General features: G+C 39.5%; 3 protein-coding genes and 1 long non-coding RNA gene across 6 annotated transcripts; 2 read left to right on the top strand and 2 right to left on the bottom strand.

Moving 5' to 3' along the window:
• Positions 1 to 17692: 17692 nt before the first annotated feature.
• Positions 17693 to 20746, bottom strand: LOC110934078. The gene has a single exon (XM_022177272.1). The coding sequence runs from the start codon at positions 20744 to 20746 to the stop codon at positions 17693 to 17695; it is 3054 nt and encodes a 1017-aa protein (XP_022032964.1).
• A 475-nt stretch (positions 20747 to 21221) lies between these two features.
• LOC118491182 lies at positions 21222 to 24142 on the top strand. Its single transcript, XR_004890696.1, has 3 exons — positions 21222 to 21262; positions 22300 to 22386; positions 24045 to 24142. It is a non-coding gene; the product is annotated as an uncharacterized LOC118491182 (long non-coding RNA).
• A 16359-nt stretch (positions 24143 to 40501) lies between these two features.
• Positions 40502 to 44896, bottom strand: LOC110937649. 2 transcript variants are annotated; one of them, XM_022180101.2, is made up of 6 exons: positions 44845 to 44896; positions 41822 to 41861; positions 41263 to 41376; positions 41116 to 41164; positions 40834 to 41008; positions 40502 to 40707 (listed from the first exon to the last, which is right to left on the bottom strand). In XM_022180101.2, the coding sequence occupies exons 1-6, from the start codon at positions 44865 to 44867 to the stop codon at positions 40629 to 40631; spliced, it is 480 nt and encodes a 159-aa protein (XP_022035793.1). In that variant the 5' UTR covers positions 44868 to 44896; the 3' UTR covers positions 40502 to 40628. The 2 variants fall into 2 exon arrangements, with proteins under 2 accessions (XP_022035793.1, XP_022035792.1); XM_022180100.2 differs by lacking the exon at positions 44845 to 44896 and adding an exon at positions 41932 to 42050.
• A 3131-nt stretch (positions 44897 to 48027) lies between these two features.
• Positions 48028 to 49095, top strand: LOC118491181. Of its 2 annotated transcripts, XM_035988717.1 has the most exons (4): positions 48028 to 48280; positions 48359 to 48409; positions 48476 to 48702; positions 48796 to 49095. In XM_035988717.1, exons 1-4 carry the CDS (start codon positions 48259 to 48261, stop codon positions 48847 to 48849), a joined length of 354 nt encoding a protein of 117 aa, XP_035844610.1. In that variant the 5' UTR covers positions 48028 to 48258; the 3' UTR covers positions 48850 to 49095. The 2 variants fall into 2 exon arrangements, with proteins under 2 accessions (XP_035844610.1, XP_035844609.1); XM_035988716.1 differs by having other exon boundaries at positions 48028 to 48409.
• The last annotated feature ends 22994 nt before the right edge of the window (positions 49096 to 72089 follow it).

Raw genomic sequence — 72089 nt, 5'->3', positions numbered from 1 at the left:
GACATTCTAAAAATGCGCATGCATGTAACTGCTACCAGAAATATATAATGCTATATAACACTATATAACACCACATAAACACCATATAACGCTATATAACACTATATAACACTATACATCCATCATAGACTTGCTACTAGAAAAATATAATACTATAACACCATATAACACTATATATCATCATAGACTGCTACCAGAAAATATAACACTATATAACTCTATAACACTATATAAAACCTTCATTCTGCATACATCACTATATAACACTCTATAAAAGCCTTCATTCTGCTATCTTTAGAAAGTTATAATTGATGAACGATAAAAAAATGCAAATTTGTAGATTAATTCGTATTCCTAAAATAAAGGCTGATAAAAGAAACCAATATGGGGACACATGTCATTCATTGAATGTATCCTCAAATATATACTTATCTAATATTAACTAAATAAATAATAAATTAATATTAAATCTTATCATACTTTAATAAAATATATCCTCAAATCTAAATTGTTAATTTAATATATTTTTATAACAAATACCTAAATAATAAATTAATATTAAATGTTATCCTAACTTTTTTTATTATTTGCTATACAAAATTATATTTATTCAACTCGTGTAAAACACGACGTTTATAAAAATACATTATTTTTAATTATTTACTATACAAAGTTACATTTATATAACCCTTGTAATACACGAAGTTTTTAAAGATATAATTTTTTTTATCATTTGCTATGTAAAATTAGATTTATACAACACGTGTAATACATGAGATTTTTTTAAGGATATATTTTTTATTATTATTTGGTAGATTTTTCAACCCGACTATACACGGGATTTTAAAAGATACGACGTTTTTAGTATTTAATATACAAAATTACATTTATTTAATCTGTGTAATACACTATGACTCTTTTTTAGATCTATTTAACACGTGTAATCTACGGGGTTTTTAAGGATATAATTTTTTATTATTTGGTAGATTTATTCAACCCGATTATACCCGGGTTTTTTAAGGATACGACGTTTTCAGTATTTAGTATACAAAATTACATTTATTTAATCTGTGTAATACACTATGACTCTTTTTTATATCTATTTAACACGTGTAATATACGGGGTTTTTAAGGATATAATTTTTTATTATTTGGTAGATTTATTCAACCCGATTATACCCGGGTTTTTTAAGGATACGACGTTTTTAGTATTTAGTATACAAAATTACATTTATTTAATCTGTGTAATACACATGGTTTTTAAAGATATAATTTTTTATTATTATTTGATATATAAAATTATATTTATTTAACATGTACAATATACGGGGTTCATAAATATATAACTTTTTTATTATTTAATATATAAAATTACATTTATTAAACTCGTGTAATACACGGGGTTCTAACTATAAATGAGAAGTAGATTAGGGTTTATTGTTTACTCAGTTTTTGATTGAATTTTAATAGAAAAGAACGTTGTTCTTGGAACCTTTGGTTCATATTATCGTCTTTGATTATCAATAGTTTCTTGAGCAATTTGATCGCACGCGAAACTGCATCACACAGACTAGTGCACCATTACATACCCAAACTGGTTAACATAAAATTGTTCCACCCTTCCCATACTAGCCCTTGGGCCTTGGCCCTGTTTTTTACCCATAAAAAGGCCATAGCTTTGACCTCGTCTATTACGCTAGCAACATTTGGGCTCCTTTGATTAAACGCTAGCTCATTTCGGGCTCTCCATGTCACACCCCCAAAATACCACATGCGGAAACCCTCGCGAGGCGTGTGACGTACCAGGATCCAAGCCACCAATCACATTGAACTCATAAATATATTTAAGTAAAACTTTCATTCATTAACATAAAGGGTTACAAACGTTACATATCATTCATTGCGTACAGCGGAAACAAAACTCGTTTGTTAAGTGTTTAGTAAACCATGTGTACATAAATCATTTAGCTTGTGTTGAGGTTCCATGTATCATGACCCATGACCACTCCAGCATCCCAAACAGCAAGTCCCAATGATATAAACCTACAACCTGCAAGCATGCAGACAAGTGTGTCAGACGACGCTGGTGAGTTCAAAGTTTTGTTAACGCGTTTAGTTACCAGGTATGTGTATAAAACAGTTCAATAGTTCAATAATTTGATTTGATGTTGTTATTAACTCGATTACCGCAGATGGCTACAAGATGTATTTGCCCAACCCCAATGTCTCTATCAAAACATTGTTCATGCTTTAAGGAAATTAGTTCACGCCCGTCCTCCCCGGTACGGTGTGAGGGTGCCAAACCTACTAGCGCTATCAACTAATAACCTCGTTGCCTCCCCGGCAACTGTCGGTAGATGTAAGGGGTCTTATGTGATAGAAAATGAGTATAATAACAAACATCCCAATAAACAAGCGTTCCTCCCCGGAACGTTACCCGATATCCCTCCCCGGGATGCATGCTTGGAAAAAGAGCAGTGAACTCACCTGAGATTGCTCGGTTTGTTAATCTACTTTACCAGTTCCCAATTGGTCACCCAAACCCTACCGTGGTTACCAAAGATAATCAGTTTCGAAATCATTCATGTCATACATCAACATACAATAAATCACGCACGATTACACAGAATGCTTTTATCATAAAATCATGGTATGACAAGTATTAGTACTTAATTTAAAACAACTAGCATACACAACCCATTATTCTAATTAACATTCTCAGTTAAGTAATTCAATGACGACATATGCGACCCACTATTGATTTTCAGTTCCCAAAGTCTAGTCACAATATAACAGTTTGATCACTTATATTCCCTTAATCGAAAATTCAATTACATTTGATTACTTGAACATCCAAGTCCCATGTGCGACCCACTTATTTATCCATTTGTTTACAATTAAACAAACACATGTATGATTGAGACTTGGTTAGTTTTATTCGAGAACTTGAACATGTGCAGACCATTTAAATTGCATTAATCACATCCATCCATCATGACACAAAATCAATCAATCATAATAATCATATATCCCAACATCACGTGACTGTTTACATGCATGCATAAGAATATTGTACTGACCTCACCAAATCATTACTCCATGCAACCCTAACACCATGATCATTAGAGTGTTTAACACGTGGCCTATATCATAAATACTATCAACACTCAAACATCGCCTATATCATAAATACTATCAACACTCAAACATCTCAATCATTATACAATTCATGTTCATTACAGCGGCAATGTCGACAAAACAAACCTGATGAAACACAGGCTAACACTAGGGTAGATCTGTGGGGTTATTTCTCTTTTGGGTTCAACCTCTTTCCCTACTCGCAATAACAGCTTGAATCCTGCAAAACAGTAAGCCGTTAGACTCGTTAAGAGGGGAAATGGGGGTTTTCCCTCTTAACCAGGCTCCGGCGTGAGAATAAGTATTGTTCTGAGAGAATAAAACAGTGTGTGTATAGAGTGAGTGAAGAGAGTAAAAAGATCCAGAACCTGAATGATGAAGGGTCCTATTTATAGCCGGAGGGTGAAGAAGGAAGGAGCAGCTGTGCCAGCTGTGGGCGCGTGCCAGCTGTCCGACCAAGGGGAATATCCTCTTGGTCTACTCTGTCACGGCAGGTGTAGTGGTACACGTGTCGCTCTTACATTTGCCACCTTGGAGACCTCGTACCGGTGTTGTCAGCTCTGCCCCCTGGTTTGCCGCATGCCAATGTGGCGTTCTGCGAGTGGTGACACGTGTTGTCCTTTATGTCGGGTAGAGCATCTTTGGTGACACCTGCAGATCTTCCAGAAGTTTCTAGAGGCTTCTGGATTGCTTCGCTGATGTGGACGCCATGTATGCTCAAAAGTGGTGTGGTCCCTGCCATGTAGGTAGGGAATTGGGACCATACCTCTTCAAGTCCCCCCAGTCCAGTGTGCCTTCTAGTTGAGTTGATCGTCTAGGAGGGATTCTGGACTTATGAGAGTAGTGGTATTTTATGGTGGGTTGTATGGTTTCTGGTCATCTTGGGAAGATTGAGCCAAAAGGGACGCTTGGCGTATGGGTTTTGGCCACTTGGAGAAATTGAGCCAAATGGACGCATGGCGCATGGGTTTTGGCAACTTGAAAAAGTTGAGCCAAATGGACGCAGGGCGCATGGGTTTTGGCAACTTGAAAAGGTTGAGCCAAATGGACGCATGGCGCATGGGTTTTGGCAACTTGAAAAGGTTGAGCCAAATGGACGCATGGCGCATGGGTTTTGGCAACTTGAAAACGTTGAGCCAAATGGACGCACGGCGCATGGGTTTTGGCAACTTGAAAAAGTTGAGCCAAATGGACGCACGGGGCATGGGTTTTGGCAACTTGAAAAAGTTGAGCCGAATGGTCGCATGGCGCATCGCGCATGGCACTTATTGTTTCCTTCTGCTGGAAGTTTTGGTGTCTTGGAAAAGATGTTGATGTGACTGTTTGATATCCCTTTCTTGTCGGAGATGAACAGACGCCTTTTCAGTTACTTTCTGTCACGTCGTCAGGCCCTGTAACCCACGCTCCCGAAAAAAGAGGTGACGTCTTCTCTCTCCTCTGACGTGTCTTTCCCCCGTTGGTTGCTTTTCCTGGATTCTGACGACCCACTACCCATCGCATTAAATGCGATGGGTATAAATAGGAGGGGGTTACTTCTTCTTCTTTATTTTTCCAATTTTTCAAGTCTGGTTCTCTCCACCTCCTTCGTTTCCTTCTTTCTTTACTCAAATACTTGTTCGTCTTTTTCTTATTATCATCATGTCTGGTGCAAATCCATCTCAACGGAAGAGAAAACATAAGGGGAGGGCCTCCTGGTCCCGACCAGGCCGTTATAGGTTGGAAGGAGGAGGAGTTTCAAAATCTTGTTCAGGCTATGGGTTTTCGCCCTGAGTGAGGTGCTCAGTACCCTACCGCTGGTTACACCGCTCTGGACTCTCCTCCAGGCTACATTCCTTTGTATGCTGCCTTCTTTCGGGAGGGTAACTTTAGATTGCCCATTACCATGTTTACTGCTGCCGTCTTGAGGAACTACGGGCTGCATATCTCACAGATTAATGCTATTGGGCTCCCCCGCATTACTCACTTTGAGTATGTTTGTAGAGCTTGCCGGGTGGAGCCGACGTTTGATATGTTCAACGTTTTTTACAGCGTTACTTATACGAATGGCTTCTATTCGTTTACTGCCCGGTCCGGAGTGTCTCCGGTTTGCTTTGTTCCTTTGAAGAGTCTTCACGATTGGAAGCAGAAATTTTTCTATATTCGTCGTGGTGTCATTCCTATGGATATGCACTATCGATCAGAGAGTGACGGGCTTCCGAGGGTGGATGTGTTGGCGAATTATGCCTCTCAAGATTGGTATAAGAAGATAACACAGAGAGCAACCGCCATTGCTCAGTTAGAGGAAATGGCGTTGGTTGGCGCGGGGATGAGTTTGTTGTGGGTGCCTAAGCATCCTTTGGGTGTGCCTGTGTATAGCTATCAGGGCAAATGTACGTGACCCTCCTGTTCTCTCTTTTTTTTGTATTGCCTTGATGTTTGTATTTGTGGGTTTTCTTATGGCTTTGTCGTTTGCAGTTGGATATAGCTTGATAAATGTCTTGGATCCGACGGCTGGAGGTGCTATGGTTGAGGCCATTCAGAAGGAAGGGAAGCCAACTTGGTTGGATCAAATTCGCGGTCATTTCTTGCACCCTTCAGACGAAAGCCTTGCTAGATATGCTGGGGTTGCTATAGGTGAAGATGCCGGGGATGACCTTGTTGGTCTGGCTCGAGAGGAAGTTGTTGTCCTTTCGAGTAGTAGTTCTGGTAATTCTCGTGAAGGTCTAACATCCCATTCCGCGCGTGCAGGTGCTGCGCAGGCTGCTGTTAATAAGCATGTTCATGAGGTCGTTGGGGATGATGCGGAGGTGTCTGTTGACCCTTCTGCTCAGTTGGAGACGAGGAAAAAAGCGAAGACTGATAAGTCTGAGAGAAAGGAGGAAAAGGCGGAGGGCCAAGCTGCTGGTACTACTCGTAAGCGACCTTCTACTTTGCCTTGTCTAGATTATGTGGTTGTCTCTGACACGTTGTCTGGTCTAGGAGTTGGTGAGAAACCCGGAGAGTCTGATCCGGACGATGGTACTACTATAACTGAGTTGATGAAGAAAAAGGCCCTTGCGGAACATAAACGCAAGCTTGATGAGCAGTCCGCTGCTCTTCTCGCTGCTAAAAAGGCGAAACTCCAAAAGGAAGCTCCTCCCGTGCCCTCTGAATCTGAGATTGATCTGAGTGTTTTTAGTGCGGGTCGCGGGAATCTTCTAGAAGAAATATATGCCGCGTCTGCTCCTCCTGCTGGTAATTGTTTTGCTGGTTGTATGCTTCTTTTGTGTTTCTTCGAGTTGCTTTTAATTGTTGTTTTGTGACCATAGTGAAAACTGGTAAGAAGCCTCGGATGGTGGATATTTCCCAGATTACGCCTCCTGCTTCCCCTCCTTCAAGGACAGTTGGCGTAACCCCTCCACGGGATGATCCTGAAGCGAAGAAGAAAGGGGATAAGGGGGTTGCTGAAAACGTGGGGGGAGGCGGTGATGCTGGTGGTAATGTTGGTGGTGATGTTGGTGGTGCTGATAAGGGTAAGGGTATCGAGACGGAGGTGGAGTCAAGTGAAGCCACTCCACGCCAAACAATTTATACTATACGTACTCCGGGTGGTGAAGGGCTTCCGAGGCAATTTCTAGGGTAGATCTGTGGGGTTATTTCTCTTTTGGGTTCAACCTCTTTCCCTACTCGCAATAACAGCTTGAATCCTGCAAAACAGTAAACCGTTAGACTCGTTAAGAGGGGAAATGGGGGGTTTTCCCTCTTAACCAGGCTCCAGCGTGAGAATAAGTACTGTTCTGAGAGAATAAAAAAGTGTGTGTATAGAGTGAGTGAAGAGAGTAAAAAGATCCTGAACCTGAATGATGAAGGGTCCTATTTATAGCCGGAGGGTGAAGAAGGAAGGAGCAGCTGTGCCAGCTGTGGGCGCGTGCCAGCTGTCCGACCAAGGGGAATATCCTCTTGGTCTACTCTGTCACGGCAGGTGTAGTGGTACACGTGGCGCTCTTACATTTGCCCACGCTGGAGACCTTATACCGGTGTTGTCAGCTCTGCCCCCAGATTTGCCGCAGGCCTATGTAGCGTTCTGCGAGTGGTGACACGTGTTGTCCTTTTTGTCGGGTAGAGCATCTTTGGTGCCACCTGCAGATCTTCCAGAAGTTTCTAGAGGCTTCTGGATTGCTTCGCTGATGTGGACGCCATGTATGCTCAAAAGTGGTGTGGTCCCTGCCATGTAGGCAGGGAATTGGGACCATACCTCTTCAAGTCCCCCCAGTCCAGTGTGCCTTCTAGTTGAGTTGATCGTCAAAGAGGGATTCTGGACTTATGAGAGTAGTGGTATTTTATGGTGGGTTGTATGGTTTCTGGTCATCTTGGGAAGATTGAGCCAAAAAGGGACGCTTGGCGTATGGGTTTTGGCCACTTGGAGAAATTGAGCCAAATGGACGCATGGTGCATGGGTTTTGGCAACTTGAAAAAGTTGAGCCAAATGGACGCATGGCGCATGGGTTTTGGCAACTTGAAAAAGTTGAGCCAAATGGACGCATGGCGCATGGGTTTTGGCAACTTGAAAAGGTTGAGCCAAATGGACGCATGGCGCATGGGTTTTGGCAACTTGAAAAGGTTGAGCCAAATGGACGCATGGCGCATGGGTTTTGGCAACTTGAAAAGGTTGAGCCAAATGGACGCATGGCGCATGGGTTTTGGCAACTTGAAAGGGTTGAGCCAAATGGACGCATAGCGCATGGGTTTTGGCAACTTGAAAAGGTTGAGCCAAATGGACGCATGGCGCATGGGTTTTGGCAACTTGAAAAAGTTGAGCCAAATGGACGCACGGCGCATGGGTTTTGGCAACTTGAAAAAGTTGAGGCAAATGGACGCACGTCGCATGGGTTTTGGCAACTTGAAAAAGTTGAGCCAAATGGACGCACGGCGCATGGGTTTTGGCAACTTGAAAAAGTTGAGCCGAATGGACGCATGGCGCATCACGCATGGCACTTATTGTTTCCTTCTGCTGGAAGTTTTGGTGTCTTGGAAAAGATGTTGATGTGACTGTTTGATATCCCTTTCTTGTCGGAGATGAACAGACGCCTTTTCAGTTACTTTCTGTCATGTCGTCAGGCCCTGTAACCCACGCTCCCGAAAAAAGAGGTGACGTCTTCTCTCTCCTCTGACGTGTCTTTCCCCCGTCGGTTGCTTTTCCTGGATTCTGACGACCCACTACCCATTGCATTAAATGCGATGGGTATAAATAGGAGGGGGGTTACTTCTTCTTCTTTATTTTTCCAATTTTTCAAGTCTGGTTCTCTCCACCTCCTTCGTTTCCTTCTTTCTTTACTCAAATACTTGTTCGTCTTTTTCTTATTATCATCATGTCTGGTGCAAATCCATCTCAACGGAAGAGAAAACATAAGGGGAGGGTTCCTCCTGGTCCCGACCAGGCCGTTATAGGTTGGAAGGAGGAGGAGTTTCAAAATCTTGTTCAGGCTATGGGTTTTCGCCCTGAGTGAGGTGCTCAGTACCCTACCGCTGGTTCCACCGCTGTGGACTCTCCTCCAGGCTACATTCCTTTGTATGCTGCCTTCTTTCGGGAGGGTAACTTTAGATTGCCCATTACCAAGTTTACTGTTGCCGTCTTGAGGAACTACGGGCTGCATATCTCACATATTAATGCTATTGGGCTCCCCCGCATTACTCACTTTGAGTATGTTTGTAGAGCTTGCCGGGTGGAGCCGACGTTTGATATGTTCAACGTTTTTTACAACGTTACTTATACGAATGGCTTCTATTCGTTTACTGCCCGGTCCGAAGTGTCTCCGGTTTGCTTTGTTCCTTTGAAGAGTCTGCACGATTGGAAGCAGAAATTTTTCTATATTCGTCGTGGTGTCATTCCTATGGATATGCACTATCGATCAGAGAGTGAAGGGCTTCCGAGGGTGGATGTGTTGGCGAATTATGCCTCTCAAGATTGGTATAAGAAGATAACACAGAGAGCAACTGCCATTGCTCAGTTAGAGGAAATGGCGTTGGTTGGCGCGGGGATGAGTTTGTTGTGGGTGCCTAAGCATCCTTTGGGTGTGCCTGTGTATAGCTATCAGGGCAAATGTACGTGACCCTCCTGTTCTCTCTTTTTTTTGTATTGCCTTGATGTTTGTATTTGTGGGTTTTCTTATGGCTTTGTCGTTTGCAGTTGGATATAGCTTGATAAATGTCTTGGATCCGACGACTGGAGGTGCTATGGTTGAGGCGATTCAGAAGGAAGGGAAGCCAACTTGGTTGGATCAAATTCGCGGTCATTTCTTGCACCCTTCGGACGAAAGCCTTGCTAGATATGCTGGGGTTGCTATAGGTGAAGATGCCGGGGATGACCTTGTTGGTCTGGCTCGAGAGGAAGTTTTTGTCCTTTCGAGTAGTAGTTCTGGTAATTCTCGTGAAGGTCTAACATCCCATTCCGCGCGTGCAGGTGCTGCGCAGGCTGCGGTTAATGAGCCTGTTCATGAGGTCGTTGGGGATGATGCGGAGGTGTCTGTTGACCCTTCTGCTCAGTTGGAGATGAGGAAAAAAGCGAAGACTGATAAGTCTGAGAGAAAGGAGGAAAAGGCGGAGGGCCAAGCTGCTGGTACTGCTCGTAAGCGACCTTCTACTTTGCCTTGTCTAGATTATGTGGTTGTCTCTGACACGTTGTCTGGTCTAGGAGTTGGTGAGAAACCCGGAGAGTCTGATCCGGACGATGGTGCTACTATAACTGAGCTGATGAAGAAAAAGGCCCTTGCGGATCATAAACGCAAGCTTGATGAGCAGTCCGCTGCTCTTCTCGCTGCTAAAAAGGCGAAACTCCAAAAGGTAGCTCCTCCCGTGCCCTCTGAATTTGAGATTGATCTGGGTGTTTTTAGTGCGGGTCGCAGGAATCTTCTAGAAGAAATATATGCCGCGTCTGCTTCTCCTGCTGGTAATTGTTTTGCTGGTTGTATGCTTCTTTTGTGTTTCTTCGAGTTGCTTTTAATTGTTGTTTTGTGACCATAGTGAAAACTGGTAAGAAGCCTCGGATGGTGGATATTTCCCAGATCACGCCTCCTGCTTCCCCTCCTTCAAGGACAGTTGGCGTAACCCCTCCACGGGATGATCCTGAAGCGAAGAAGAAAGGGGATAAGGGGGTTGCTGAAACGTGGGGGGAGGCGGTGATGCTGGTGGTAATGTTGGTGGTGATGTTGGTGGTGCTGATAAGGGTAAGGGTATCGAGACGGAGGTGGAGTCAAGTGAAGCCACTCCACGCTAAACAATTTATACTAGACGTACTCCGGGTGGTGATGGTGCTACCTCCGGTGCTGTGCGTAACCCTGAATTTTAGAAAAGTCATGCTGATTCGTGGGATACACGTAATCCGGCTTGTGACGACCTCCCGCACGTTCCTCGGTGGAATCTTACTCAAGGTTCCCGGATGAGTGATTTGGCCAATTGTCATGATTTCTTGTCTATGTCACTCCCTCCTACGGAAAGAATGTTTCAAAAGAGGCGGAATCGGTTTGAGTTGTTGGACGATCATGTCCATGCTGGAGTTAACTTCTTTGCCACTTCTCAGGAGATTTTACGCGAATGGCGGTTGATGGGTGAAGAGACCGGAGAGTTTGAGAATGCAAAGAGGTTGTTTGCGGAGGAGAGGGAGAAGTTTAATGCAGAGAAGAAAGGGCTGCAGTGGAGGGTGTCTGATGCTGAACAGAAACTTGAGGAGCAAAAACAACTTAATGCTCAAAAGCAAAAAGATTGGGAAACCGCGTGTGAGCGTACCAATGCTGAAATGCAATCTCAGCGTGAGGCGATTGTTCGGTTGTCTGGGGAAAAATCAGAACTTGCTGAGGAAGCTCATCAGGCGCGCCTTGTGGCCGAGAAAAAAGAGAAGGAATACGTTGAACGAATCGATCGGTTGGAGGTCCTCGTGCAGCAAAAAACATTGGAGTGTGAGGCTGCCCAGCGCCTTCTTGATGAAAAGACGGCTGAGTGTCGAGCTTCTGAGTTTCTTGCGGAGGAGGCCTCTGCTGATAGCAAATGGTTACTTTCTCGTGGTGTACCCTTGGTAATTTGTTGAGTTTGCCTCGCTCTTTCCCTTTCTTTTATCTTTGTGGCCTCTCTTTTATTTAATCGCTTATTTTATGCAGCTTGCTGATCGTATCTTAAACTCGACTGAGCTTGCGACGTATATGTTTGAGTTTGGTCGGGCGGCTTTCAATAGTGGCCGAAAGTTTGGGTATGCGGAAGGTAAGACGGCGGTTATGAATAAAGAGAAGGATTATCATTTCGAGCTGTATAAAGAAGATTGTGACGGTGTATACGATGCTAAGTGCAAGGAGTTCTCGACTCTTGAATTTGCTGCTGTTCGAGCTGTAGAGAAGTTGGCTCGTAAACCGGATGGGGTTGTTTTATTGAAGAAAGCTCTTGGAGATGATGGTGGTGCAACCGGAGGTGCTGGCACCAGCCAGACTTGAGGGTTGGATTCCGGCCTGTGCGCCGCGTATGGCCCTGTAATGTTGGTTGTTCGTTTAGACGATTTTATTTCTGTTTACCTGTTATGCGTGTGGGTGCTTGAACATGTTTGTCGGTGGATATTTTAACGTTGTTTATAAGTTTTATGCGAATTTTACTATCGTCACAATATGTGCATGTGGAATTACTTTGATTAGGTGTCATGAATGAATGATGGCGCTGACAGGTGATGTTGTGTTAATACAACGTTTTATTCTGTCGTTTTTATGCGCACGTTGATTTGTGACTACGAAGTGATCGAGTTGCAGGTTATTGTGTGAGCTCGGCTGTGTTCAGCCTTAGGAGCATTACAATGTTTAATTACCTTGCTATCGATGTTTTCGTGTTTGTGTGGGCACGAAGTTTTGTTTTGGCGTTTTGTAGGCTTTGGTTGTGTTTCCGACCCGGCTGTGCACTTGGTTGTGACGAGCCTTGGAGGGCTACAACGTTTCCTATGGTCGAGCCATTGATGTTTTCGTGTACGCCCAAAGTAATAAATGCAGTTGTGACAAGAAATTTGCATAAAAGTAGCCAAACACTTCTTGTATTATAGTAAATGTGTTGGCGATTCGGCCTTTGCAATTACATAGTTGTTTTACATGTAGCACTTCCTAAGTTGTTGAGCATTCCATGTGCGTGGAACCTCTTTGTTGCTGATGGTTGACGGGTGGTCCGTAGGACAACCCTTAAAGGGTTTAATACAATGCACATTCTATACTTTATTCGGTTAATTGCTTGAATTTGGTAATCACAAGATGTTCGATGTTACAGGAGCTAAAGTGCTTGAAATGCGGGTTTAAGTAAGCTTGAATGGTTGTTGGAAGTTGGCATGAATAAGATGAGAAGAAATCAAAGATTTCATGAAAAAATGAAGGAAAGGAAGACTCAGCACCGTAGCCTACGCCACCTGGCCGTAGGTTACGGTCCTCTACATATTGCCAAATCCTCCGCCGTAAGACAGAAGAAACATGCCGTAAGGGAAAGCTGCTCGCCGTAAGCTACGGTGAGCGCCGTAGCTTACGGCACCCTGTTAACCAATTTTTGCTTGCTGACTGCCGTAAGCTACAGCAGGCGCCGTAGCTTACGGCGCTGACTGATCCAAAATTGTAACCTATGCATTTAATGCTCATTTCATGGAGTTTTATGGTGTCTTATCATATTATTTCGGTTACAAGCTGGGAAAAACGAATGTTGGGACTATTTCAAGGGACTTGGAGTCATGAAAACATATCTTTGAACTATCTTATCACTTATTTTCATCTAGACTTGGTTAGTGAACGATTTAGGGACTTGGTGGAGGATAGTTGTTCAAACCATGGATAGCTAAACTCTTTATGGTCATCTTTAGTTGAAGGTTTGTAGAGACAATTATGCTTAATTTCATATTTCTAGAATGGTAAATTGAATTTATGTTTTATTTATCATGGTGTGTTCTTATTTGCTTGTAAATTGTTGATGCTTATGATTATTCTATTTTGAAACCATACGTTCTTGGTGCCGTTGGCAATCGAGATATCATGGGTAGAACTAGGATCGGGTAAGGGTCAATTGGTCATCGGGTAACAACCTCACGTTCTAGGAATCTGAGTACTTAGTTCCCTTTCATCACAACAAATAAATTCACATGAACTATGTCTATGTAGTTCTTTCTAGTGAATGATAGCACAAATGTTGAAGCAAACCGGAAACTAAAGATGGTCACTCGTCTCTAATTGTTTACAACCAAAACTTTTCTTTTGCAATTTAATTAGTTAATCTTAGTTTAAAAATCAACCAATCAAACCTACTCTTGAATTTATTTTTCTTTCAATTTAGTTTGCTTTAGTGAAGTTAAACATACATCGAGATAGCACATATTCCACAAACTCCCTGTGTTCGATACCCACTTGCCACTATCTATATAGTTGTTATTGGGATAAAATTTGCGTGACCACGACATCACGTCAAATTTTGACGCCGTTGCCGGGGAGTAGTGCGCAACGTGTGTTATCTTGTGTATTAGTTTGAAAAAAAAATATAAAATTAAAAAAAAAACCAAAAAGATTTCTTTTATGTTCATGAGGTCGTTGGGGATGATGCGGAGGTGTCTGTTGACCCTTCTGCTCAGTTGGAGATGAGGAAAAAAGCGAAGACTGATAAGTCTGAGAGAAAGGAGGAAAAGGCGGAGGGCCAAGCTGCTGGTACTGCTCGTAAGCGACCTTCTACTTTGCCTTGTCTAGATTATGTGGTTGTCTCTGACACGTTGTCTGGTCTAGGAGTTGGTGAGAAACCCGGAGAGTCTGATCCGGACGATGGTGCTACTATAACTGAGCTGATGAAGAAAAAGGCCCTTGCGGATCATAAACGCAAGCTTGATGAGCAGTCCGCTGCTCTTCTCGCTGCTAAAAAGGCGAAACTCCAAAAGGTAGCTCCTCCCGTGCCCTCTGAATTTGAGATTGATCTGGGTGTTTTTAGTGCGGGTCGCAGGAATCTTCTAGAAGAAATATATGCCGCGTCTGCTTCTCCTGCTGGTAATTGTTTTGCTGGTTGTATGCTTCTTTTGTGTTTCTTCGAGTTGCTTTTAATTGTTGTTTTGTGACCATAGTGAAAACTGGTAAGAAGCCTCGGATGGTGGATATTTCCCAGATCACGCCTCCTGCTTCCCCTCCTTCAAGGACAGTTGGCGTAACCCCTCCACGGGATGATCCTGAAGCGAAGAAGAAAGGGGATAAGGGGGTTGCTGAAACGTGGGGGGAGGCGGTGATGCTGGTGGTAATGTTGGTGGTGATGTTGGTGGTGCTGATAAGGGTAAGGGTATCGAGACGGAGGTGGAGTCAAGTGAAGCCACTCCACGCTAAACAATTTATACTAGACGTACTCCGGGTGGTGATGGTGCTACCTCCGGTGCTGTGCGTAACCCTGAATTTTAGAAAAGTCATGCTGATTCGTGGGATACACGTAATCCGGCTTGTGACGACCTCCCGCACGTTCCTCGGTGGAATCTTACTCAAGGTTCCCGGATGAGTGATTTGGCCAATTGTCATGATTTCTTGTCTATGTCACTCCCTCCTACGGAAAGAATGTTTCAAAAGAGGCGGAATCGGTTTGAGTTGTTGGACGATCATGTCCATGCTGGAGTTAACTTCTTTGCCACTTCTCAGGAGATTTTACGCGAATGGCGGTTGATGGGTGAAGAGACCGGAGAGTTTGAGAATGCAAAGAGGTTGTTTGCGGAGGAGAGGGAGAAGTTTAATGCAGAGAAGAAAGGGCTGCAGTGGAGGGTGTCTGATGCTGAACAGAAACTTGAGGAGCAAAAACAACTTAATGCTCAAAAGCAAAAAGATTGGGAAACCGCGTGTGAGCGTACCAATGCTGAAATGCAATCTCAGCGTGAGGCGATTGTTCGGTTGTCTGGGGAAAAATCAGAACTTGCTGAGGAAGCTCATCAGGCGCGCCTTGTGGCCGAGAAAAAAGAGAAGGAATACGTTGAACGAATCGATCGGTTGGAGGTCCTCGTGCAGCAAAAAACATTGGAGTGTGAGGCTGCCCAGCGCCTTCTTGATGAAAAGACGGCTGAGTGTCGAGCTTCTGAGTTTCTTGCGGAGGAGGCCTCTGCTGATAGCAAATGGTTACTTTCTCGTGGTGTACCCTTGGTAATTTGTTGAGTTTGCCTCGCTCTTTCCCTTTCTTTTATCTTTGTGGCCTCTCTTTTATTTAATCGCTTATTTTATGCAGCTTGCTGATCGTATCTTAAACTCGACTGAGCTTGCGACGTATATGTTTGAGTTTGGTCGGGCGGCTTTCAATAGTGGCCGAAAGTTTGGGTATGCGGAGGGTAAGACGGCGGTTATGAATAAAGAGAAGGATTATCATTTCGAGCTGTATAAAGAAGATTGTGACGGTGTATACGATGCTAAGTGCAAGGAGTTCTCGACTCTTGAATTTGCTGATGTTCGAGCTGTAGAGAAGTTGGCTCGTAAACCGGATGGGGTTGTTTTATTGAAGAAAGCTCTTGGAGATGATGGTGGTGCAACCGGAGGTGCTGGCACCAGCCAGACTTGAGGGTTGGATTCCGGCCTGTGCGCCGCGTATGGCCCTGTAATGTTGGTTGTTCGTTTAGACGATTTTATTTCTGTTTACCTGTTATGCGTGTGGGTGCTTGAACATGTTTGTCGGTGGACATTTTAACGTTGTTTATAAGTTTTATGCGAATTTTACTATCGTCACAATATGTGCATGTGGAATTACTTTGATTAGGTGTCACGAATGAAGGATGGCGCTGACAGGTGATGTTGTGTTAATACAACGTTTTATTCTGTCGTTTTTATGCGCACGTTGATTTGTGACTACGAAGTGATCGAGTTGCAGGTTATTGTGTGAGCTCGGCTGTGTTCAGCCTTAGGAGCATTACAATGTTTAATTACCTTGCTATCGATGTTTTCGTGTTTGTGTGGGCACGAAGTTTTGTTTTGGCGTTTTGTAGGCTTTGGTTGTGTTTCCGACCCGGCTGTGCACTTGGTTGTGACGAGCCTTGGAGGGCTACAACGTTTCCTATGGTCGAGCCATTGATGTTTTCGTGTACGCCCAAAGTAATAAATGCAGTTGTGACAAGAAATTTGCATAAAAGTAGCCAAACACTTCTTGTATTATAGTAAATGTGTTGGCGATTCGGCCTTTGCAATTACATAGTTGTTTTACATGTAGCACTTCCTAAGTTGTTGAGCATTCCATGTGCGTGGAACCTCTTTGTTGCTGATGGTTGACGGGTGGTCCGTAGGACAACCCTTAAAGGGTTTAATACAATGCACATTCTATACTTTATTCGGTTAATTGCTTGAATTTGGTAATCACAAGATGTTCGATGTTACAGGAGCTAAAGTGCTTGAAATGCGGGTTTAAGTAAGCTTGAATGGTTGTTGGAAGTTGGCATGAATAAGATGAGAAGAAATCAAAGATTTCATGAAAAAATGAAGGAAAGGAAGACTCAGCACCGTAGCCTACGCCACCTGGCCGTAGGTTACGGTCCTCTACATATTGCCAAATCCTCCGCCGTAAGACAGAAGAAACATGCCGTAAGGGAAAGCTGCTCGCCGTAAGCTACGGTGAGCGCCGTAGCTTACGGCACCCTGTTAACCAATTTTTGCTTGCTGACTGCCGTAAGCTACAGCAGGCGCCGTAGCTTACGGCGCTGACTGATCCAAAATTGTAACCTATGCATTTAATGCTCATTTCATGGAGTTTTATGGTGTCTTATCATATTATTTCGGTTACAAGCTGGGAAAAACGAATGTTGGGACTATTTCAAGGGACTTGGAGTCATGAAAACATATCTTTGAACTATCTTATCACTTATTTTCATCTAGACTTGGTTAGTGAACGATTTAGGGACTTGGTGGAGGATAGTTGTTCAAACCATGGATAGCTAAACTCTTTATGGTCATCTTTAGTTGAAGGTTTGTAGAGACAATTATGCTTAATTTCATATTTCTAGAATGGTAAATTGAATTTATGTTTTATTTATCATGGTGTGTTCTTATTTGCTTGTAAATTGTTGATGCTTATGATTATTCTATTTTGAAACCATACGTTCTTGGTGCCGTTGGCAATCGAGATATCATGGGTAGAACTAGGATCGGGTAAGGGTCAATTGGTCATCGGGTAACAACCTCACGTTCTAGGAATCTGAGTACTTAGTTCCCTTTCATCACAACAAATAAATTCACATGAACTATGTCTATGTAGTTCTTTCTAGTGAATGATAGCACAAATGTTGAAGCAAACCGGAAACTAAAGATGGTCACTCGTCTCTAATTGTTTACAACCAAAACTTTTCTTTTGCAATTTAATTAGTTAATCTTAGTTTAAAAATCAACCAATCAAACCTACTCTTGAATTTATTTTTCTTTCAATTTAGTTTGCTTTAGTGAAGTTAAACATACATCGAGATAGCACATATTCCACAAACTCCCTGTGTTCGATACCCACTTGCCACTATCTATATAGTTGTTATTGGGATAAATTTGCGTGACCACGACATCACGTCAATGGTGCGCAATTTGTAAGCTTCTTTGCCGAGTACTGCATCGATGATATACGGTCCTTCCTACTTGGGGGCCAGTTTTCCGGGCTTTTCTGCGTTGGAAGCTTCATTGTCTCTTAGGACGTAATCTCCCGGGTTGAACGTGCAGATTCGGACTCTAGAGTTGTAATATTTTTCCAGCTTCGTTTTGTATTTGGCCTCATTGATTGCTGCCATCTCTCTCCGTTCTTCTAGGAGGTCTAGATCAATCCTCATCTCTTCTTCGTTGTTGATTAAGTTCATGGAGAGCATTCGCGGAGATGGCAGCCCGATTTCTGCTGGAATGACTGCTTCAGACCCGTAGACTAAGCTGAACGGTGTTTCGCCGTTGCTTGTCTTTGGCATTGTCCTATGGGCCCACAATATGCTGGGCAGTTCGTCTACCCATCCTCTTCTTTTCTTGCCTAACCTTGCTTTGATACCATCAACGATACTTTTGTTGACTGCCTCTACTTGACTGTTCCCTTGCGGGTGCGCAACCGAAGAGAAGGTGTGCTCGATGTGTAGTTCTTTGAACCATCGTTCGAGGTCGTCTGCTGCGAAGTTAGTTCCGTTACCGGTGATGATTCTGAGAGGTAGGCCAAAACGGCATATGATTTGTTCCCATATGAACCGCTTGACGACTGTTGATGTGGTTGATGCAAGTGCTTTCGCCTCTACCCACTTGGTGAAATAGTCGACTGCGACTATTATGAATTTGACCGCCCCTGGTGCTTCCGGAAAAGGACCTACCACGTCTATGCCCCATTGTTGAAAGGGCCATGCAGTTGTGAGTGGTACTAGTTCATTTTTGGGGCGCATGGTCTTAGGCGCATGTCTCTGGCATCCACTGCACTTCCTCAACTCTTTCACCGCATCTAAATGCATCCCAGGCCAGTAGTACCCAGCGTTCATTACCTTTGCTACTACCATTCGAGGCCCGGCATGTATACCACAAATCCCTTCGTGCACCTCTCTGATCAAATACTTTGCATCTTCGGCGTCTACGCATCTCAGCAGTGGACCGAGGTATGACTTTTGGTATAATATTCCATCTGCCATCTGATAATGCTCTGCTTTGTATTGGATCTTTCGCCCCTCTGCTTTGTTTTCGGGAAGTACCCCTGACTGTAGGTACATGATTATTGGTGTCATCCAAGACGTTGTTCCTGTCTGGACAACGCTTACTTCTCTGAGTGGAACGGATGGGTTGCTCAAAACCTCTATGCACACATCCTTTTCTAGGTGTTGAAAACTTGTTGATGCGAGCTTACTCAGCGCGTCTGCTGGCTTGTTCTCGCTTCTATTTATGTGATGCACCTTGTAGGAGTAGAAGGTTTGTAGCAACGTTTTTGCTTGGCTGAGATAGAGTGCCATTACATCCCCCTTGGCTTCGTATTGGCCGTTGATTTGCCCTGCAACTAACATGGAGTCCACATGCGCTTCGATGTGTCGGACCCCCATTTTGATTGCCAACCGTAAGCCAGCCAGGAAAGCTTCATACTCGGCTTTGTTGTTCGTGCTCTTAAAATCCAGGCGTATGGCATATGTTAATTCATGTTTGTCGGGGCTTACCAGCCTGAGCCCTGCGCCTGCTCCATCTTCGTTAGACGCGCCTTCGGTGTATAACAACCAGGGCTCCTCTACTTGCTTTTTCTCAGCTTTCTCCATTGCTTTACACTCTCGATCTTTGTCATCTGGAACGTCCGTCATAAAGTCTGCCAAGACTTGGCCTTTGATTGATGGTCGTGGCTTGAAAACCACGTTGTGACCTCCTAGCTCTATCGCCCATTTGGCTAGTCTTCCCGATATTTCTGGCCTTGCGAGGATGTTGCCAATGTTGTAATTTGTTAGCACATGGATAACGTGGTTGGCAAAGTACCTGCGCAGCCGTCTTGACGCATGAATCAGCGCGAGGACTAGTTTCTCCATGATGGCATATCGAGTTTCTGGGTCGGTCAAGGTTCGTGACACATAGTAGACTGGTGTTTGAGTACCTTGACGGTCGACAAGTAACACTGCTCCCACTGCCCTAATAGAAGTTGATAGATATAGTACCAAGGGTTCTCCTTTGTTTGGTGCGGTTAATGTTGGCAGCTTGATGAGGCAATCTTTCATCTCGCGGAATGCACTCTCTGCTTCCGGAGTCCATTGGAACTGGCTTTTCTTCATGCAGTTGCGCAATGTCTTGATGAACGGAAAGGATTTCGCAGCGTGATTAGCTAGGAAACGATTGAGCGCAGCTAAACGTCCTGCTAATTTTTGCATTTCTTTGATGTTTGACGGGGAGGGCATTCTTTCAATTGCTTGGACCTTTTCTGGATTCACCTTGAAACAGTCTTTTGTGACGATGAATCCTAAGAATTTCCCTTCTTCCATTCCGAATGAGCACTTTGTTGGGTTCAATTTGATACTTACGCTGCGCAGCGTGTTGAAAGTCTTTTGGATGTTAGCCAGCATCGTGCCTTCTTCTCTACTCATAATCACCAAATCGTCCATGTATACTTCTATGTACTTGCCGATGGCATCGCTGAATGTTTCGTTCATCAACCTTTGGTATGTCGCGCCCGCATTCTTTAAGCCAAAAGGCATCTTGGTGTAACAGTACAGCCCTGTTGGCGTGCGGAATGCGGTTTTGTCTTCATCTTGGACAGCCATTTGGACCTGGTGGTATCCCTTGTAGCAGTCGAGGAAGCATTTCCATCTGAATGTTGTCAGTGAATCGATTTTTTCGTCTATATCTGGTAAGGCGTAGCAATCACGTGGGCATGCCTTGTTTAGGTCTTTGTAATCGACACACATTCTCCAGCTTCCATTTGGTTTCTTCACCATCACCGGGCTTGCTACCCATGTTTGGTATCTCACTTCTCGAATGATGCCTGCATTCAATAGTTCCATCACTTGTTCTTTCATGGCCTCGTGTTTTTCGTCGCCCAGGTGGCGTTTGGCGTGGACCACTGGGTTTGCTTCGTCTGCGACGTTTAGACGGTGTTCCGCTATGTGCCGTGGAACACCAACCATATCTGCTGGTGTCCAGGCGAACACATCCATGTTTTCATGCAACAACTTCTTGAGCGCCGCGCACGTTAAACCGGACATTGCAGGTCCCAACGTGACTATCTGTTCTGGGTATGCGATGTTTAGTACCCATTTTTCTGCCTCTGCGCATGGTGTTGATTTACTTGCTTTTGCAGGTCTTACCTCATCTGTTGTTAAAACTTCTTTGCTCGCGTATACAAGCGCAATGCTGTAACGCCCCAAAATCTGAATGTTAATATTTGTCGGATGTTCCTTTATGACACGTCATGAAATAAATAACTAGGCTATTTAACCTAGTTAAGGGTATGGTCAAAAGTATTAAGTAATGAAAGGTAGTGTCAGTTATGTTTTAAAGGAAAACCCGAGGGGCTAAAGTGGAACAAATGAAAGTTGTTTACTAATTAAAAGATCAACACACACACACAAACACACATACGTGTGTGTTCGTGAAGCTTCAGGAGCTCTCAAGAACTCCAAACCCTAAACATGAAAGATCATCCAAATTGAAAGGCTAAATGATGCTTAAATCTATAACCGAGCATGGATTAATGATCACCAACATGAGGAGATCATAAGGTATGTTTTAAAGTTAAGATTGGTGATCATGGGTGAAGTGGGTTATGCTCTAATCCGTGAGATAATATGAAATTGATTATGTATAAGGGTTAGAAACATCATATAGAACATGGGTTATGTAAGGTTTGTGTTAATTTTAAGTTTAGATGCGAAACCCGTTTGTTATGGTGAGGATGATGACTTGAATCACCATTTATGTTTAATTCTTGTTGAAAGAATGATGTATTATGTGGGTATGATGAATTATTGTTAGATGAAAGTATAGGAATATGATGATGTTATGTTCAATGTTCATTTGGTACGATACATGATGATTAGTAATTGATTTTGGTGAATTATGTATGAAGATTAGAAGGATATGCATGAATTAGTTGTACATTAAGCTTAGATGTTAGTACGCACACAAGGTGTTTGATGAAATGCCTAAACGACAATAATATGTGAAATCCGTACTATGCGCTTGAATGATGTGATGAATATATATGGATTGTTTGATTATATTAGTTTCGACTTAAGAATAGTTATAGAACGAATGAGAATTCTAGAAAAGAGTAAACTTAAATGATATTGACGTTAACTATGAAGATGTTGTTATGAACGGAATGGTATGTATATATGTATATGTAACTATTTGATTATGCGACCAAATATGTCCTACAAAATGAGTATGAAGCGTAGATGGCATAATGACTATGGTCTAACATGTTAATTTGTGAATGAATGTGTGTCTAAGTTGAAAAATTGAAATGCTTGATGGTTGACCTTATGGAAAGTCAACAATGGTAGGAATGTTGTAAGGTGGATCTCTTATCATAAATGTACGGTTTAGGAAGTCAAAGTGATGCACGGTATATTCATAGCAAGATATGTAATGGCATGTTTATATTATGCGAGTAAAAAGGATCTCATTGTTAATCTATGCTATGAGTTGCAAGAAATCCACTAATGAAAGTCAATTATTGAGCATAGATTTATCGTGATTGATGCTATGTGTGGCCTTGTTTACTAACAAGGGTGTCAATGTGTGGTTATGTAAGGATGGATAGCATGTCTACGGGCTCAAGTATGGAGGCTAACGGGTCAAAAGGAAGCATGGAACCTATGCTTGAACTTGGGCGCACAAGGTAAGTGACATCCAACTCACTTCTTAGTATACATAAGAACCTTCTTGTTATAAATGAAGGGAAGTCATGTATGGTATGGAATGATTGAAGGTATTAAGATAAGTATTAATCTAGATAGTCGAAGCTAGTTTGTGGGACTAAACGGGTTGAATAATTATGTATAAGTAAGGTAGCGGTAATGAAATTCGTTAAGAATGTGGACCCGAGGCAAGGATTCTTAGTCTAAAATGTAGGGAAAGGTTTTATGGACAATTGGAAACAAGTTATGTTGATATATGCACGAACGGGTCAAAATTTGGTAAAAGGGTAATAAGCCGAAGGCTTATAAGTCATAAAGTTAGGTAGTCCGTATATTGGATTTTTACTCTATGTGATAGAGAATTAAATTACGGTCGCGTAGGAAAAAGAATCGGGTAAAACGGATCAAAAACGAGCAAGTTATGCGAGTTTTAGTGTGAAAGATGGGAGCTGATCTGGGCACCACCGTAGCTTACGGTGCCACCGTAAGCTACGGTGGGAACTAGGCACTTATTCCTGCCGTAAGGCAGACTAGAACTACCGTAAGCATTTGGGGCCACCGTAAGCTACGGTAGCCACCGTAGCTTACGGTGGAGGTCTGATGCAAATGTATTGTTTATGTAATTTCTTCGTTTTTCCTCGAACTCGGACCCCGTGAACCCATTCCAAGCCTCGTTAAGTCTTTATAATGTTCCTTAACCCTACTAAATGGCTTGGTAAGTTACGGATGAGTATGAAACTCACTTTTAAGATCCGAAATATATCTGAAAGATATTTTAAAAGCATTTATGACATGTGATTCAGTTCGGGATGTGTGAGCGTGTACGCGGGGTAATGAATTAAGTATGTGAGTAGGTATGCTTGTAGGTATTAATGTATGTATGTATGTATGTAAGCACCTAAGTAGGTAAGTTGTACGCCGTAATGTATGCATGTATGTCAATATGTGAGTAGGATGTTTGTACGTAGTAATGTATGTATGTATGCATGTAAGTAAGTATGTGAGTAGGTATGCTTGTAGGTATTAATGTATGTATGTATGTATGTATGTAAGCACCTAAGTAGGTAAGTTGTACGCCGTAAGGTATGCATGTATGTCAATATGTGAGTAGGATGTTTGTACGTAGTAATGTATGTATGTATGCATGTAAGTAAGTATGTGAGTAGGTATGTTTGTACGTAGTAATGTATGTATGTATGCATGTAAGTAAGTATGTGAGTAGGTATGTTTGTATGTAGTAATGTATGTATGTATGTATGTATGTATGTAAACATGTAAGTAGGTATGTTTGTACGCCGTAATGTATGTATGAATGTAAGTATGTGAGCAGGTATGTTTGTATGAAGTAATGTATGTATGAATGTGTGTAGGTATGTATGTACGTAGTTATGTATGTAATGCATACGTGGTTTCAATACACTTAAGTATTGACGTTATTAACAGTGTGCCTCGAGAATGAAATGTGGTGCAGGTACTCCATCGAGGTTCGCTAAGGATTAGGCACCCGGATGGAATGACTACATCTAGAAAGATAACGGATGGAAAGAATATGTGGATAGAACAAATCGAGACTACACGATTAAGAATCTTGTTTGTATATAATGTATGCTAATGTTTCGATTGTATGTGGTGGGTGCAGGTAGTACGAATCACAGATTTTCATCACAAGGAGTAGCGATCAAAGACCGAGTCACAAGTCAGATTGTACGGGAATACTTGACTATGTAAATTGATAGTTATAAGTTAAGCTTTTGTTATGTAAATGAGTATAAAAGATGCATATAATGTAAGAAAGTGTTTCATAATGAACTTGCTAGTAGGTCAAAACGTTTTTAATGAAAGAAATTTTTATGGAACGAATTTCCGCTGCGTCTTTTCAGTTATAACGTGTTAGGGTGTTACAAGTTGGTATCAGAGCCCTGGTTTGAGAGAATCAAGTAACGGGAGGTAAATACTTGAACTCAAACCGGTGTGCTCTCGTGACCAAGAGCCCGTACAATCCAAGACTCGATTGAAGCCTAAAGGCAACAGCGAATGTAAGTAAGTATTAGATTATGTAATTGAAGGATACTAATAGTATGTTATGTGAAGGGTAAGCGCAATTGTTGAGAGAGATGAACTGTGAATGCGGTCTGGGACCGGTATCAAGGAAAGTAATGAGGCGAGTTGACCCCAGGTACGTAAATCTAACGTGTGGGCGTGTGAAATGGTACAGTTAACCAAGTGAAAGAAAAATGTTAAACAAATTATAATAACGACATGGTAAATAGGTTTTGAAAATGTCACACATCCCGAAACTAAATCCTTCGGACATAAGGTGGCGATTACGCGAAGACACGAAACTAGTACGTGGAAGGTGTACCTGGCCAGTACACAAGAAACGTATGACGTTTGTGAGACCGCGATAATTGTTACAGGTATGTCCGATAGAATTTGGTAGCAGCTAGGCGTGTGGGTGAAATGGGTAGTAAGACTCTCGGAAGGTTGAGAGTACTATGTAAGGGTGAAAGGTATAAGTGATAAGAATGAAATATTGAGTCCATAAGAAAGTATGGATTGATAATTTATGAATGCAATGCTTGAATCCACGAAACGGATTCAAGGGATGAAAGATACGAATGATGCAAATCCCTTGCAGATTTGGTTATGCTAAAAAGGGTTATGATAAGCTATACAAGTCGACCGGTTCAAGTTGAACAAGTCGAGTAAGGATAAGGTACCATCCGTTTAGAACGGGTGGTCGTGAATGCAATAATAAATGTATGAAGCTCAACCCGTTATACGGGTAGAACGAAAGATTTATGTTGAAAGCAATTAACCCGATGTTACCGGGTTGTAAGTGGTATGCTTGAATCTCATTAGAAAGCATGAATGAATGTTTGAATCCGTAAGGCGGATTCAATGAATGAAAAAGCATGAATGATGCGCCTGAATCCGTGAGATGGATTCAAAAATATAAAAAGATGAAATTAATCCGCCTAAGAAGATGTCGATAGTTTGACCATGATTGAGTCGAACGAGTCATAGAAATGAGTATAAGTAAAAGTGATAGTATAATAGACGAAGTTTTGTATAAGCTATGTGTTAGATGTGTTAGTAATTGACTCTTAGAAATTAGAATGATGACGGGCGGTGACCCGGACAATAACTTGAGTATGGGCGGGAATGGTAAGCTTAGTAAGAAATATTGAAACGATGTAATAAGGTTTTTGCAAGTAAGCATGAATGGAAGGAAGTACGAACGTGTACTTCAGTGACAAAATAATTAATTGAATAGAAAGATTGCATGTAAGAAATAGAATGTGCGGTACGTTATAGCAGGTACGTAGGAAATTGTAGAAGAGTTATAGGTGTGTAATCACCTAGTGTTATGAATGTTTGAATGACATATGCTAACCGCCGATATTGTTGATGATAATGTTAGAACTATTGATGTGATGAAACCAATCGTATTGGTGAAAGGACGTGCACGAGCGGAAGCTCATAACACGAAGGAATGAAACTTGGCCTGTACGGCTAGTGCACGAGGAGAAGATGATCGATCAGGGTTGCGGATCGTGGGTGGAAAATGAAAAAGAGGTTAGTAAAATGTCTAACTCATGATTGGAGAGATATGAACTGTCTATACACGTGAATTAAGTAATGCATGAAGTGAAAGCAATAGTAATGTGAAATGAACGAAATGATTTAAAGATAATATAAAGGTATGCAAGGTATACGTAAATGTAGAAAAGGTAGAATAAGGTTAACGTTAAAGTTAAGCATATATGAGTATGTATAGATTTCGGGTAATGATTAAATTCTCGTAAGATGAACTGCATGATACACATACGTATGTAAACTAAATAATGCACGAAGTGAGAGTAATTGTAAAGTGAAATGAAAAAAAGATGGTTGGAAAGTAACGTAAAGGTATGCATGGTACAAGTAATCGTAAAAAAAAACGTAGAAGGATGATCACGTTAGAGTTAAGTACATAGGTGTGTGTGATTACAAGTCAAAGAAGTATGTATATTGAACCGTGGTTGTCAGGCCAAGGAAATGAAAATGATATGCGAAATTATGATAAGGAAGGTATGGAATTATTAGGGAGAAGTCAATGATATGAATAATGAAATAAACATGAAAGAAACATTAATAGGAATGTTTTCGAAATTGGATGATAGTCATTGTGATGAGCTCGTGGTTGTGACGAGTGGATGTAGAGAAGGAATAATTAGTGTTAAATAAAGGTAAGAAAGGTTTCGGGGACGAAACCTCAATTAAGGGTGGTAGACTTGTAACGCCCCAAAATCTGAATGTTAATATTTGTCGGATGTTCCTTTATGACACGTCATGAAATAAATAACTAGGCTATTTAACCTAGTTAAGGGTATGGTCAAAAGTATTAAGTAATGAAAGGTAGTGTCAGTTATGTTTTAAAGGAAAACCCGAGGGGCTAAAGTGGAACAAATGAAAGTTGTTTATTAATTAAAAGATCAACAGACACACACAAACACACATACGTGTGTGTTCGTGAAGCTTCAGGAGCTCTCAAGAACTCCAAACCCTAAACATGAAAGATCATCCAAATTAAAAGGCTAAATGATGCTTAAATCTATAACCGAGCATGGATTAATGATAACCAACATGAGGAGATCATAAGGTATGTTTTAAAGTTAAGATTGGTGATCATGGGTGAAGTGGGTTATGCTCTAATCCGTGAGATAATATGAAATTGATTATGTATAAGGGTTAGAAACATCATATAGAACATGGGTTATGTAAGGTTTGTGTTAATTTGAAGTTTAGATGCGAAACCCGTTTGTTATGGTGAGGATGATGACTTGAATCACCATTTATGTTTAATTCTTGTTGAAAGAATGATGTATTATGTGGGTATGATGAATTATTGTTAGATGAAAGTATAGGAATATGATGATGTTATGTTCAATGTTCATTTGGTACGATACATGATGATTAGTAATTGATTTTGGTGAATTATGTATGAAGATTAGAAGGATATGCATGAATTAGTTGTACATTAAGCTTAGATGTTAGTACGCACACAAGGTGTTTGATGAAATGCCCAAACGACAATAATATGTGAAATCCGTACTATGCGCTTGAATGATGTGATGAATATATATGGATTGTTTGATTATATTAGTTTCGACTTAAGAATAGTTATAGAACGAATGAGAATTCTAGAAAAGAGTAAACTTAAATGATATTGACGTTAACTATGAAGATGTTGTTATGAACGGAATGGTATGTATATATGTATATGTAACTATTTGATTATGCGACCAAATATGTCCTACAAAATGAGTATGAAGCGTAGATGGCATAATGACTATGGTCTAACATGTTAATTTGTGAATGAATGTGTGTCTAAGTTGAAAAATTGAAATGCTTGATGGTTGACCTTATGGAAAGTCAACAATGGTAAGAATGTTGTAAGGTGGATCTCTTATCATAAATGTACGGTTTAGGAAGTCAAAGTGATGCACGGTATATTCATAGCAAGATATGTAATGGCATGTTTATATTATGCGAGTAAAAAGGATCACATTGTTAATCTATGCTATGAGTTGCAAGAAATCCACTAATGAAAGTCAATTATTGAGCATAGATTTATCGTGATTGATGCTATGTGTGGCCTTGTTTACTAACAAGGGTGTCAATGTGTGGTTATGTAAGGATGGATAGCATGTCTACGGGCTCAAGTATGGAGGCTAACGGGTCAAAAGGAAGCATGGAACCTATGCTTGAACTTGGGCGCACAAGGTAAGTGACATCCAACTCACTTCTTAGTATACATAAGAACCTTCTTGTTATAAATGAAGGGAAGTCATGTATGGTATGGAATGATTGAAGGTATTAAGATAAGTATTAATCTAGATAGTCGAAGCTAGTTTGTGGGACTAAACGGGTTGAATAATTATGTATAAGTAAGGTAGCGGTAATGAAATTCGTTAAGAATGTGGACCCGAGGCAAGGATTCTTAGTCTAAAATGTAGGGAAAGGTTTTATGGACAATTGGAAACAAGTTATGTTGATATATGCACGAACGGGTCAAAATTTGGTAAAAGGGTAATAAGCCGAAGGCTTATAAGTCATAAAGTTAGGTAGTCCGTATATTGGATTTTTACTCTATGTGATAGAGAATTAAATTACGGTCGCGTAGGAAAAAGAATCGGGTAAAACGGATCAAAAACGAGCAAGTTATGCGAGTTTTAGTGTGAAAGATGGGAGCTGATCTGGGCACCACCGTAGCTTACGGTGCCACCGTAAGCTTCGGTGGGAACTGGGCACTTATTCGTGCCGTAAGGCAGACTAGAACTACCGTAAGCATTTGGGGCCACCGTAAGCTACGGTAGCCACCGTAGCTTACGGTGGAGGTCTGATGCAAATGTATTGTTTATGTAATTTCTTCGTTTTTCCTCGAACTCGGACCCCGTGAACCCATTCCAAGCCTCGTTAAGTCTTTATAATGTTCCTTAACCCTACTAAATGGCTTGGTAAGTTACGGATGAGTATGAAACTCACTTTTAAGATCCGAAATATATCTGAAAGATATTTTAAAAGCATTTATGACATGTGATTCAGTTCGGGATGTGTGAGCGTGTACGCGGGGTAATGAATTAAGTATGTGAGTAGGTATGCTTGTAGGTATTAATGTATGTATGTATGTATGTATGTATGTAAGCACCTAAGTAGGTAAGTTGTACGCTGTAATGTATGCATGTATGTCAATATGTGAGTAGGATGTTTGTACGTAGTAATGTATGTATGTATGCATGTAAGTAAGTATGTGAGTAGGTATGCTTGTAGGTATTAATGTATGTATGTATGTATGTATGTATGTATGTATGTATGTATGTATGTATGTATGTATGTATGTATGTATGTATGTATGTATGTATGTATGTATGTATGTATGTATGTATGTATGTATGTATGTATGTATGTATGTATGTATGTATGTATGTATGTATGTAAGCACCTAAGTAGGTAAGTTGTACGCCGTAAGGTATGCATGTATGTCAATATGTGAGTAGGATGTTTGTACGTAGTAATGTATGTATGTATGCATGTAAGTAAGTATGTGAGTAGGTATGTTTGTACGTAGTAATGTATGTATGTATGTATGCATGTAAGTAAGTATGTGAGTAGGTATGTTTGTATGTAGTAATGTATGTATGTATGTATGTAAACATGTAAGTAGGTATGTTTGTACGCCGTAATGTATGTATGAATGTAAGTATGTGAGCAGGTATGTTTGTATGAAGTAATGTATGTATGAATGTGTGTAGGTATGTATGTACGTAGTTATGTATGTAATGCATACGTGGTTTCAATACACTTAAGTATTGACGTTATTAACAGTGTGCCTCGAGAATGAAATGTGGTGCAGGTACTCCATCGAGGTTCGCTAAGGATTAGGCACCCGGATGGAATGACTACATCTAGAAAGATAACGGATGGAAAGAATATGTGGATAGAACAAATCGAGACTACACGATTAAGAATCTTGTTTGTATATAATGTATGCTAATGTTTCGATTGTATGTGGTGGGTGCAGGTAGTACGAATCACAGATTTTCATCACAAGGAGTAGCGATCAAAGACCGAGTCACAAGTCAGATTGTACGGGAATACTTGACTATGTAAATTGATAGTTATAAGTTAAGCTTTTGTTATGTAAATGAGTATAAAAGATGCATATAATGTAAGAAAGTGTTTCATAATGAACTTGCTAGTAGGTCAAAACGTTTTTAATGAAAGAAATTTTTATGGAACGAATTTCCGCTGCGTCTTTTCAGTTATAACGTGTTAGGGTGTTACAAATGCCTGTTTCTGTTGGGAACCCCACAGCTGAATGTGGTGCAGAGCATATCATACTGAAGTCTCCTTGGGATTCTCTTCCTAGGAGGATGTCGTGTCTTGAGTGTGCGGGTAACACCATGAATGTGACTTCTTCTGTTCTTGAATTTCTTCCATCCGAAAGTAACACCGGGAATGATATCTGTCCTAGGGGAAAGACGGCTTCGTTGCAGAAACCAGTGAGTGGGTAGTCAACTGGTTCCAAGCGCGCCTTGTCCTCCTGATCAAATTGATTGAAGCACTGTTCATATATGATATCCGCGGTGCTCCCCGGATCGATGAAGATGTAGTCTGTCTGGTAGTGACCAATCACACCTGGAATGACTATTGGTCGCTTTTCTCTCGGGCCTCCCCTAACAACTGGGAAAATGACTTGCCTCTCGCGCCATGAATCATCTTGCACGCGCTTGTTGTAGTTTTTTCTTGGTCTTCGTGGACCTCCCTGAATCATGTGAGTTTCCAACTTCCTCAGTTTTTTGTTATCTGGCCCTTCTTCTCATCGTTGGATTTGGCGATAGTCGCGCTTTCCGCCTTTGACCAGGTGGGTGAGCTTTCCATCTCGCAGGGCCCTTTCGATTTCTTGCTTCAGACTAAAACAGTCGTCGGTTAGGTGACCCGTGTCTTTGTGGAATTCGCAGTAGAGATTGGGATCTTGCCCCCGTTTGTTGCGCATCTGCAGGGGTGGTTTGAATTGGTGATTTTCAGTGGCTAAGACTTCTGAAGGGGTCTTTGTCAGTGGCGTCCACTGTTTCTCTCTGTTTTCTCTTTTCACTTCTTTTCGGTGGGCTATCTGATTGATTGTGTGTCGCGCGTCTTCTCTTGGTGGGCTTCTTTCTTAGTGGCTTGAAGCCTTCCATGGCTGGCCTCTGCCTTTTCTGCCGTGTCGGTCATTAAAGTTATGCGCGCGTTGACGGTGGTCGTCACCGGTCAACTGTTTGTATGTCTGTGCTATCGTTTTAGCGGCTTCAATGAAGGTTTCCCAGTCTCTAGGTCCTCCGTCTCTTCCTTTCACGCGCTTGATTAGATCGTCACACTTGACTGCCCTCATGAAGTGCGCGCGCATCATCTTTTCGCCCACGTCTCCGATCTCCAGACACTCCTTGTTGTATCGTGTAATGAAATCTTCCACACTTTCGTGGTCTCGGCGCCATATATTTAGGCAATCGGCTGGGTCTCTGGTGTGTCTTCGCTGCTGAGAGAAGTGTGCAAGGAACTTCTCTCTGAAATCGACCCATGATTTAATTTTTCCTGCTGGCAAGCTGTCGAACCAGACGCGCGCTGCGCCCACAAATGTTTGTGCAAAAAGATGACACCAAGTTGGTAGGTTCCACCCACCTGTTGCCCCTGCGCCATTGAAAACTTGGAGGTGGTCATCTGGGTCTGTCAGGCCGTTGTGCTTGCCCACATTGTGTGGCAGCTTTGTTTTGTCTATAGCAGCTGTTGCGATCTCCTTGATGAATTTTGAGTTTTCAGCCATGTCGTCTGGACGGTAGCTTAAAGTGTAATCGTGCTCTGCCTTTGGGTTGTACCCTGCGCGCTTAGCTGGCTTGTATGACTCGTGTTCTGGATGCAGCCTGCTGAACACCGTGCTTTCTTTGTATGTTGGGTCTTCTTCTTCGTCTTCCCATTCTTTGTTCATGTTGCGCGCACCCAGACGGCTTTGAACCGGTCTTTGTGGTACATTGGAGTGCTGCACATAATTGCTTTCTGTTTCGCCATAGGTGTCGCGCGTGTCGTGCGCGCTAGGTCTTCTTACGTTTGGTGCAGGTCCTCTTTCTGGTCGTAACACGTGCGCATTGATCTGCTGAGTTGTATGTGTGCTCAGAAATTGCTGTGGTGGAGTAGCGAATGCGGACTGATTGGCTTGTGCTTGTAACAAAGCCTGTTGTGCACTGAGCTGCGTATAGACAAGGTTTATCGAAGCCATCTGTTCGGCGTACCAGGAAGCCAGAGTTTTTCCTTCAGGTAGCCCTAAAAGTGTAGAGAAATTCAACTGTGCTTGTTCCGATGGAGCTGAAGGGCCAGCTCCATGGCTTATCATTTGCATCGGTGGAGGTGTTTGTTGGACTACCCCTGGTGGTGTTTGAAAAGCGGCTCCATTTGTGGATTGGTTGATAATCCTAGTGGGAGCTTGGAAAATGGGCCCAGTTGGCTAGCAACCCTGGACTCACTTCCAAAAATGCTAGGAAAGTCGTTGTTTGTCTGCCCTTCTTGGATGGTTTCGTTCCTTTGACCCCTTTGGACGTGTGTTGTGTCCGAAACGAGTTCAAAGGAAGAAACTTCTCCGTCGACATGGTGCGAAGGGTGTTGCTCAGCCATTGTTACGAGTGTTTTTTGAAAAGAAAAGAGGTGAAATTGGTTTCGCAAAAAAGCGGATGGCGCCAATGATGAAACACAGGCTAACACTAGGGTAGATCTGTGGGGTTATTTCTCTTTTGGGTTCAACCTCTTTCCCTACTCGCAATAACAGCTTGAATCCTGCAAAACAGTAAGCCGTTAGACTCGTTAAGAGGGGAAATGGGGGTTTTCCCTCTTAACCAGGCTCCGGCGTGAGAATAAGTACTGTTCTGAGAGAATAAAACAGTGTGTGTATAGAGTGAGTAAAGAAAGTAAAAAGATCCTGAACCTGAATGATGAAGGGTCCTATTTATAGCCGGAGGGTGAAGAAGGAAGGAGCAGCTGTGCCAGCTGTGGGCGCGTGCCAGCTGTCCGACCAATGCTCTGTCACGGCAGGTGTAGTGGTACACATGGCGCTCTTACATTTGCCCACGCTGGAGACCTCGTACCGATGTTGTCAGCTCTGCCCCCTGATTTGCCGCAGGCCTATGTGGCGTTCTGCGAGTATTGACACGTGTTGTCCTTTATGTCGGGTAGAGCATCTTTGGTGCCACCTGCAGATCTTCCAGAAGTTTCTAGAGGCTTCTGGATTGCTTCGCTGATGTGGACGCCATGTATGCTCAAAAGTGGTGTGGTCCCTGCCATGTAGGCAGGGAATTAGGACCATACCTCTTCAAAACCCTTACCATAGATCACCAGCAAGCATCACGCAACATTAAATTCATCCGTAATTCAGAACTCATGCTAATTACAAACATACCACCGATTCATGCATAAACAATTCATGGACAGAAATCAAACTATAATCGGCCCAAAGATCATACAACATCTTTTATTAACATGAATCTTGAAGCAGTGATTTAACAATACGCAACACGTTAACATCGAAAAAAATCATTATTTAACATTAAACATATCATCAATAGTTCTGCCTATCGGCCATACATCGGACACAAACAGGAGCAATCAAGCAACATTAATCATACTATACTAACAAACATCAATCATGTAATAACACTCAATTATCAACATTGTTACCCTAATCTTCGATCTTCAAGAACATATATATACAATAACTATATGTTTATTAACATATGAATGAACACCATGAAACAAGCATAACTGACTAACCAAGAGGTTGATACGCGCAAGATACTAAGGAAGATCTCCAAGAGAAAGATACTTCGACAACACGGGGGAGGAGTCTCCTGCCGTATTCAGTCAGTATCATGCTACGTATACATATGTGCAAAGAATTGGACGGCTTATTCACTTGGCCGAAATATGGGCTTAAGCCCATACACTTGGGCTGCCAAACCCAATGGCAAGAATGGCGGCTGTTTGGGCTTCAAGTCGCCTTGAATTTTCTTTGGGGCTCCTTGGGTTTGAATGCAGCCCACTAAATTAACGATCTACACGAAACACAAAAGTGTGGCCCAACAGTACTAACATATACAAGTCTAACCAGGTTATCGAAAACGTTAAACATAATTATATAAGTACGGAGCGTGTAACACAATAACGAGGAATAACAAGGAGTTAGGATCACAAGGTTAAACGTTACTAACCTTGAAAGTTCGGGTTGTCACACTCCACAGGCACCATAAAGTAGTCTGAACAACTGAGTAAAGCACTTTCTTCCACTTCCTTGACCCCCTTTAATGATCATCCAGATTTACTACATCTTTTGCACCAAAAAAGTAGTTTGAGACTTTGCACCACCCTAAAATTGCGGTCCAAACCTGCTGAGTGAACGTGCATGAAGCAAATAAATTGTCGGTTGTTTCTTCATATTCTTCGCTCAATAGCATGTGATGTTTAACTTTATTTTTTTTCTTAAAGAATTCATAATGCTTGGATTTGAAGAGGGGAATTTATTAAGGGGACTTGGTGGTGGCCCCTATGATGGTGTGACCGTCATGGTCATACTGGCGCAAGCCATGTGATTATGATTGTGAGCGTGTGGCCTTCATGGCCGTGGTGTGTGTAGTAAGTTGTTAAACAACGGTTTTATGATAGTTAGACTTAAACAAATATCTTTTCCACCACTTTAATTTATCCAACCTTCCACCATTTTTCAAACACACTTTAAAGTGTAACCTTTTACAAAATTTCTTACCTACACTTTTAAAAAATACCAATGGAGGGTTCAAGTTCATTTCCACCCGACGCATCCAGTTTGTTCGACTGTAACGGTTCTACTCTTGATTTTTTTTCTTTTTGCAATGGTTGTCAAAGAAGCCAAGGAACTTAAAGATACGGGTATCGATTGTATGCATATTATTTGGAGAAATTGTTCAACGAGTTTGCGAGGGCAGTTTATGAGAGGTGAACTCAAAAGATCGACGATCATGCTCGAAACATTTGTGTCAAAACGATTTATAGATCTGGTATGCGTGCTTTGGTGTTCCCGATTCAAACAACGACATTAGTGTCCTACATCAATCATCGTTATTCTATAACAAAATACGTGGAACCGCACCACCGTGTTCGTTTGTAGCCATAGAGCGACATTATAGATGAAACTTTTATCTTGTTGATGACATTTACCCAACTTGGTATGTTTTTGTAATGAGAGGACATTGTAGGTGTTCTAGTGTTAAACACCCAAAAACATGATTTAAGTGTGAAGAAAAAGACTACAGAAATATTATATTCAACTTAAATAGAATAGAATGCTCATTTTTATAGCGTAGTCTTTTTTTAATATTAACATATGAAAAAATTATGACCGTTAAAAATCGTGAAGGTAATTGGTTTAACATAAAGGGGGTAAAGGTGTAAGTACTAACTAATTTAATTAATGATGAGAATTAAAGTGTAATTAAGATGACGAATTATAGTGTAATTAATGTTTAAAAAAATTAAATTACCCCTCATTTTAAAGTTGTATCTTATGCATTAAATTCAAAAAACTCTTTAACTTTTAGATATTTTGAAATACACTTTGCAAATGTATTATAATATAGTACTCCGTTTGTCCAGTGGGTGCCCCGAGAGTACTCGGGATTGAGTTTGTTGGCCGTTCAAAAAAAATGTATTATAATATAGTATAGAGAGAAGATTATTTTTTAATATTTTTATATTTATAAACCTCCCCGACCACTCCCCAACGGTTACATGTTGGATGGTTTGAGCGGTGACAACTAGGGGTGTTCAAAACCGGATATCCGAAAATTCGGATATCCGAAATTTTCGGATACCAGATTTCACTATCCGAATCCGTATCTGAAATTTTGGATATCCGAAGAAATTTGGATATTCGAAATTTCGGATAGGGCTATCAATTCTGACACGAACACGATAACACGACACAAACCTACACGAAGTTATCATGTTTCGTGTTTGACCTTAACAGGTTTCGTGTCTAAAACAGGTCGACACGATAAGACCTTAACATGTTTCGTGTCTAAACAAGTTAAAACCCGTTAACCTGTTAAGACCCGTTAAGTACATGTTAATAATTAAAAATTAAAAAAATATTATATGTGGATGTGGACATGGGGTCAAACCCTAATTTTTGAATCTGTCTCACAAACATCACCATTCCCAATACGGTTCACAGCTTCCCCAATTTGGTCGTGTTCGTGTCTTAAACAAATCGTGTTCGTGTCTTAACAAGTCGTGTTTGTTTCTTCACAGGTCGTGTTCGTGTCTTAAACAGGTCGTATGATACATTGGTAATTTTTTCGTGTCTTAACAGGTCGTTTCGTGTAACCTGTTTATTAACGTGTTCGTGTTCGTGTTCGAAAATCTGACACTGGGTCTGAACAGGTGGATAACTGGATACCATGGCAATTGTTACTTAAATTTTGGGCTGGTATATAAGTTAAAATTTGTGCTCGGCCCACACAAGTTCAGTGAGTATTTTAGTTTCACTTGACGTCAAGTTGGGGGGCCATGGTATTCCTTTTGCCATCTTTTTTATTGTATATTAAAAACCTAACTAAACTAGGGTTAAGACATGTTCGTGTTGCGGCGTTGGTACATCGTAAACATTGAATAGATTAGTCCAAACGTTATATGATGCATTAACCATATGAAAACACACATTTCGACGTATCCAGTTGAATTCAATGTAACTTGTATAAGCATTGTGATTGGATCAAACGTAAAGTAAATCAAATTCATATTGAACAATCATAACGTATTATATGTGACCCAACTCATACATAGAAAACGTAACGGGTATGAAGGAAAATATGCACATGTAATCGAAAGGGATTAATTAGAGCTTTCGAAAAAATGGGAGAAAAAGAAACCATAATTTGACTCCACCCGGTTCGAAACAAACTTTACGAAAGATACATAAAATAAACACGAAAACATATTATATTTGACCTGAATTATTTCCCAAAAAAGTTTAGGTCGAAACGCAGAACAATTTGAATTTATACCAAAACTTACATAAAAATATGCACGTAAAAATGGTTTCTTTAAACGAAAACGTATTATATTTGACCTGACTCGTCTATAAAAAAAAGTTTACGTCGGAATGTAGAACAAATCATATTTATACATACCCGTACATAAAATATGCACGTAAAAAAACAGTTTTTAAGTGAAGGAAATATAGGGGTAAACCGAAACAAAATATTAGTAAAAAATTTAATAGGTTAACAATGTTCGTAAAACCGTGCCAAGTAGCACCAATGCCACAATGACATCGAGTCTGAACATCGTAAAAAAATAGATAAAATAATAAAAATTACACTGAACGAAAAGCAGACTAAAATCGTTGAACCACGCACACCCGTTACAGTGTGTTAACGCGAAGAAATTAACCAGAAATGTAAAACGTAGAAAATAATAACTTAGTCGATCTAGGACCCGCCCGTTGCAATGAACTTTGTAAAAGGGAAAAATGGACGCGTTGCGACAGGTCTGTCAAATATGAAAAAATAGAGCAAAAAACGTTGAACCTCACATGCACGCTACGACATGTTAACTTTAAAAATTTAGAACGAAACGTAAAATAAAAAACTTGCGAAAGATAAAAAGTATGGGGGATCAAAGTTGTAAATAATAAAGTGTTTTGTTAAGTTATAAAAGATGGAAAACTTTGGGTTAAAAGTAAAACAAAAATAAAAGGGGTTAAAATACAAAATATAAAATGTTTGGGTTAAAAGTGGAAACTCAAGTTTTTTTTTTCTTTTTGAAAAACTCTTCAAGCTTGGGGTACAACTCCTAATGCACAAAAAGTTACATCTTTATAGTGTAATAATAATAATAATAATAATAATAATAATAATAATAATAATAATAATAATAATAATAATAATAATAATAATAATAATAAGTGAGAGGCTATACTGCTATAGTTGTAAACCAGAAAGTCAAGTAAGTCAAGTGAAATAATTTGACGCCGTTATAGCTGTTACCGTTAAAACAGTATTGCTCAGTTATATTTGAAATTAAGAGTTAATTGCCATTTTAGTCCCTGTGGTTTGGTCCATTTTACCAGTTTAGTCCAATGGTTTCATTTTTAACATCTGGATTCAAAAATGTTTCATCGTTGCCATTTTGGTCCAACTGACTTAACTCCATCCATATTTGTTAAGTCTGCCAAGGGCATTTTAGTCATTTTAGCCATAAAGGGTTAATAAAAAGAAAAATGAAATGACTAAAATACCCTTAGCAGACTTAACATATATGGATGGAGTTAAGCCAGTTGGACCAAAATGGCAACGATGAAACCTTTTTGGATCCAGATGTTAAAAATGAAACCTTTGGACTAAACTGTCAAAATTACCCAAACCACAGGGACTAAAATGACAATTAACTCTGAAATTAATATAGGTATACAATTAGGTGAAGTTCTATTTTAATATGAAAAATGAGATCATAAAATGAGCAAAGAAAACTTGGGATTTGTTTTTTTTTAAGTAAATTGTCATTTTGGTCCCTGAGGTTTGATCACTTTTGCTATTTTAGTCTAAATTTGAAACCTTTTGTATATGGGTCCCTGTGGTTTTACTTTTATTGCCATTTTGGTTCAAAAATAAAATCACTTATATTTCTCAAATTAAATCCTATTATTTTGTCTTTTTCTTCAAGGGCAAAATTGTCATTTCTTTTTTATTTTATTTAAACCTTTTATTAAAACAATAATGTTTTTCTTTTTCATAGTCATCTCCCTCTCTTTCCCTTCACTTTTCTAGAAAGAAACCCACCCAGATCACTCACTCACTCTCTCTCCATTCTTTTTCTTCATGCCATTCATATGATCTTTGCCATGAATCTATCAAACTATGAGCTAAGGGGGTGTTTGGCCTAGCTTTTTTTAACAAAGCTTATAGCTTATTTGAAGAAGCTTATTTGAAGATGGTTTTTTTAGCTTATTTGAAGAAGCTTCTTGGTGTAAGGGCTAATGATATAAAATAAGCTATAAGCTAATCCAAACACTTAAAAAGAGCTTATGAAATAATAGAAAATAAGCTATAAGCTAGTGTAAAAATATAAGCGTAAGCCAAAAAATAAAAGCTAGGACAAACACCCCCTAATTCTCATAAGTTCCCCCCTAATCGACCCCCTAACCTGGAGCATTCCCTCTTCTCTCAAACCCTTCCAATCTTGGTCCTAAAACAAGCCAGATCTGGTTTCGAAGATCAAGTATTGGAGGTGATTGTGAACGACGGCGGCGGGATAAAAGATCTTTTTTTTGAAGTAAGATATTAAAGCACATGAAATCCAACCCTATTGAGGACCTGCCTTTGCGGCTATGTGTGTTTGTCAAGAAAAGTAGATAAAAATTAATGGCAACAAATATCAAGAAAAGTAGATAAAGATAGAAAATTTTATGGTAATTTAACGAAAAAGATGGATCGAAGGAAAAACAGAGGAGGATAACAACTCTTGAAGAAGAGCTTTAAAGCAACTACCTTTGTGGCTAAAAGAGCTTCAGAAGATGAACAATAGATTAAAGATTTTTGGGTTTTCTATTGTGGTGTTTTTTTATGAGGTTAGGTTGATTTTGATGGTTAAAAAACAGAGTTTTTTGCACTGTGGATTGTGGGTGTTGAAGTTCATTGTAATTAGATAAGAGTTTGATTTGAGTTTTGAAATTAGGGTTTTTGAATAAGAAAAATGTTGTTGTTCACCAAATTGAATGATGGATTTCTTTTGACGCATTTACAAGTTAACAACCAGGTGTTGATCTCTGTGTGCGTGTTTTTCTATGGGGACAATTGAATGATGGGATTAATTAATTTAATTAATAATTTGTTAAAAATAATACTTGTAATGACCAAACTACCCCTGAGGAAAAGGACAAAACATTATGATTTAATTTGAGCTGATTTCACTTTTGGACCAAAATGACAACAAAACTGAAATCACAGGGACCCAGATGCAAAAGGTTTGAGATTTAGATTAAAATGGCAAAACTGACCAAACCTCAGGGACCAAAATGGCAGTTTACTCTTTTTTTTAACATAAAGCCTCTTATATGTATAAGGGTTTTTTTTTTTTTTTTTAGTTAGTTAGATAAACAAGCAAGAATACACAATAAACTCGACATTCTGATCTAAATTTGTTGAAAATAGAAGTGTATTCTAAATATAGTGTTACTTGTATAGTAAATTATAGTTGGTGTAAATATCAATCTTAACTAATCGAACCAATAACGATTAATGGTGTGGTGGCAAGTAGGGATGGGCATACGTACATACTCAGTTTCTTGGGGTTTTAGGATGCAGAATTTGCTTCTTGGGTTGCTGAGATTCAAGTGAAACTTTAACCGTCAATTTTTGGTAGTTTATTCAGTGAGCAAAACAATTTAGTGAAGTATGTAGACCCGAGTGATAATGCATTGAAAAACAAGTTGGGTAGAGAAAAGGTGTCATTAACCGACTTTTTGATAGGCTACTTCAAGAAGTCTACACCAATACAATTGACGAATATGTGTTAACTAATCATATTACCAAACTAAGAGTTATAATATGTTTATTTAGTTCCTTACTAGTAATTTCCAAACTTCCAACATATTATCCCTCATATATCATACATTAATATGAAACTACGCGATGTATTGAAGGTCATCCCTTGTGAAAACCTCGCCATAGCCTGCAATAAGAGCGCTGGCATACTCCCGTGCGCTGAAAAAAAAACAAGTAAATGAAAGTTTGATTCAAGTGGGAGCGTCCATATACTTGTGCAAACATACATTATATAAAGAGAAGATAAAAGTATGCATAGAGCTTCTAAAAGAGAAAGGAACATACTATCTCCAGCCAGTTGGCAACAAGTTGCGGAAAGCGCGACAAGTCACCATAAGTATATACTCAGCTTGATGCAAATCAGATTGAAGTTTGTGATTGGGCCAATCAGGACGACTCATGATGTCAGCTACCTCCTTAACACCCTCATATACAACAAATGGAATTGCAGGTCGAGACCCTATATACATATACATGTAACATGTTTAGACTTAGAAAAAGTTAATCATGTTGCAGCTAGCAAGCAGGCATTATTTATATGTTTTGGCATAAAAGAACTGGAATTACCTTCAGTCACATAAGAATGAGAAGCACTTGTCTTAGCAAAGTTGGCCACCTGAAGTTGGGAAAATTAACCAGAATTACCTAGATGATTAACACAATACAATGACGATATATATCATATATAATAATACAGCATGCATTGATAATTACTTCATCAAACAATGTGATATTTCCCTTATTAGCTAATGACGCCTTCTTCTTCTTCTTCTTCTTCTTAATGTTCCCACTTTCAGAAAGACGCATCTTGGCAAACCTTTTCTCCAGCTAAAAAATGGCAACTGAGAATAAAAACTAAATACGATTGTACACTACAAGTCATTTGATTATAACATACCTGTACTAAAATATAACACATAGGTTTCTAACCTAGTTTGAAAATAAAAAGAACAAAACTAGTGACACTGGGATTTAAAAATCATGGCTTTACTTGCAAGACATGACAAAAACTAAAGCATAATAGTATACATATAAACTAATTTCTGTGTTGGATATATCTAAACTTGATCATCACAAAAACTCAGTTGAAACTCACAATAACAAGTGTTGGTTTTATCGGAAATTAAACTGACCCCATAGTGACAGTGTGTTGGAAAATCAATCACCCTAGGCTAATTACCCTAACAAGCAACACATAATATATATGTATATATATGTGTAAAAACGAAACAATAATAAAAGGTTTTATGGATGATGATGATGTTCTTACAACCTTAGATCCAGAAGGTGATGCCGGTACCCCATTAATCTTTCTGATCACCAACAAAACAAATCACAATTAGGGCAAACTCAATCAATAAACACAAACGAAAGGACACATACTTGAGCAGGGGACCACGAGCCATGGCGAAACCACAAAGAAGGAAGGAGAATTTACGATCTTAATTCAACGCACAGAGACGGGCGTGTCGATTATATATTCTCTTTATTGGAATTTATTATATCAGCTAGTTGATGCCGGAGCGATGGCCGAATAATTCTCAATCCATTAAAGAAAGACTACTATAGCTCATTGACACGAAAAAAAATTAAATCGAGTAAAACAATTAAAACAAAAAACCTTTATAGTTTTGCTAAAAAAACTAAAACGATTGGAAAAACGTAATTTTTAATTGAGGGCGAAATCATAATTTTAATGCAGGGATAAAATCGTTAATTAAATGGACCAATGGGGGAGTGCCAGGAAGCTGCTGACATGACTGTAATTTTACACTGGGGGCAAAATTGTAATTTCACCAGGAAAACAAACAAAAACGATGGACAAAATGTAAATGTAAATGTAAATTTAAGTTGAGGGCAAAATCGTAACTTGGCTGTGAGAAAAAAAATTAATGGCAAAACTATAAATTTATACTGGGCAAGATCGTAATTTTGAACCGAGAGCAAAATTGGAATTTTTCGCTGGGAGCAAAAGCGTAAATTAATTTTTAAGTGGGGGTAAAAACATAATTTGGAACTGATGGTAAAATCGTAATTTTAGGTAAAAAACTAATGGCAAAACTGTAAATTGAAACGGGGCAAAATCGTAATTTTGAACCGGGGGCAAAATTGAAATATTTAACTGGGAGCAAAAACGTAAATATATTTTTAAGTGGGGATAAAAACATAATTTTGAGCTGATAGCAAAATTGTAATTTTAAAGCAGGATAAAATCGTAAATTTGTTGGGTCAACAGGGGAGTGTTAGACAATTGTCTGGCACTATGTCCCTTCCGCCATGTCATCCAATTGATAAAAAAGACTATTGCTCTCCATATGGTTTGTAGATATTGAATTTTCTTTATTTGGTTTTTAAGCCCTTAAACTAATACCAAATTACTTTTTTACTCTTGTTTAAATACGTCGAAGTTAATTGAGGTCCATATGATCTGCATATATTAAACTAGGTTAGAACCACGTGTAATACACAAGTTAAATAAATGTAATTTTATATACCAAATAATAAACAATATCTTTAAAAACCCCATTTATTACACGGGTTGAATAAATGCAATTTAATAAAACAATATATCTTTAAAAATCTCGTTTATTACATGTGTTGAATGAATGTAATTTTATATATTAAATAATAAAAAAATTATATCTTTAGGAACCCAGTGTATTGTATGGGTTGGGTAAATTTAATTTTATATATTAAATAATGAAAAAGTTACATTTTTAAGAACCTCATTTGTATGGGTTGAGCACATGTAATTTTATATACCAATCAATAAAAAGTTATATTTTGTTATATTTTTATAAACCCTGTGTAGTATAAAACTTTTGGATTAAACTGACAAAATGACCCAAACCACAGGGACTAAAATGACATTTAACTCTTTACATTATATTAATTTATATTTAGTGTAGTTTTTTGTTAATTTCAAGATAAATAAGTTTGAAATCTAATAAATATTTCAAAAGACTACGTTATCTCCTATACGAATTGTTTAAATTTATATTAAATTTTATTTTATAATTATCTTTTAATTAATATTAATTATAATTAAGTAGGAGATAGAGATGAGAAAACTAAAAAATAGATGACTCCAATAAATACATGTGTCCTCTCATTTGTTTCTTTTATTATATAGTATAGATGTTTGGTCCTTAAAATTTCTAGTGGTTTGCAATTTATAACAATGACGATCCCACCCCTAACGACATCTATTTTTTCCGTTAAAGCCTAGTAACATTACTTATTTACCCTAAGTGGTAGTAATAATAATAAAGAATTTTAGAAAGTAAAAAAGAGTAAACTACAATTTAAGTCCCTGTTGTTAACACCAGATGGCACCATAAATCCCTACTTTTACCAATCAAGTCCTTGTGGTTGTTCAATTAATCAATCGAGTCTTACCACTGATCTGACTATTCGGGCAGGATGAAGGAAAATAGGTTTGTGTATTCGTGATTCGGATGTTTGTAGGAAAATGGGTGGGGTTGTTGGTGGGTATCTGGAGTCTGCTGATGTGTATTACTGCTGCAAGCTCAATGGTTAGTTATAGAGACCATGTGGGCTAAAATGGTTAGACTTAGGGGCCAAAATGGTTAGTTAAAGAGACCATGGGGGCAAATATGTTAAAAATTCTTATTTTGGGCTAATATTGTAAAAGTGATATAACCACAGGGGCCAAAAATGTAATTTACTCTAATCGTTATCAGTTGAAATCACAATAACAAGTGTTTGTTTTATCGGGAATCCATAGTGACAGAAAACATATGTGTGTTGGAAAATCAATAACCCTAGGCTAATTACCCTAACAAGCAAGGTAGGGGTAGCGTTCGTTTCATGAAATGGAATGGAAGTAGGAAGTTTTTCTTTGTAAAATTGATCTTGGTTTGGGGAGGGAGGAATTTGAAATCCAATGAATTTCTTTAATCAATGAAATTTGTGACTATTTCAACATTCCATTCCATTCCTTCATTAGAGTGAAGAGGATTTCTAAGGAATGTTGAAATACTCACAGATTTCATTAGATTAGAGTGAAGGATTTCAAATTCCTCCCTCCCCCAACCAAGATCAATTTTACAAAGAAAAACTTCCTAACATTCCATTCCATGAAACGAACGCTACCATAATATATATGTATATGTAAAAAACGAAACGATAATAAAAGGTTTCATCGATGATGATGTGCTTACAACCTTAGATCCAGAAGGTGATGCCGGTACCCCATTAATCTTACTGATCACCAACTAAACAAATCACAAATAGGGCAAACTCAATCAATAAACACAAACGAAAGACACATACTTGAGCAGGGGACCACGAGCCATGGCGAAACCAGGAAGGAGAATTTACGATCTTAATTCCACGAACAGAGACGGGCGTGTCGATTATATATTCTCTTTATTGGAATTTATTATTATATCAATTTTCTTTATTTGATTTTTAAGCCCTTAAACTAATACCAAATTACTTTTTACCCTTGTTTAAATACGTCTGAGTTAATTGAGGTCCATATGATATGCATATATTGAATGTTTGGTCCTTAAAATTTGAAATTATAGGCAAAATTGCACTTTTCGTCCTTTATGTTTCAGGGTTTATGCAGGCGCTGTCCTTTAAGTTTAAAAATTACACTCTATGTCCTTTATGTTTGCAACATGTTACAGGCGGTGTCTTTTCTCAGCAACCCTGTTAACTTTTGATGTTAAAACCTGAGGACCTGAAATGAGGGACCTTTTATGTAAAAAAGTGAAACATGAGGGACCTGAAATATACACTCTTCTTCTCCGTTTCAACATATCGAAAACCTTCAAAATTAAATCATCTTTCCCTCATATCCACTCTCTCACCTTATCTAAAACTCAACAAACACAGACAAAAAAATGCAGAGTTCATCTTCAATACCCTCTCTCTCGATACAACTGCAGACAAATACATACTCCCTGCTCCTCACCCTTTCGATCCCCCTCCCTTCCCTCTCCGACGAAACAACCGGCAAGGAGCAGGTGGCTCCGACCACAGCCGACAGCTCCCCCTTCTTCTCCGTGTACCCGACAACACCCACACCTCTCTGTTTTAGATGCGGCCGGCCACCACCGTTTGGTGGTGGCGTACGGCGGTGATGTGACCAAATAAGCGGAGAAAGAAAGGGAGGAGAGAGACGGAGTGAGATGAGAGAGACAGAGTGAGAGGAGAGAGACGAAGGAGAGAGAGAGAGACGACGTCGCTGGCGACGTCACCGGCGACCAACGCCGTCAAATCAACGGCGGCGACAGAGGTACTCGACGACAGCAGTAGCTGTCGGAGCCATGGCAACTCCGTTCAGGTCGGTTCGGGAATAATGGTTCAAGTTTCAGGGTTTCCGGTTCAGGTTTCGCGTCACGACGGCTCAAGTTCGAGTCAGTTTTGGGATGTTTTTGAGCAATCAGTTCAGACACGAGTTCAGGATTAGTTTGGTCCGAGATGTTTCAGCTTGGTTCGGATGATGTCGGGTTCACGTCAGTTTGGGGTTTACAAGAAACAAGGGTACCGTCGGGTCTCAGGTTACGGGTCAGATATGGTGTGGTGCGGGTATGAGTTTGGTTCGGAGAAGAGGACCGAACTGATTTTGTCAAGGCTGGTGTAGTGAAAAGTTTTTTAAGAGAGAAGAAGAGTGTATATTTCAGGTCCCTCATGTTTCACTTATTTACATAAAAGGTCCCTCATTTCAGGTCCCTCAGGTTTTAACATCAAAAGTTAACTGGGTTGATGAGAAAGGACACCGCCTGTAACAGGTTGCAAACATAAAGGACATAAAGTGTAATTTTTAAACTTAAAGGACAGCGCCTGCAGAAACCCTGAAACATAAAGGACGAAAAGTGCAATTTTGCCGAAATTATATAGATCCTTCTAGTGGTTTGCAATTTATAACAATGACCATCCCACCCCTAAGGACGTCTATTCTTTCCGTTAAAGCCTAGTAACATTACTTATTTACCCTAAGTGGTAGTAATAATAATAACAAAGAATTTTAGAAAGTAAAAAAAGAGTAAACTACAATTTGAGTCCCTTTTGTTAACACCAGATGGCACCATAAATCCCTACTTTTACCAATCAAGTCCTTGTGGTTGTTCAATTAATCAATCGAGTCTTACCACTGATCTGACTATTCGGGCAGGATGAAGGAAAAGTTTGTGTATTCATGATTCGGATGTTTGTAGGAAAATGGGTGGGGTTGTTGGTGGGTATCCGGAGTCTGCTGATGTGTATTACTGCCGCAAGCTCAATTCCATTTGGCCTAGCTTTTATTTTTTTGGTTTATGCTTATATTTTAAAGTTGCTTGTGCTTATTTTCTTTCATTTGATAAGCTATTTTTAAGTGTTTGGATTAGCTTATATTCTACAAGTTGATAATTAATAATTAATCTTTAGTTGTTTGTTAAGTTATTTTGTATTATGGGAAGGGGTATAATATCATTGTGTGTAATGAGTAAAAAATCATCTTCTTCAAATAAGCTTATTCAAATAAGCTAAAAAACCATGTTCTCATAAGCTTCTTAAAATTAGCTTATATAAGCTAATAAGCATAAGCTTAAAAAGCTAAACCAAACACTCATTAGTGCTTATTTTGTAAAAATAAGCTAAAAAAGCTATAAGCTTAGATAAAAAAGCTAGGCCAAACACCCCCTAAGGTTAGTGATTTTTTTCTTAAGGTAGATGTACTACCAAAGCGTCTCTAGACGAAGTCGCCGGAGTTCAAGTGACGCTATCAAAGTGTTGTGTTGTCATCGAGAGTGTAAAGGTGAGGCAATTAGCCGGTCAGTTGAGAGTGTTGTTGTTGTTGTGTTGCAATCGAGAGTGTTGTTGTTGTTCCTGTCACCGGAGCTATTAATGCAATCAAGAGTGTTGTGTTGTAGAGTATATGTGTGATGGGAGAGATTGATGGGGGATGTTCGCAGGATTTTGGGTGAAAAGGTATCGTCCCAAATTTGCAATGATTTTCATTTCTAAGGGTTGCTTAATAAGTTTCGGAAATTAGGGCTTTATGTTGGTGTGGTTATGTAGAATGTGGAGGATTACAAAAGTATTATTGAAGCTTCAATAAGTTCAAGTGTAAAGACGGGGCAATTAGCGGCCCAGTTGATTCCTAGGTTTTACAAGTTCTTTCCTGGGTTGTTAGGATTTGCAATTGATGCTCATCATAAGAAACCCTAGAAGATAAAGGGGATGGTGTTTCTTGTTGAAGATGTATTGAAATAAAGAGTTTTTATTTTTTTAGTTGAAATATAATAACATGAGGGTATTGTAGACATTTCATCGGTCAACTAACCAATTATGTCAAGAGGAGCTTGATTGATTAAATTGAACAACCACATGGACTTGATTGGTCAAATAAGAAAAGTAGGGATTCATGGTGTCATATGGTGTTAACCACAAGGACTCAAACTGTAGTTTACTCTACAAAAATACAAAACCTTTGGGTCCCATCCCACTTTTCAACCATCTACAACATCCCAAACGTTTTCCTCCACTTTCCAATACCCGTTATCCCCTCCACCACAACCACATCGTTCCCTCGCCATGATCCCCTCCACCATAACCATTACCCTCAAATTTTGTAGCCCATATGTGTGTGGGACCCCCACCCCTTTTTCTTCTTATTCAATACGTTTCTTCATTTTTCCGGCAGAGGGGACTACAAGAGTCTCCTGAGACACTTTTGGCTTACCACCATAAATCATGCTTGATACTTCATTCTTACGTTAGTCACACATGTACTCCTCCCGAGCTTACCACCATATTTCACTATTAACATTCCTTCTAATTACCTTCCTTCCAGCCAGAGCATGCTTTCCAAGAAGTCAGCCTCTATTCCCAAGCCTCAGAATCAGTCATGTCTTCAGGTACTTGTATTTTCTTTTTAACTCAGAATGCTGATAATATTTGTTGGGTGTAGGAAGCTCAAAAGGAACAATAAAGTTTGATCTTGAATGGATCCTAAGTTTCGTCCAGAGTAGTGCTCTTGTCAAACAAGAGACTCCAGCTGTATCTGCTCCTAAATCCCGAGCACTTCCCCTGCGTTTAAACAAGAAGCGCAAAGATCCAGAAGTCATGGACTTAGAGGCCTTCGAGAACATGGGTCCAGTGGAAATCACCAAAAAGATCCAAACTATACAGAGTTTGGTAAGTAAAAAAATCAAATTCAGAATCCTTATTAATTTTTAGTTTTTATCTTAGGATTTTTAATAATTATTAATGTTTGCTATCAACACATAGGCCCTCTCCAGGATCCTACTTTGTCATGATGAAAGATTGCATGTCAAGAATTGACAAACCGGACCCCTTCAACAATGGAATTCATCTTGCTTTCAAAAGAAATAAAGATTGTTTCATGTGAGGTTACCTTACATGTTGATTTTTTTTTTGAGAAGGAACTCTATGCTAATAAACTTTGATCAAATGTTAGTGCTTGTTTGGATGGATCTAGCTGAGAAATGTGAGTTTCATACTTTCATTGATTTCATATTTGTGTTGTAATTACTCGAATAACAATCTATCATACAAGATTATCACTAATCAATGGAGATGCTAAATTTTTGGGAATTTGATGATGCAAAATTGTATAAGTTTTGCTTCTTGGGTTGCAAACCGTCAATTTTTGGTAATTTATTCAGTGAGCGATAACAAAATGAGGGAAGTTTGTAGACCCGAATGATAATGCATTGAAAAACAAGTTGGGTAGAGAAAAGGTGTCATTTACCGACTTTTTGATAGGCAACCTCAAGAAGTCTACACCAATGCAATTCTCAAAAGTTAAATGAACCCAGTTTATCTTATGGTACACACACCTCGTGGCCTTAATACGATTGACGAATATGTGTTAACTAATCATATTACCAAACTAAGAGTTATTGCGAATAGCTCCAATACCACTTTACTATTAACTTTGTATATTGACTATGATTGAATCGATGCCCTCCTCCCAAGATGTACAGAATATTTATAGATACAAAATGGCAACTATCACTGCTATCACTACTCCTAGATATATGCTTTCCATATGTACTTGGTCAATATTTCCGCTAATACTCCCCCTCAGTTTGAGCGGGAGTTGTGACAAACGGTCAAACTGGATCGAAAATTTTCAAATAATTGTCTTGACAGCCCTTTGGTGAAGATATCCGCGTACTGATAGGAAGATGGCACATGTAAAACGCGGACCTGACCAAGACGCACTCTTTCTCGAACAAAATGAATATCCAACTCGAAATGTTTAGTTCTCTGATGCTGAACCAGTTTTTCTGAAAGATAAACAGCTGAAACATTGTCACAGTAGACAATAGTTGCCTGACGTATCGGAACATGGAGCTCTAGAAGGAGATTGCGCAGCCAAGTGGTTTTGGCAACAACATTAGCGACTCCCCGGTATTCGGCTTCAGTGCTGGATCTAGAAACTGTGGGTTGGCGCTTTGAGGACCATGACAAAAGATTGTTACCCATGTAGACATAGTAACCGGATGTAGATCGTCTGGAGTCTGGGCATCCGCCCCAGTCAGCATCAGAGTAGGCAATGAGAGATGAGCTGGGAGTGGTGGATAATCTTAATCCTAAATCAAGAGTGCCTTTAACATATCTCAGAATCCGCTTGAGAAAAGCAAAATGTGGCTCACGAGGGGCATGCATAAATAAACATACTTGTTGTACCACATAAGTGATGTCAGGACGAGTGAAGGTTAAGTACTGAAGTGCGCCTGCGAGACTGCGGTACAAAGTTCCATCGAGAAGTGCGTCACCATCAGAAGCACTAAGTTTGGAGGACGTATCCACCGGTGTGGCACAGGGCTTGCAATCGGTCATATTAGCCCTATGGATAATGTCGCGAGCATATTGAGACTGTGGCATAAATAATCCATTAGAATCTCATTGTACCGAAATACCCAAGAAATGATGCAAGGCGCCTAAGTCATACATGGCAAACTCCTTGGAAAGAAGCTGAATAATGGATTGAAGTAGCTCGTTGGAAGAGGCTGTTAAAATGATGTCATCAACATATAATAAGAGATATGCAAGCTTATCACCACGACGATATATAAAAAGTGACGTATCACACAAACTACCCCTGAAACCATGTGAGAGAATAAAGTTAGAAAAACGACTGAACCAGGCACGTGGTGCCTGCTTGAGTCCGTAGATGGACTTCCGAAGTCGGCAAACATAATGGGGTTTAGTGCCATCGGTGAACCCCGGTGGTTGATTCATAAAAACTGTCTCCTGCAAGTCACCATGTAAAAAGGCATTTTTAACATCTAGTTGGTTAATGGTAGGGGTGTTCAAAAAACTCGTGGCTCGCAGCTCGCTCGAAACTCGCTCGAAAAAAGCTTGAAGAAAGCTCGGCTCGAAATTGGCTCGATTGTTAACGAGCCAGCTCGGCTCGGCTCGGTTTGTAAACGAGCCGAGCTCGAGCTTGGTCTGGCTCGGCTCGTGAGCTCGTGAGCTGGCTCGATAAGGTTTACGTCCTTCATTTTTTTTGTCCCACATTGCTTAGAAAACAAAAACTAAGGAAGTATTCCCCCTATAAAAGAAGGTAAAGACAATGTACAAAGTGAATTAACTATTTATACTTGCATATTTAGCCGTATGGTTAAATTATATGGCAATTATGGCCCTTAGTCTATGAAGAAATTCATTCTCAAAGGCTTTTTAAGTAGTAAATTTTTTACGGTTTTTTGTTAGTTCGAGCTAGATCGAGCCGAGCCGAGCTAGCTCGAATTCTAATCGAGTCGAGCTCGAGCCTTAAATCTCAGCTCGATTTGAAATTCAAGCTCGAGCTGAGCCAACTTGAATCGAGTTCGAGCCGAGCTCGAGCTGGGTCTAGCTCGGCTCGACTCGACTCGTTTACAGCCCTAGTTAATGGGCCATCCCCTGGTAATGGCAATGGAGAGGACTGTCCGAATGGTAGCCGGTTTCACAACCGGACTGAAAGTGTCTGTACAATCAATGCCAACCGTTTGTGACTTGCCATTCACAACAAGGCGAGCCTTATATCGTTCTAGTGTTCCATCGGCCTTAAACTTATGGCGGAAAAGCCACATACATCGAATTACCGGGTGAGATGTAGGGCGAGGAACTAGCTCCCAAGTATCGTTGTCCATTAATGATTTATACTCATTAAGCATGGCGTATCGCCAATTTGGGTCGGTCAAGGCTTTCACGTGGGAGGTGGGTAGTGGGGAAATAGATGTAGTGGTGGTCGTGTGGAGGTTATATTTGAGGTTGGGTTTGGTGATGCCGAGTTTGGCTCGGGTGGTCACGGGGTGGTGGCTAGTTGGTATCGGCTGGTTGGATAGGACTGGTTCTGGTTGAGGGTGAGGAAGTAGTGGTGAGGGTGGTTGGGACGGTGGGTTTGTGGTAGGTGGTGGGGTAGCCGGGTTAGGGGACGGTGGGTTAGGGGACGGTGGGTGGGGAGGTTGTTGTTGTGGTGAGGCGGTGGGGTTGGTAGTTAAGGGAAATTTAAAGGTTTGTGAGGTAATTGGTTCGTCATCAAGAAATTGGTACGCGGTTTCGGGTAAAGGTTGGGCAAAGGGAAAGGTGTCCTCGTCAAAGTTGACATGTCTAGATATGTGTACTTTTCCAGTTGAAGGGTCAAAACAGCTGTAACCTCTAAAATCGGGGGGATAGCCAAGAAAGATGCACCGGTGTGAACGTGGGAGTAGTTTGTTAGGTTGGGTCGCAGACTTGTTTGGATAACACGCACACCCGAACACCCGTAGGTGTTCATAGGTTGGGTGACAAAGGTATAAGGCGAAGGTTGGGGTGTTGTAGTTGAGACGGGTGGTAGGAAGAATATTGTGGAGGTAGGCGGCCGTGTGAAGGGCTTCTACCCAAAAGGTGGGGGGATGTGCGTGTGAGTAAGAAGAGCCCGTATGACATCATTGAGACGTCGTATCATCCGCTCAGATCGTCCATTTTGTGAGGAAGTCTGAGGGCATGAGTAACGAAAGGTGAGACCGGTTGAATTTGCAAAACTTTTGAAAGCATGGTAGTCGAATTCACCACCGAGATCACATTGAAAGGCTTTTATATTTTTGTGAAATTGAGTTTGTATGAATTTGTGAAATTTAGCAAAGGTGGCAAATGTTTCTGATTTAAACTTTAAGGGGTAGACCCAAACATAGTTTGAATAATTATCGACAAGTACCATATAATATTTATAAGATGAATTACTTAAAACTGGAGAAGTCCAAAGATCGCAATGGACAATATCAAAAGGTGCCTATGTAAAGGAATTAGAAGTAGTAAAGGGTAGTCTTTTGCTATTGGATAAATGACATGAGTCACAAAAAGCAAAAGATGTCTTAGTACATGGAAGATTAAAAGCACTTGAAAGAAATTTTAAAACTTGAGGGCCAGGATGGCCTAGGCGATCATGCCATTTATTTGATGAAGTTGCCAAAAAAACTTGAGTTGGTGGAGTGAAGGGGTAAAGGTCACCGGTGCTGTCATGGCGCGAAAGAGGTTGTCCAGTCTTGAAGTCCTTCAAAGTAAAGCCATTAGGATCAAATTCAATAGAAACGAGGTTATCACGGGTAAATTTACGAATAGAAATAAGGTTTTTGACAACGGTTGGGGCATATAAAATGTTTTTAAGTAAATATGATTGGTTTTCAGTTTGGTGAAAGCCATCACCTGAGCCCAAATTTTGTAAAGATTGACCATTGCCAACAAGTATATTAGTATTAATAGAACTAGATAAAGGTGAACTGATTTTACCCTGATCCGCAGTGACGTGAGAAGAGGCACCCGTATCCATGTTCCATGTGGGTTCTGGTTGGTTCAAGGTGAGAGTCGCCAAGGCTGCACCAAGTTCAGTTGGTTGAAGTGGGTCCACAGGAGGGTTGGGGTAGGGTGCGGGTGGGCCAAATGGGAAAGAGTTGGGGGTTTGAGGCTGTTGGGCCGTAAGCCCATAACAGTGGGCTTGGTTTGGATTCATGGCACTAGGCTGTTGAGGATGAGTGGTAGTGTTGTTGGGTTTGGTCCAAGTTTAGACCCATGGAGACTGGGCTGGGTGGGGACAGACGGGTGGGCTTGGGTACCAAGGGTAGGTGTTTGGCATTTGGTTTTGATTGTAGGGTGGGTTGTGAGGGTAATGAGATGGGTAATGAGGATATGTGTTGGTACGCTCGCGACTACGACCACGGTAGGAGGTCCGACCGCGGCCACGGCCACGAGAGTTGGTACGGTTTTGGTATTGGTCAAAGGATTGGGCCGGGTTGTAGGAGGGTGGTGGGGTGGGTGGATTGTTGGGCGGGTATTGGTTGTGGGCCGATTGTTGAGGGGTGTTGGTGGGAGGTCCAGTGGGGGCGGCTAGGGCAGTTTGTTGGCGGGCTTGCTAGCGACGTTGTTCCCATTCAACCATGTTGCCGGCATCGTCCCATGAGGTGTTAGACTGATTAATAAAGGACGCGGTAGTATCATACTCCGCTGGGAGACCTTGAACCATTTGAAGGACTAGTCGGGACTCCGTGACCAGTTGGTCCACGTCGGCCAACTGATCAGCAATGTCTTTGAGTTTCTGAAAATAATCGTTCAACGAGGCACAAGAAGTAAGTGTGGTATTTGTGAAGGCCGAGAGGAGACACGAGGCACGTGAGTTTTTGTTATTATGAAAGATTGATTGAAGCTTATTCCAAGCTTTCTGGGCAGTGGTTTCGTCTTCGAGAATGCGGACAAGGAGACTATCCGATAAAGTGGCCTAAATCCATTGCAAAACAATGGAATCAACATTGACCCATAGGTCGTAACCGGGGTCTGATTCGGCCGGAGAACCCGAGCCGTCGATGTGTTGCAGAACCTCGTACCCTTTGGCATGGAGTTTGAAGAGCTTGACCCATGCCGAGTACGTAACTTTCTCGCCGTCAAGGGTGCGGATCTTGTTCTGGATGTTTGTAACGGAATAAACCGGGTGAAGGTGCTTGTTTTCGGTCGTGACCGAGGTTGAGGAGGTATTTTTGTTTTTGTCAGCCATGTCGCCGGGTAAGAATGGAGTGATCAGAAAAAAAGAAGGAACAGAAAAAAAAAAAAAAAACTGAATAGAGAAGAAGAGGATAGGCTGCAAGGACTTTTAGGTTTATTGGTTAATAGGCTCTGACACCATATTAACTTTGTATATTGACTATGATTGAATCGATGCCCTCCTCCCAAGATGTACAAAATATTTATAGATACAAAATGACAACTATCACTGCTATCACTACTCCTAGATATATGTTTTCAATGGAAATGGTCAATATTTCTAGATATATGCTTTCCATATGTACTTGGTCAATATTTCCGCTAATATTTACTTGCAAGACATGACAAAAACTAAAGCATAATAGTATACATATAAACTAATTCATAAATTTTTGGATCGAATGCCACATCTGTTATTGCAAATAGCTCCAATACCGCTTATAAAGTTTGTAGCAACTACATTTATGTTACAAATCTTATCGAAACAAGGTTGCCACAACAAAATTTATTCCGTGGTCTATTGAGATAAAGTTCTGTGAGCCAAGTAATTCAACCAATTACGAAAAACGTTCTGCAAGGCCAATCTGTTAGGATCGAAGGCTCTCATGATTGTGTTTGTTTGCATGAATTAAACATTAAGTGCAGTGGAAATGAACAACAAACTTTGTAAACACAATCAAGGAAGAAAACAGTTTTGATAAACACATGATTTGCATTAAGTCGAAAGATTACAAATCAAAGCAAAAGATTACAAAGCATGCTTACAAAACTAAACTCCCCCTCAGCCTGATGCTCCAATGTTGATTGCACAAGATGAAAGGATTAGACATGAGGAGAAGAACTCGCTCAGTCAAATCAAATGTAACAGTACAGGGTACTGTTGCATTTATAGGCAAACCAAACCACTGAGGTATCTCAGCTGACGTCACCATGAAAGTGACATCTAACAAACTAACAAACTCTATCTACTGTTCTATAACAACTGACCATACAGACACTGATTACATTCTAAACACTGATGTATAAACACTGATTCTTCATTCCACTAATGTAGTCGACCACTGTTATTTGAGCAACAGTGCTTTCTTCAAAGGGTGATCAGACCTTGAATGGGCGGTGCTTTAACTCTTCAGCAGTACTTGGATTCCGTCAGTAGATTGAGCTTCAGCCTTTAACCTTCATCAGTGCTTTGGCTTAACAGTAGATTGAGGATCAGCAGTTGTTGATAAGGGAAGTACTTGGAGCATATCAGATGTTGGAGCCACTGTCAAGGGGAAAGCTTAATGTAAACAGTTGCTTATGACTAATCCACTGTATTGATCTGGTTTTGGCTTTCATTATCTGTTCCTCTAGTAGGGTTCAATCCCAACAATCTCCCCCTGGAACAGATAATGCCAGAACCCTTCATTATTCTGGATTTTTATTCCTCATCAGAAGTTCCTTTACTTGTCTTTTAAATTCCACTTCAAAGTCCTTGGAACTTGAGTCATCCTCATCCCTGCACAGTGTAAGTTCAAGGAGATCCTGCAAATCTTCAACACCAAGACCTAGTGCTTCTTTCCTTGATATGTACTTCACTTCACCATTGGATCTAACCAGGGTCAATACATGGGTCTTTTGATCAGACATCCATTTTAGTACTTTTGAATCCAATGGGTTTCTTGGGAGAGATTTATTCACTGATGAGTTTGGAGATATTGGCCTTGTGAAAAGTTGTGTACTTTCAGCAGATATTTGATTGAGAACCTTTTGTATGATTTCATTTACTGCAGCTATGTCTTCTGCAGCTTCTTGTTCAATCAGCTCTTGCCTTTTCTTTTGATCCAGCTCAATGGCTGTCATGTCTGCTGAAGTGTTTGGTGATGCAGGTTTGGTCAATACCTTTTTGGCAAGGTCTTGAAGCTTTGCTGATCCATCTTCTTTTAGATCCATTTTCTTGATGGCTTCTGTGAAGTACTCAGCTTCTTTTTCTTTCTCCTTTTCACTGATCAACAGTTTTCCTTTTTCTTGGTTTTCCATAAGGACCGGTTGATGTGATCAGTGTTTTAAGAGCATCAATCTGCTGTTCTAGCTTTTTGTAGTCAGGCTTATTTGGAGTGTCTGAGACAGTTATCCTCCTTTTCTTAAGCCTTTCATAAGCCTCATCGGTATACTGCTTCGTCCATTTTGATATGGCTTCAGCAGTATCCACCTTAGCATCCACCAGCTCCTGCTTCTTTCTTTTGTACTCAAATGTTAGGTCAGCAATGAGCTTTTTGTATTTGTTCCAATTTGGAGCTGTCTTCTTCTTTCTTGGGTCATTTTTAATCCTTTCAATTCTGTTTGCCTCATGCTTTAAAGCAACCATTGGCCATTCTTCAAAATTGTTTTTCTTCAGCAGGATAGAATTTTTCTTTCATGATGTATGCAAGATATTTTCTTCTCATTTCTTTTCGTTGATCTGCCTTTTTCTGCTCAGCTCTTGTGCATAGTCTTCCATCAGCTTGACTTTTGTGAGCAAGAATTCCAATTTTTCAGAAATGGCTGATGTCAAGTGTGAAACATAGGTGTTTAAGTGTTGATTTTGTGTGGTTTAGCTTACTTTATATGATTATGTGATTGGAATTGGATTATTGCGAAAGTTTGTATGTTTGCAGGTAAGAACGCGTAATTTGGCATAAGCTACGACGTGTTAGAAAGAAGCGCACATGTGACATGAGTTTAAAAAAATATATTAAAAATGGATTGAAAGAAGTCTTATGCATGCAGTGAGAGAGAAGTTACTAAATTACTTTTGATCATCATATGACATCCATGATCGATCTTACATGTATAGAGGGAGGTGATCAAAAGTCAAGCAAATTATTATTCACATTCACACACATAATATATGGCAAACAAGTGGAGGGAGTATTATAATCAATCATCATCAACATTAATTGAAGGATCACATCAATTTTAAAAGAAAGAAAAGGGAAGTGGCGGCTGACTTCTTGTGGATGCACGTGAAGGCAGCATTGAAAAAAGAAATGTAATAGTGAATATTATATCTCACTTTGACGGTAGGAAGCAAACATCAAGTCAGCCATGACCATCGTAATATACATACATGTGGCTTACGGAATGTAAACCGTGACCTATGGTTTTTATCAAGTATTCACAAAAGTGAACAGACACTTGCACATGGGGTTTACGCATGAAGTATGGGACTTACGGCTGGGAGTTGTGACAGCAATCTAAAAAAATCACTTTGGGATCCACAAAAGTTGGGCCACAACTCACGAATTTAGAAGGCAGCAATTTAGAAGATTTTAGTGGGCTTCATCATGCACGTGATTATTGGCTTCGTGGACTTCCTTGATTATCGAAAGTCAACAGCAAGTATTATTAATGGGCAGCTCCCAAATCGGCCCAACATTACCTCTCAATAGGCCCAACGTCCACATTACGATTGGCAGCCGTATACCTTCTTGGGGGGGATCTCTTTTGGCAGCCGGAGACCACATCCTTTAGCTCTAGAATCTCATCATCAATCATCACGAGATACCAAGTCATCATGCAACAATCAACTTTTTTTCAAGCTATTGTGGATTGTTCGAACATCATGAGCGGCTAGATTTTCTGTGACCGTCTTCGGGAATAGGGTTATGTTTGAACATTGGTTTGCGTTTGTTACAACTTTTTGGATTAAGAACTGATTAATCTTTCGGTTAGTCGTTTTTATTGTTTTTGTTTTGATTAAACAATTTTTTATTATCGTAATCATTCTTGTTCATCAATTATTTGGTTTGTTCATCAACAACCGGGATTAAATTCTAGGATGTCATTGTTTTAAACCTTTAATCATTGAACCGGTTAATGTTTATGAAATCTAAAATTGGTAATTAATTGGGTTACTATTCATTTGCATCAATCTTTCGGTTTCGATCGTGGATCATTGCAATCAAATATATTGTCCGTTAATTATTTATCAAAACAAGTTTTACAAATCATGTCTATGTGATTTCCAACTGGTAGTAATTAAGTAAACCGATTTTCTGCATAACTTGAAAACCCGGAGATTGGTCCCTTTTCTCATTATTGTTTACAAATCCAAAGTTACATTTGTTTTCATAATTATTCTCAAAACTGAAAAAAAGCAATTAGGTTTTAAGTTAGATATTAGTCATAAACAACTGACTTTCATACTTTCCACTGATTCCCTGTGGATTCGACACCCTACTTGCCCTTTACTAGTAAAAGGTGAATAGGACACTATTACTTTATTGTTGACCGACCTTACGACATCGATCAAAATGGCGCCGTTGCCGGGGAGTCGGTGCGCTTTGTGTTTAGTTAGTTGTTTTTTTTTTCTTAAAAAATAAAAAAAATTAGAAAAATACCAAAAACCCAAAAATATTTCTTGTAGTTTTTAGTTTTTTTTATATGTTAGTTTCTACGCGGGTGTTTTAGTTTGTTTGTGCAGGAAGTGAAATCTTTGGATCAAGGATAGAGCTCATGAGTCATGCCCTTGTTGTGGGAAAATTCACACAGATGAAGATTGCCTAGTGTTTTGGACAGACCCAGTGTTTTGGAAAGAAAAATTGATGTCTGGGTACAAGGCACCTTCATATCAGGGACACTATCAGTCAAATGTCAACTACAAGTATGAGCAAAAGTTGGATTATGTTGATTACGAATCCGAGATGATGCCCTTCTCAAGATACCAAGAATATTATAATGGTCGTTACCATGATTACTCTGAGTCAACATACAATGATTTTAATATGCGTAATCAATGGTGTAATCATGGTAATTACCAAGGGATCTCAGATCAGCAACACCAAAGTCAAAATGATTGTCAAGGTAAACACCAAAATTCTAAACTTGATGAAATCCTAGATATTATGACGGAGGTGGCACAAGAGAGCAGGTTGAGAACTGAGGCTATGGTCCAACGATCGAATCGAATAGACGAACAAATTGCAACATTGAAGGCTGTGAAGGATAATACCACATCCATTCCTGCATTTGTTGAAGAAACACCAGAAATACTTGTTTTTGTTGATAAAGATGAAGAAGAGGTTGAAAGTCTTCCTAAACTTGAAGTTATAGGTGTAAACCCACATGAAGACTTAGCACCTATTGAAGATCTAGAGACTGAAGTAGTCCAAGTTCATCCCGAACCGCTGCATATTGTGATTACTCGAACTAACAAAGTCGGGGATGATGGCTCGAGTGGGAATAAGAGAAAGGTGAGTAGAGAAGACCTCGGACAAGGTATATTGAAGTGGCTATACAATGATCCAACAGACGTATTCATCATAGGAAAAAAGGTGAAGACTCGACATGTCAACTATCGAAAACACCTTGGAAATTCGGTAGGAAAATGTGGATTTCACTTGTTTCGATTTGATTCATCAAGTATCGTTTGCAGAAGAGAGCAGATAGGAATTTGGAATGTCAATTACCGAGCATATGCAGGAAACTCGGTGGGTAAATGTTCACTTCGACCCCCATGAACGAACGTCAGGTATGGTCTGGCTGAAGACCTATAAACTTAGCGCTCTCGGGAGGCAGCCCGAGGATGTAGAGTAGTGTATATTTGTTTTGTTTTTGCTTGAGTACTTTTACAGGTTATCAGGTTATTCATCTCTACGGATGCAATGGTCCAAGTGTGGGGATGTTTGGTGAAGTCCCAATACGTTCTAGTTGCAGTAGCGGACAATGCACGAATTAGAGTTCATTCAAAACTGTCCATACTCAATCTCCATTTGGACGGGGATGATTTGAACACTAATTGTAGAGATTGACCCGAGTACTTGTGGACACGGCCGCGAATGAAATGCTATACGGTCGTGGTGGAACATGATGCATGAGGATTCTACACTTTAAACTAGGGGAGTCTGTTCCACTTTTATTATTGCATTTTTATTCGCGTATTTGGTGTTGTTAAACAATTTGTGTCTAGGGAATGTGTTTATGTCTTTTGTGTGAGGAATTAGTCGCTCATGATGTTTGTTAGTTGGTATTCCCGGGTTTTATTTTTAAAGCACTATACATTGGGGACAATGTCGTCCAAGTGTGGGGATATGGGAAACCCGGGAAGGGAAAGGCTTGGGACAGAGTTTGAAAGAGGTTGAAAGTGATTGAAAACGATGAAAACTGAAAAAAAAAATTGAAAATTTTGAAAATTTTAAAGAATTTCATCGCCTCAAGTGAACTAAATGGATACGAAAACCGAACGTTTCAATCACTAATGGGTTCCTTGCCGGTAGTAAACTAACATAGTCCCTTGTCATGGTCATTCCTTTAAGTTTCATGAGAGTAGGTCCGACAGGTGTTTTTAGTTAAAAGAGTTGAGAAGAGATGTTTATTTAGGGGTAACATGCTTTAGATTGCGTATGCTACGTGTCGGCAGCCTTTTTTACCCTTTTCTTGGTGAGAATTTGAGCCTGTAGAATGATAGAATGATTTATATTATGACTTCATTTGTTGAGAGCAGGCCGCATGTTATTCTGTGTTAGAACTTGTATGATTTGATACATGCTGAGACTGTGGTTTGATATGTGCATGTAAATGATAAAGGCATTAGGGTATCCCTTCCCTTACACCCGTTATGTTTGTTTTGTGTTTACCTAGTTATCACCCTTAGTAGCCCTGTTGAGCCTAGTTACCCTTTCGTTTGTCCACCCGATGTGAAATTTGCGATACCGACCGTGAACGACAAATTATGAATATGTGAAAATGAAAAAAAAAAAGAAAACAAAGAAAAGAAAAAAAATAGAAAAAGAAAAGACAAAAAGGAAGTGTTGTGCATATTGTTCATGTCTTGGGTATAAACCAACCCACAAGTATGTTATGTTGCAAATAAAGTTGTCACGGTTGGTCGTTTGTTTATTCGCCATGAAAAAAGAAAAAAAAATATAAGCCAAAAAAATTTGCTACCCTTAGCCTAAGCCCAAAACCGAAAGTCCTTTTGATATGTGCCATGTTATATGATACAGTGAAGGTGTGATTGTCGTACAAGCTTATGATTATAGGATTTCATGTTTGGTTTTGAGTGATATAAATGCTAGCACATTACACGCTAGTTTATATTTTTAAACCGAGAGGAGAGATGATTGTGAGGGGCATGTAGCATGTGTATAATCTTAAGCAGGTTAGTTGTAAATAGACAAGTCTTAAGTTTTAAAAATTGCACCAATTGCTTGTCGGACTGTCAATCTTGATTGTGTCAGTCTATGGAACGGGTATGACTTGGGACTTAAATTGTTGAATCGGTTTAGGGGTTTAGAGGTGTTGTTACTGTGTTGAGTAGTTTTAGATTGGTTTGCTTGAGGACAATCAAAGATAAGTGTGGGGATGTGATGTCAAGTGTGAAACATAGGTGTTTAAGTGTTGATTTTGTGTGGTTTAGCTTACTTTATATGATTATGTGATTGGAATTGGAATATTGCGAAAGTTTGTATGTTTGCAGGTAAGAACGCGTAATTTGGCATAAGCTACGACGTGTTAGAAAGAAGCGCACATGTGACATGAGTTTAAAAAAATATATTAAAAATGGATTGAAAGAAGTCTTATGCATGCAGTGAGAGAGAAGTTACTAAATTACTTTTGATCATCATATGACATCCATGATCGATCTTACATGTATAGAGGGAGGTGATCAAAAGTCAAGCAAATTATTATTCACATTCACACACATAATATATGGCAAACAAGTGGAGGGAGTATTATAATAAATCATCATCAACATTAATTGAAGGATCACATCAATTTTAAAAGAAAGAAAAGGGAAGTGGCGGCTGACTTCTTGTGGATGCACGTGAAGGCAGCATTGAAAAAAGAAATGTAATAGTGAATATTATATCTCACTTTGACGGTAGGAAGCAAACATCAAGTCAGCCATGACCATCCTAATATACATACATGTGGCTTACGGAATGTAAACCGTGACCTACGGTTTTTATCAAGTATTCATGTAACACCTCGAAAAATTTCGTCCAATAATGTATTGACACGTGTCATAAGGTTCCGGTATGTGAAAACATACTTTAGAGGGACTAAAGTTGACAAAAAGGTGAAAACTATGGAACGTAAGGGTCCAAAGTGTCAACAATGGATAAATAGACTCTATGATAACCCTACATAATGTTTATAACCTTAAACGGATGGATCATGGATCATACGAAGCGGAAAATGCACAAAAGTGAGGAATTACAAACTATAGGGGCTAAAAGTGTCAACATGTTGAATTTATACCTCTGAGTGAACTTTTGGCAGACCCGAAGCTTTGTAATGCTAAAATATACTCACTAGAATATGTGGTAAAAATTTCGTGAAGTTTCGTTAACGTATGAGAAAGTTATGGCCAAAACCGTACTTGAGGGGTTAAAAGCGTCAACGTCGAATTTCATGGCTTTTCGGTTGAGCGCAAAGTTATCCGAGGACATTACCATGTTGGTAAATGTCCCAAGGTTCTTAAAAACCAAGTTTGGGGGTTTACGAGTCAAAATAAGTAGCCGAAACATCGCGTGCAAAGACAGGGACCAAAACTGCCAAGTATGAAAGATGTTTGGCTGACCAGCAGGCCAGGCGACCCGCCTGGGCAGGTCTAAGCGGGCCGCATGCCCCTATCAGATGCAGTAATTCGCGAATTTTGCATTCTGGTCCAAATTTTGAAGTGGGGAACAGCTGTGTGCACCTCTAAAACTCACCAATGGAAGCCTTTGCATGTTGGGACACCTGTGGAGCTCTGGTAACATCTGAATTCACCATAAATTAGATCAAAAGCTCACATTTTTGAGGCACTTGCATTGTGATCAAGAACACCAAACTTGCAAGAACTTCACAAGACTTCTCCAGGGACATTCTGGTCGACAAGGCAGACTCTAAGTGTTAACTAAGCTTCATTAGGACCTTTGTAAGCCTTCATATCATTCTATAATTCGTTCTTGCTTTGATTATTAGTTAAAAGTCAAACCGTTGTTCATATAGTTTGACTTTTCGATTAAACGAGTTTAGCTCTGTCATTTCTCAAATTGAAACCACTGATATGTTGGTATTTATGTGGGAAACAAACCCTCAAAAGGGTATTCTCTGATTCCCACTTTATGCATGCTATTTGTCGAGTCAAAGATGTTCTTAAAAAGTCAACATAAATCGTTTTTGCGAAATGTAGCTCAAATGGCAATGTAGATGACATGCAATCAGTTTGATCATCAAAAATAACTTATAATGAATATAAGAATGTGTTTTATCATAATCAACTCGACAATCTTTAGTATAAATACGAATCGGAACCGAAAGTCTTGTAAAACGACTTTTTCGTAGACTATCGATTCGTTTAACTATTTTTATTTTAGTTTAACTTTCTGGAATTTTTATATCTCGAGTCTATGCTTAACCGATTCATTTGCATGTTTCCGATTTATGCTTAAAGTTGACTATTTTGCCCTTTTTGATATAAAACGTGATTTTTGGAAAAGTGAAAGAGTAGAAATCTTTATTACTAATTTATAAACTTGCACCGAAAATTTGAGACCAGTTGGTGGTCCAGATTTTGAGTTATGGCCGATAGCGTAAAACTATGACTTTATGTTTAATAAACGACGCATTTCGCGTATAACCCATTTCAGGCCACGTTTTGATATAAAACCTTTTACCCACTGATGTTATATAATATTTTGGGATTTTTGAAGATTTTTATTTAATTTTTGGCTGATCGGATCATACGTCGCTAAGTCGATTCGGTTAATGCCGGTTTGACCGTTTAAGCCATAAAATGAGTTTTATACATTCTTTTGACCCCAAACCTTTTTCTACTGATTTTATATGTTAAATAAATTATTTTGAGCATTCTAGAAATATAAAAATCTCAGCTTTCTTTTGAAAACCCGGAAACAGCTCTAAATCGCATTTTAAGCGTTTTTAGCGTATAGTAGGCGTTATACTCATTTTAAACATATAAGACTCATACCTACTGATGTATTTAGTATATTTTCATATAATAACAGTAAGTATAAATGTTTGAACTCAGATTTCCAGTTTTGGCATTTTTAGCCCTTGTGAAATTACTAAAATACCCCTACGGTGCATAGTTTGATTTTAAATGTTAAGTTTGGTATATGGGTCATACCCTACTGTTATAATATACCAAATAAAGTATATTTACTGTATAAACCAGACCCGAAACTCAGATTTCTAATTTTACTCTTTTATAATCTTTTAAATGACCAAAATGCCCTTCTAAGGCATAAATTGAGTTTAAAATTATTCGGGGCATAATAAAACATAACTTGCTGATATTATATCATATTTAAAGCATATTATCTCAGGGAACTTGCATTTGACTCTTTTGGCTACCCGTAACGCCCTTTTTGCGTTCGGTTCGGTTTACGTAACTAGTTTGCGTAAATTGACCGAAACGGGTCAGACGTTATCATTTTTGTCTCAAAATACAGAATGTATTTAGTATACCCATATTATACAAGTATTCAAACTTGTCGGGTCTAAATCACATTCTATCCGGTCTTTCGCTTAATCGTGCGCTTGTACCGTATCGTCCTTAAAACTAACCGGTCAAAGCTTAGGCTTAAATAAAGGACCCGTTAGGAATCTAATAGGTTATTATAAACCTTTGTTCCATATTAGGAGGCCCAGTAAAAGCTACCTACACTTACCAATTGTGACTCATACTTGCTCAGGTAAATACATTTTGACTTATTTTCCCTATACGGGCTTGGGGTACGGTATATAGAATACCGCTTGATCGAGCGCACAAATCCTGCGCCCTTGGGTGTCCAGTCTTGAATAGTTTGTGCGACTCGTTTAAACAGTCTTGTTTTACTTTAAGGGTTTGGGGGGTTATTGACCGTGTCCCGGATATCCTTGGCATTATCTTACGAGATGACCACGACCAGAGCACGGGGTGTAGGCGTACACCCGACGTGTATAACTCTTTAATGTGGTGTGTCATTTAATCTTTAGCCCGGACAGCAGATCCCGGGCCACCAAATGTACGAGTAGCATGTAATTCGTTCACAAGTTTATATTGCATAATTATCCCAAGTTAATAAAAATATTTATGCCTTGTGCATTTAAATAAATTTTCAGTCATTTTCAAAATGAGTCAGTTGATTTGTATTTACCAGTGTAAACTGACGTATTTTTCCCAAAAGGTTAAGTGCAGGTACTAAACGAACTAGGCTGGCTGTTTCCTAAGAGCGTCCACTATAGTCTCGCAAGCTCGGACGACAAATAAACTGTTGAACAATTTATCTTATTTTATTTGATCCGCCTGTGGATCCGTTTCAACTACTTATGATGTTTATTATTACATTTTAATTAAAGTTGAAATGAATCTATTTCTACTTCCGCTGTGCATTATTATATTGTGTTGTTTGTCTATGACGATGCCAACCACGTCACTGTACCCCACAACGGGCCCACCGGTGACACGTGGAGATCGGGGTGTGACAATTCACAAAAGTGAACAGACACTTGCACATGGGGTTTACGCATGAAGTATGGGACTTACGGCTGGGAGTTGTGACAGCAATCTAAAAAAAATCACTTTGGGATCCACAAAAGTTGGGCCACAACTCACGAATTTAGAAGGCGGCAATTTAGAAGATTTTAGTGGGCTTCATCATGCACGTGATTATTGGCTTCGTGGACTTCCTTGATTATCGAAAGTCAACAGCAAGTATTATTAATGGGCAGCTCCCAAATCGGCCCAACATTACCTCTCAATAGGCCCAACGTCCACACTACGATTGGCAGCCGTATACCTTCTTGGGGGGGATCTCTTTTGGCAGCCGGAGACCACATCCTTTAGCTCTAGAATCTCATCATCAATCATCACGAGATACCAAGTCATCATGCAATAATCAACTTTTTTTCAAGCTATTGTGGATTGTTCGAACATCATGAGCGGCTAGATTTTCTGTGACCGTCTTCGGGAATAGGGTTATGTTTGAACATTGGTTTGCGTTTGTTACAACTTTTTGGATTAAGAACTGATTAATCTTTCGGTTAGTCGTTTTTATTGTTTTTGTTTTGATTAAACAATTTTTTATTATCGTAATCATTCTTGTTCATCAATTATTTGGTTTGTTCATCAACAATCGGGATTAAATTCTAGGATGTCATTGTTTTAAACCTTTAATCATTGAACCGGTTAATGTTTATGAAATCTAAAATTGGTAATTAATTGGGTTACTATTCATTTGCATCAATCTTTCGGTTTCGATCGTGGATCATTGCAATCAAATATATTGTCCGTTAATTATTTATCAAAACAAGTTTTACAAATCATGTCTATGTGATTTCCAACTGGTAGTAATTAAGTAAACCGATTTTCTGCATAACTTGAAAACCCGGAGATTGGTCCCTTTTCTCATTATTGTTTACAAATCCAAAGTTACATTTGTTTTCATAATTATTCTCAAAACTGAAAAAAAGCAATTAGGTTTTAAGTTAGATATTAGTCATAAACAACTGACTTTCATACTTTCCACTGATTCCCTGTGGATTCGACACCCTACTTGCCCTTTACTAGTAAAATGTGAATAGGACACTATTACTTTATTTTTGACCGACCTTACGACATCGATCAATGGCTTCGTCACTTTGACCTTCACATTTAATTTTGGCTCTTATCTTAGCCTGCCTTGCTTTGATCTTGAGGTATTCATCCATATTTTCTGGGACTATGAAGCCTATGAGAGAAGGAAATCTTCTTGTTGAAGGATCATCCTCAGTGTAGAATTGTCTCATCTCATTTTTTACAGCTTCCAGTTCCAGTGGATGTTTTGCAGCAATAGGATCATATTTGTCCTCATTTGGCGGAGTAGTTTGTCTTTTTTCTGGTATAAAGCTTTGGAGATTTTGTTTGTGATGTAGAAATATTGAGAGCAGTGGTGGATGATTGTTGACTAACAGTGGTTGAAACAACTGGTGTTTCAACCTCTGTTGTCATTACAACTACTGATGTGTCAGTAGATGTCTTCTGTTTTTGAGCAGGTGTTGAAATGGTAGTGATTTGAGTGGTGGTTTGTGATTGACTAACAGTTGTTGAAACAACTGGTGTTTCAACCACTGTTGTCATTACAACAGATGTTGTAACATCTGTTGTCTTCTGCTTTTTGGCAGGTGGAGATGATGGGGTGGCTGTTTTTGGTGGTGAGTTTGGTTTTGGTAGTGGTGATGTAATCATAGATGTTGATGATGGTAGGGCAGTGGTTGTGGTGGTGTGTGGTGATGTGGTGTGTGTTAATACATCAGTTTTGGTTTGGCTATATTTGTCAGGTTCAATATAGATACCATCTTCAATCCCCTTTTTCTTCCACTTGATCTTCTCCCCCTTTTTGGCATTATCTGGAAAGGGATTATTCATGAGGTGAACAGTGGGAGGGACCTTTCCAGTGGTACTTTGTATATGAGCCTTGATAGCTTTGATATCTGACTGAGTATCTTTAAATCTTGACTCCACCATGTTTGTCAGCATTTGTACTTGTATTGCATGCTGCTGGTCAGCCATTTGTTTTTGTTTTTTAAGCAGTGGTTGGAATATATTCCATAGCTCATTTGCAGCAGGTGCAGGTTGTGCAGGTGCTTGAGCTGGAACAGCAGTGGATTGTGCTTTTTGAGCTTCTAACAGCTGTTGCACCATATCCTTTATTTCAGCAACTGATGTTTCAAGATTTTCAACTCTGCCCGTCAATTCCTGATATTTTAAATCATCACCCAAGTTAATGGGATCATCTGATTCCCCACCAGCAGTGGTTGTATCAATGTGTGACTTAGGAAATGAATCCCAAAAATCATCCATTGATGCCCCTTGTTATTGGTACTGGGGTCTTCTTTCTTCAGCACTTGATAGCCTTTTGAAGGTGCCAGTGGGCATAGCAAACTCACTGGTGGTTGTCAGAGGTGCTATTGAAGAAATTGCCTTCAAGGGAGTCTTATGAATGTAACCACTGTCCAAATGTAAACCAGTGGGTTCAACATTTGTAGTGGCTGCTCCACTTGAACTACTGTCAGGAATTACTTGTAATCCCTGCAGTGTAACCTCCTCAATTGTTACTGGGATAGCAGAGGTATAAACATCAGACCCAGTCATTTGTGGGAGTATACTCTCGGTGATAGGTGATTGAGAGGAACTGGTTTGTGTCTGAGCTATATCAACTGCATGCAACAAAGGTAGCATGGATTGTGGTAATGTGAGGGGTGAAGATAAGGGAGTTGAAAGAGACATGTTCTTGGGATCAGGACTGGGGAAGATGGATCCGAGTGGGTCCAGAGCTTCATATTGTGGGGTCCCTGTGTTTACAACCTGATCCTTTTGTGAGGATGCAGGAGGAGTTTGAGGCAGTGGTGGGGATCTTTCTTCCATCTGCTGTGAGGAAGTAGCAGCAGTGGTTATTGGTGACATTTGTGTTGTCACTGGCAGTGACTCTGGGATCTCATCTTCCAGAGGTGCCTTTGTTTTGGGTTTGGAGGGCTTTCTGGATGTTTTCTTTTTGATCTTTTTAGTAATGGCAGGATCACCTGGAGGTGGGTTTCAAAGCAGTGGTTGTGCTGCTATGATCACCTGGAGCAGTGGGCTCAGCAGCCGATACCTGAGGAGCAGTGTTATCTGCTAAATTCTGCTCAGGCACCTCTGCTTTTTTTTATAGGTGCCAACATTCTACAGAATGTTTCAGGTGTTAAACCATTTATTTGAAAATAAACACATTGTTTGAGCAAATTTTCATTTTCTTTTCCAAATTTTTGTTCAAAATAGTAGCTTAGAAACCTTGGAAAAAGTAGAAATGCTTTGCTATCAACATTTTTCACCAAATCATCAAAAATCTTCTGGGAATAATTAAAATTTTCATTATTTAAAATAGCATATCCCAGGCATTGGATCTTTGATGGTATTTTGTTAAAAGCAGTTGTTTTATTAGAAACACACATCAAAAGAGTGTGAAATAAAAACCTAGGTGCAGAAGGGAAATAACCTTTTTGTAAGGTATCTCTTTTTGGTTGTTCTGCATCCCCCCTATTCAAGAAATCATTTTTCAACTCGGTTTTAGAAAAAGAAGTTTTACCTTTCTGATCATCGAGTTTGAAGACTTCTGAAATGGATTGTGGAGAAATTTGAATATCTTTACCCTGTATCGAGGAGTTGATGGCTGTGACAATGTCTCCTTGTTTTTCAAGGGTAGCATTTTTCCAGAACTCTCTCTGGGTTTGTTGGTAAATGGGAGCGTCTGCTGTTAACAAAGTTTTGTACTTTGATGCAAATAAGGTGTCGATGATGGAGTCGAAGGTGTTGGTGGTTGTGGGTTTTGTGAGTATACCCAAATAGTTGTGAGGGGATTTGTATCGGATTTCGATGGATTCAGCGGCCATTTGAGTGGCGTCTTTGGAAGCAGATGAAGAAGATGATTTTGATTTTGATTTCGATTTCGATTTCGTCATTTTGATGAAGAAGATCGAAGAAAGATTTTGGAATGAAGAGTGAGAAATTGCTTTGAGAAGAGAATTTTTGGAATTCAATTCGACAGTGTGAGCCCCTGTTTGGGTTTAACCAGGGTTTTATTTAGGGAAAAAGTAAGTGCTGATGTGGCAGCGGTTACAACGATCTGATGGCTAAAAGCTGGCCACGTGTCACCTCTGATGAAAAGATGACCAATGGAGGACAGTTGTTTAGAGAGCCACTGATGAAGCAAGTATCAGTGGTTACAATGATAACAAATGAAACAGTTGATGATTATTACTATCAGTGGATAGCATATCAGTGGATAGCATATCAGTGGATAAAACATTGATTTTGAACAACAGTGCATATCATAAAAATGAGAGAGCAGAGGTTGACTTTCAGCAGTGGACAGTGTTTTTGAACCAGATGTTTGATCACAACAGTGGTAGGAAAAATGGTGTCATTTTGAAAGGCTATTACATCAGCAACTGTTAGTGCAACAATGGTTAAATTTTTGACAAATATTTTGAGCATCTGCGTGTTCAGATGAGGGGATTGATTTTTGTCTTGTGTAAACACAATATCATGTCCAACATCTGTTGATCTGCAGGAATGCTATACTTAACAAAATACATTTTAGATGCAAGTTGTCAATTTTAATTTATCAGCAGTTTTTCAGGAATTTATGTTCAAGGTTTTACCACATTTTTATTATAAGTTTTGAAGCTTTTATAAATTCATAACAGTGGTTTAGTATCCCAGATGATGAAAATCTTTTTACTAAGGCTACTCATTTTGTGTCTAATTATCTGAATTAGAACATGAGTATCTCAGTAGTTTAAAAACAGTTAGCAATCAATTTTTCATCTGTGATAAAACAAACTTGAGTTTGATATGACCTTGACATATGCACCATTCCCTTTTGATCTATTTTTAAGGATAGTAACTTCACACAAAAATAAGGAAATCACATCCTGACCGGTGAAAGAAACTTTTACTATTAAAAAAGAGTAAAAGTACAAAATATATTATTTTAAAAAATAATATATCTGGTTTTATTTGAGAAAAACACCTTTCTTAAAAATTAAAGGATATTTTGAAAATATCATCAAAAGGATCTGGTAACTTTCCAAATAAGTTCATAATCACATCATTCTCAAGTTTTTATGACCACTGTTTGGAACCAGTTTCTTATCAAATGATTGCAAAAATTCTCTTTTAAGTTCAGTCACTGGAGATACTATTTTTACCTGAACTATCCTGAATTAATGAATGCATACAGTTGCATGATGACCATTGTTTCCCAAATTTTGAACTCTTTAGTGTTTTACATTTGACTCTTTTCTTTTGACTTCAAAAGTTTTGAGATAAACGCACTTATGAGTTTTTATGATTTTATTTCTTCCCTTTCTACCTTTCCCATTCATAAGTAATGAAATACTTACTGGGAGGTATTTATTGAAGCAATACTTAATCCAGAATCATTTTGAAGTAATGTTTTAAGAGATCTGACAACATTTGTACATGTTTTATTATCAAATCTCACATTACATATGATTTGGACAGTTTTGACCCCTGATTTTCTTAATGTGTTTTAACAGAGTTGATTTGGTCCTTTTGAGGATTCTCAATCTGCTTTTCAACACATAAGATTTCTTGACTAAAGTTTTATTTCCCTCTTTTACATTAGCAAAACACTAATGTTTATATGAACATAGGTTTTGTTACTCTGGGGTTCATACTTTAGTATTAAACATGATGGAAACAGCACAAACTTCATATAATACTTGAAATCAATTTTGTAAAGGAAATGATTATACCATAGTTATCAGACATATTTTCAGATCTGAGCACTATAGGTGTTTTATGCATGATATCACTTGTTATGTGAAGTTTGTGTGTCTTATGACATCTTGGTTGTTTTATAGAGTATCTGAATAATCATTTTAAACATGATTTCTCGTTGCTCTGTTTTTCAACTAAATACAATCAACCTTAGTATCAATGAACTTTGAGCTGAACTGTTATGTCAAATTGATTGTTAGATTGAATTTGACTGTCCGAGCTCTGATACCAATTGTTAGGATCGAAGGCTCTCATGATTGTGTTTGTTTGCATGAATTAAACA

The sequence above is a fragment of the Helianthus annuus genome, chromosome 4, assembly GCF_002127325.2.
Source record: "Helianthus annuus cultivar XRQ/B chromosome 4, HanXRQr2.0-SUNRISE, whole genome shotgun sequence".
NCBI classification, from domain to species: domain Eukaryota; kingdom Viridiplantae; phylum Streptophyta; class Magnoliopsida; order Asterales; family Asteraceae; genus Helianthus; species Helianthus annuus.
The sequence above is the reverse complement of the archived record's forward strand: the minus strand, read 5'-3'. Positions and strand labels throughout refer to the sequence as shown.

Bases quoted from the DNA above. Each gene is read 5' to 3' on its own strand.
- LOC110934078 (XM_022177272.1), bottom strand. From the start codon at position 20,746: ATGTCCGGTTTAACGTGCGCGGCGCTCAAGAAGTTGTTGCATGAAAAC.
- LOC110937649 (XM_022180101.2), bottom strand. From the start codon at position 44,867: ATGGCTCGTGGTCCCCTGCTCAA. The intron at 41,165-41,262 runs GTAATTATCAAT...TCCCAACTTCAG, and splicing joins ATATCACATTGTTTGATGAA to GTGGCCAACTTTGCTAAGAC. The intron at 41,009-41,115 runs GTAATTCCAGTT...ATATGTATATAG, and splicing joins TCATTCTTATGTGACTGAAG to GGTCTCGACCTGCAATTCCA.
- LOC118491181 (XM_035988716.1), top strand. From the start codon at position 48,292: ATGTACTCCTCCCGAGCTTACCACCATATTTCACTATTAACATTCCTT. The intron at 48,410-48,475 runs GTCATGTCTTCA...TGTTGGGTGTAG, and splicing joins ATTCCCAAGCCTCAGAATCA to GAAGCTCAAAAGGAACAATA. The intron at 48,703-48,795 runs GTAAGTAAAAAA...ATCAACACATAG, and splicing joins TCCAAACTATACAGAGTTTG to GCCCTCTCCAGGATCCTACT.